General features: G+C 44.6%; 1 protein-coding gene across 1 annotated transcript; it reads left to right on the forward strand.

Annotated features, from left to right (window-relative positions):
* The first annotated feature begins 31,838 nt into the window (after positions 1–31,838).
* LOC122922793 (N-formyl peptide receptor 2-like) lies at positions 31,839–44,528 on the forward strand. The gene is made up of 3 exons (XM_044273523.1): positions 31,839–31,881; positions 36,643–36,708; positions 43,544–44,528. The coding sequence occupies exons 2-3, from the start codon at positions 36,656–36,658 to the stop codon at positions 44,526–44,528; spliced, it is 1,038 nt and encodes a 345-aa protein (XP_044129458.1). The 5' UTR covers positions 31,839–31,881; positions 36,643–36,655.
* The last annotated feature ends 25,235 nt before the right edge of the window (positions 44,529–69,763 follow it).

The raw sequence follows: 69,763 nt of genomic DNA on the forward strand, positions 1-69,763 counted from the left end.
GGCCCAGAAATAACCTCTGTGCCCTCATCTGTTCTGCAACTGCCTCTTTATTTTTCTGCTCGGGAATTAATGCATGCTGCCGGCAGGTGGTGTCATACTTGAACTGCAACCTGTTACCCCACATCCAAATTCCCTGGACTACTGTGCAGCCAAACTTTAATTGTGGCACCACTGGTCAAGTTTTTCCTGGGCAAGTTTTCATCCTTGGCCATTAGTGTGGCATCAGAGCGGTTGTTTAGTGTGGTGCTTGGCATAGGTACCACAAAAATAACTTGTTTTTCAACACAAAATGTTGAGAGACTAACCTTTATGAACATGAATCAGGCATGGATCAACCAGGATTTCCAAACACCGGTGACTGATGCATCAGACTAGATCATTCTGTCAGTAATGATCTGACTGTAGTGTGCTTCCACACTGGAACATTTTGACAAATGGCCTGTTACTTCTGAACAGGTGCTGCTGTCACTATTCTGATGCTGCCACCAGCCTGTTGCCTCCACTGCCATCTGCTCCTACTGTGATTTGCGTACTGATCATCTTGTGCTGTTGCTGCTATTTATGTTGACAAGCCTCCTCCCAACTCTTTTCTGAGGCCACTATTGGAATTCTTTGTGCTGTCGCCACCCTTGTCACTTTTTTTCTGGGGCCACTGTTATGACTCTTTATGCTGTTTCCACCCTTATCACTTTGTAATGGGACCACTATTGTGACTCCTCATGCTGTTGCCTCCCTCACCAGTTTGTTTCAGGGACACTAGTGTTCCTGTTTGGCCATGTTGACATCACTGTTTATTTTTCTGTTCTTCTAAACTGTCAGAAGAATATAAAAAAAAAATTAAAATTGGCCCTGTCTTTGGAGCATTCATAAGGCCTCTATCACACGGTCAGTATTTTATATCAGGATTTGATCATAATTTAGAGACCAAAAGCAGGAGTGGGTCCAAAGCACAGTGTCACATTTCAGTGTGGGAGGGAAACCCACACTGAATGTAGGAGGGAAAGGGGTGAGGGGAAAAGTCCTGGAAACTAGGGAAAGGAGCTGGTCACCTCTTAGAGAAACCCTAATCAAAGTCCCGACTGACTGCAAATATGAACTGACTCCAGAGGTATGTAGGTGAATTCATACACAGGAACCTATAGTCCTAAATCACCCTGTAGGACCATGGTACTAATGTCAGGACAAGAGATGACCTGTTCCTCCAAACCATAGGATGAACAGGAGTCTCCCTCAGGCCTAAACATAAATGACAGGGAAAAGAGCAACACAAGATAACCCAATAAACAAAAGGGAAAGAAGACACTTAACTTCAAATGGCTAAGGAACCACAGGAACTGCGCCGAGATACAAACACCAGCTATCCAAAACAAGACTGAAGCTATAAACCACGCAGCATGATGGGAGAATCCACAATAAATTGGGAAGGATAAATGAACACATAAGCAACACCTAAGGCAAGGGGTGTGGCCATCACCAGAAACAACACAGACACAAATTGATCCACAAGAAACCTGTCAGATCAAACCACGTGTTGCCAGTCTCACTGATATCCTTGCACCTGTCACAGGAATATCCGTGACACACAGAACAGATGCTAAGATTTTCATCACATGTTATCTCTGTTTTGTACCCACTCATATTTTTGCCTTACCAATACTGATCAAATACTGATGCAAAGAACTGACCAAATACTGACCATGTGATAGAGCCCTGTAAAGGGAACCTGTCACCTCTACTATGCTACCCTCACTGAGCGTTTCAAAATGTTCACTGTGTTACCCTAAACATATAAATGACACTTTTAATTTCATTTGCAGATTAATTAAGTATTATGCGTTTTTGTACTTGCTGCCTTTTATGCAAATTAACATAAAAGAGTCATATCTAGAGTTGAGCGGACACCTGGATGTTCGGGTTCGAGAAGATCGGCCGAACTTCCCGGAAATGTTCGGGTTCGGGATCCGAACCCGATCCAAACTTCGTCCCGAACCCGAACCCCATTGAAGTCAATGGGGACCCGAACTTTTCGGCACTAAAAAGGCTGTAAAACAGCCCAGGAAAGGGCTAGAGGGCTGCAAAAGGCAGCAACATGTAGGTAAATCCCCTGCAAACAAATGTGGATAGGGAAATGAATTAAAATAAAAATAAATAAAAATTAACCAATATCAATTGGAGAGAGGTCCCATAGCAGAGAATCTGGCTTCACGGTCCCGTAACAGAGGATCTTGCTCCTCCTCTGCCTTGGCCTTGGGCTTCCACTTGTTCCCCTGTGACATTTGGGAATGCTCTCAGTAGCGCGTCTACCAACGTGCGCTTGTACTCGCGCATCTTCCTATCACGCTCCAGTGCAGGAAGTAAGGTGGGCACATTGTCTTTGTACCGTGGATCCAGCAGGGAGGCAACCCAGTAGTCCGCACACGTTAAAATGTGGGCAACTCTGCTGTCGTTGCGCAGGCACTGCAGCATGTAGTCGCTCATGTGTGTCAGGCTGCCCAGGGGTAAGGACAAGCTGTCCTCTGTGGGAGGCGTATCGTCATCATCCTGCCTTTCCCCCCAGCCACGCACCAGTGATGGGCCCGAGCTGCGTTGGGTGCCACCCCGCTGTGACCATGCTTCATCCTCATCCTCCTCCACCTCATCCTCGTCCTCCTCGTCCTCCAGTAGTGGGCCCTGGCTGGCCACATTTGTACCTGGCCTCTGCTGTTGCAAAAAGCCTCCCTCTGAGTCACTTCGAAGAGACTGGCCTGAAAGTGCTAAAAATGACCCCTCTTCCTCCTCCTCCTCCTCCTCCTGGGCCACCTCCTCTTCCATCATCGCCCTAAGTGTTTTCTCAAGGAGACATAGAAGTGGTATTGTAACGCTGATAACGGCGTCATCGCCACTGGCCATGTTGGTGGAGTACTCGAAACAGCGCAACAGGGCACACAGGTCTCGCATGGAGGCCCAGTCATTGGTGGTGAAGTGGTGCTGTTCCGTAGTGCGACTGACCCGTGCGTGCTGCAGCTGAAACTCCACTATGGCCTGCTGCTGCTCGCACAGTCTGTCCAGCATGTGCAAGGTGGAGTTCCACCTGGTGGGCACGTCGCATATGAGGCGGTGAGCAGGAAGGCCGAAGTTACGCTGTAGCGCAGACAGGCGAGCAGCGGCAGGATGTGAACGCCGGAAGCGCGAACAAACGGCCCACACTTTATGCAGCAGCTCTGACATGTCGGGGTAGTTGTGAATGAACTTCTGCACCACCAAATTCAGCACATGCGCCAGGCAAGGGATGTGCCTCAAACCGGCTAGTCCCAGAGCTGCAACGAGATTTCGCCCATTACCGCACACCACCAGGCCGGGCTTGAGGCTCACCGGCAGCAACCACTCGTCGGTCTGTTGTTCTATACCACGCCACAACTCCTGTGCGGTGTGGGGCCTGTCCCCCAAACATATGAGTTTCAGAATGGCCTTCTGACGTTTACCCCGGGCTGTGCTGAAGTTGGTGGTGAAGGTGTGTGGCTGACTGGATGAGCAGGTGGAAGAAGAGGAGGAGGAAGCCGAGAAGGAGGAGGTGGCAACAGGAGGCAAAGAATGTTGCCCTGCGATCCTTGGCGGCGGAAGGACGTGCGCCAAACAGCTCTCCGCCTGGGGCCCAGCTGCCACTACATTTACCCAGTGTGCAGTTAGGGAGATATAGCGTCCCTGGCCGTGCTTACTGGTCCACGTATCTGTGGTTAGGTGGACCTTGCTACAGATGGCGTTGCGCAGTGCACACTTGATTTTATCGGATACTTGGTTGTGCAGGGAAGGCACGGCTCTCTTGGAGAAGTAGTGGCGGCTGGGAACAACATACTGTGGGACAGCAAGCGACATGAGCTGTTTGAAGCTGTCTGTGTCCACCAGCCTAAATGACAGCATTTCATAGGCCAGTAGTTTAGAAATGCTGGCATTCAGGGCCAGGGATCGAGGGTGGCTAGGTGGGAATTTACGCTTTCTCTCAAATGTTTGTGAGATGGAGAGCTGAACGCTGCCGTGTGACATGGTTGAGATGCTTGGTGACGGAGGTGGTGGTGGTGTTGATGGTACATCCCCTGTTTGCTGGGCGGCAGGTGCCAACGTTCCTTCAGAGGCGGAGGAAGAGGCCGAGGCGGCAGCAGCAGAAGAGGCCGAGGCGGCAGCAGCAGAGGAGGCCGAGGCGGCAGCAGCAGAAGAGGTAGCAGGGGGAGCCTGAGTGACTTCCTTGGTTTTAAGGTGTTTACTCCACTGCAGTTCATGCTTTGCATGCAGGTGCCTGGTCATGCAGGTTGTGCTAAGGTTCAGAACGTTAATGCCTCGCTTAAGGCTCTGATGGCACAGCGTGCAAACCACTCGGGTCTTGTCGTCAGCACATTGTTTGAAGAAGTGCCATGCCAGGGAACTCCTTGAAGCTGCCTTTGGGGTGCTCGGTCCCAGATGGCGGCGGTCAGTAGCAGGCGGAGTCTCTTGGCGGCGGGTGTTCTGCTTTTGCCCACTGCTCCCTCTTTTGCTACGCTGTTGGCTCGGTCTCACCACTGCCTCTTCCTCCGAACTGTGAAAGTCAGTGGCACGACCTTCATTCCATGCGGGGTCTAGGACCTTATCGTCCCCTGCATCGTCTTCCACCCAGTCTTGATCCCTGACCTCCTGTTCAGTCTGCACACTGCAGAAAGACGCAGCAGTTGGCACCTGTGTTTCGTCATCATCAGAGACTTGCTGAGGTGGTATTCCCATGTCCTCATCATCAGGAAACATAAGTGGTTGTGCGTCAGTGCATTCTATGTCTTCCACCGCTGGGGAAGGGCTAGGTGGATGCCCTTGGGAAACCCTGCCAGCAGAGTCTTCAAACAGCATAAGAGACTGCTGCATAACTTGAGGCTCAGACAGTTTCCCTGATATGCATGGGGGTGATGTGACAGACTGATGGGGTTGGTTTTCAGGCGCCATCTGTGCGTTTTCTGCAGAAGACTGGGTGGGAGATAATGTGAACGTGCTGGATCCACTGTCGGCCACCAAATTGACTAATGCCTGTACCTGCACAGGCCTTACCATCCTTAGAACGGCATTGGGCCCCACCATATATCGCTGTAAATTCTGGCGGCTACTGGGACCTGAGGTAGTTGGTACACTAGGACGTGTGGATGTGGCAGAACGGCCACGTCCTCTCCCAGCACCAGAGTGTCCACTAACACCACCACGACCATGTCCACGTCCGCGTCCCTTACTAGATGTTTTCCTCATTGTTATCGTTCACCACAACAACAAAAATTTTATTTGGCCCAATGTATTGAATTCAAATTCAGCTGAATATAAATTTGAGGCCTAGTATTTAGGCGCTGGGTGACAGGTATAGGTTTACTGACAGAATTAGACTTGGAAATGCACAGTAGCGGGTGTGTGAAGTTATTCTGAATGACCCTATGTGCACCTTGAATATGATATACCCTTTTAGGGATAGATTTCAAATAGCTCTGATATAGCAGAAACCACTAAATTATGAAATTGCTAAATTGGGAATTGTATTTCAACCCAGAACAAAAACTGTGCTTGGACGGACACTAAATAACTTCCCCAGCCACAACAGTACAGCAGTAACGACAGATTTAGCAGGATATAAATTTGAGGCCTAGTATTTAGGCGGTGGGTGACAGGTATAGATTTACTGACAGAATTAGACTGGGATATGCACAGTAGCGTGTGTGTGATGGCCAAAAAATAACCACACTATTGATGGTTAAATGCACTTGGTGTGACAGCTTGACCAACCACACTACTGAGGGTTAAATGCACTTGGTGACGGGCGCAGCTTGCCCCTGATGTAGTATATGGCCAAAAAATAAACAGACTATTGCTGGTTAAATGCACTTGGTGTGACAGCTTCACCCTGATGTAGGCTTTAGCCAAAAAACAACCACACCATTGAGGGTTAAATGCACTTGGTCGCAGCTTGTGCTGGCGCACCACAAGACACAAAATGGCCGCCGATCACCCCAGAAAAAAGTGACTGACAAACGGTCTGGGCAGCCTAAAAACAGTGAGCAATTGAGTATCAGCAGCAGCTCAATGATCCACAGCTGCAGATCGATCAATTAATCAAGTCCTTTGGAGGAGTTAATCTGCCTAATCTCGCCCTACTGTCGCAGCCGCAACCTCTCCCTACGCTAATCAGAGCAGAGTGACGGGCGGCGCTATGTGACTCCAGCTTAAATAGAGGCTGGGTCACATGGTGCTCTGGCCAATCACAGCCATGCCAATCGTAGGCATGGCTGTGATGGCCTCTTGGGGCAAGTAGTATGACGCTTGTTGATTGGCTGCTTTGCAGCCTTTCAAAAAGCGCCAAGAAAGCGACGAACACTGAACCCGAACCCGGACTTTTACGAAAATGTCCGGGTTCGGGTCCGTGTCACGGACACCCCAAAATTCGGTACGAACCCGAACTATACAGTTCGAGTTCGCTCATCCCTAGTCATATCTTATTTGTGTGACATTTTGAAGGTCATTTATCAACTTGAAATATTCCAGGCATATTTCAGACACAAATTGCGGCGCAGTGGTGAGTGGCGCCTCAGTCTGCTACTTTCCCTGCTCACACAAGGTCTAAAAAAGTGGGCATTGCATGGGCGGGGAAGGGGAAGAGCTGGCAGGTCCATCTCATTTATCATTTTCTACTCCTGTTTTAGCTATAGAAAATTATGTAAATTTAAGCCGACTAGGAAGCTGGCTTACATTAAGAAGTGGTGCTGGATGCGACGAAGTTATGGAGAGGCCTGCGACAGATCCACTGCCAGTGCAAGTGCTTTATTAAAGAGGTTATCTCACCAAGCGAGTTTGAGCCATCCTCAGTCTTTCCAGTGTGCCTTTCCATGCTGGATGTGGGCATTTGAATAACAAGTTTAATCATCCAATGAGGAGCAGGCCCTGAATCATGTAAACTCACCCCCGTATGTACGTACACGCTCCCGACAATGCATCCTTTCAGCCTGTACAGTATAGCTTGCTTGGCACATTTTACAGTGCCCCGGTTCCTCCCAAAGGTCCTCTCAGTGCTGGCAGCTGAGATGCACTAAATCCCCTGTGCCCCGGCTGCTCAGCTATTTCAGTCTGCCCCCATAATAATGAATGGGCAGTGCGCTCACCATACACTTGCATGGGGCTGACGGAAATAGCCGAGCACACCGGTTAGCCTTTTCCGTCTGCCTTATACAAGTGACTGGAGGGCGGCCGAACATGCGCGGTGCACCCTCCTTCACTGCTGGCTCCAGAGCTGTTGGGAGCTAGTGAGCATATGCGGGTAGTGATGCGCGCTCACTCCTGACAGATTATAAAGAAGAAGTGGCACAGCGCCTGCGTGGCCAACGCTGTTAGTGTTACAGTGGTGGGCGGTTCGCTTTGGAAACAAGCAAAAATAAGTGGGCAGGAATCTTCATATATCAAACAAGGGCTGCATTACAGAAAATTAAAGGTATTTGCAAAAATGATCATAGCAATGTTATTGTTACATTTAATACTAATCGTTTTGGTGAGACAACTCCTTTAGGACCAGCGTCTAAAATGCCAGTCTTAATAAATTACCCTCTTTATCTCTGTTTTGGACCCAACTCTGTTTTTGCCTTACCAATACTGATCAAATGCCGATTTGAAGGTGGATGCTCAAAATATAGGATAGACCATTTTTTGGGTGGTTCTAATGGATCAGAAGAAGGGAAAAATAAACAGTGCTGTGATCACATGCTGACACCATCTCCACTGTCATGGGGCCACTAATTGAATCTTGGGCAACTACAGAGTTAATTAGTCGCCAATAAATTAGACCGGAGACTTTGGTTATTTGGTCTGTGATTTCAATACCATATTGTGAGCCAAATTCATGAGCCAAGCATACTCTCGAATTAGAATAGATCTGCACCTGTTCTGTGATTTTGTCCCGCACCTGCTTTAAGCTGACAATATGTAATCAGAATAACTGATCAAACAAGTGAAGTGTGAACTAAACCTAATAGTGATGCACAGTCATTCTACAGCTAACAGAAGGGATTCAAACGCGTGTGTTTGCACTGCCAAAATGGGCTCTGCCTCCATGTCCTTATTTTGTTCCACTAAAGAGTCATTGGGACACATCTCCAGCTCCTTTTTATTTTTTCTTCAATGAAGGATGTTGTAGGCTTTTCTTCTGGTTTAGCTGGGTGTTAGCAAGGAATGTTGGTGGCCTGCACGATGATGCACACATCCATATATGTGACTTGCTTGTCATTCTGACGCACAGTCATTTTTTGGCTACTAGAAAGGACTAGATATGCCAGTTGCTGTAGTGCACAGGAATGTACACCAAGATATGTTCTCCCTAAAGTTTAACTGCAGGCCGGGAAAGACCTGATTTAACGCGCTTCAGGATAAATTCATTTGTAAAGACGCAAATTTCTTAAAGAAATTTGTTGAACCGGTCAAATCAAATTTTTGAAAACCTCTTTTATCTCTACTAATAATGACCTTACCTGTTTAAGGGCCTCTTGGAATGATTGTCTACTATCATAATTAGAGATAAGCGAATTAAAAAAAAAAAATATTCTGCGGGTTCGATCCGAATTTATTTGTGGTGAATCGCGTTTAAAAAAAAGGTTATTATAATTATTATACATAACCAAAGAAAAAGAAACCTTTAAAACCACTATTTATTAGAATCGTTTTAAAATTAGACCTGGTAGGTCTCACTACTCGCTATCACAGCCCTAATCATTAGGTAAGTACAAAGTAATATAATACAAAAGAATATACAAAAAATTACTACAAAAATTGAAAAGAAAAAAACAGGAACCGGGAATAAAAAGGGAGAGGCAAATAATCAGGCTTCTCCCAGACTTTCCCTGCAAAGCCCATATCCTCGCCCTCAGCCCGGAGACAGCCCCAAATGGCGGAGCCTCCCCGTCCCCGTACCTATCCTAGTTCACTCTGGTAGGCCCAAATCATCCAACTTGCTCCCTAATACCCTGACGCGTTTCCCCCTATTCGGGTTCCTCAGGGGGTCCATACAAGAGAGATAGAAGGGCCAAATCACAATACTTAATACTTATAAAATAGCACATGATAGGCAAGAAAAAGAGATTGGCTTATACTGATATATACTCCTGGGGCCGAGACATGTCATATTTGATTCCAGGTGTACTCCACCCATAACAAAATATTAGACTGTTTCAGAAACACATAACAATAAATTGTGGCAAACAAATTATAATGCCACAATCCACCACTTACATGTGAGGGTCCCTGTAGCGTAGCCAGATCTCCAGGGTGCGTGATGCTGCAAGGATCTATGGCATCAGGCACTGAGTTTAAATACTGGCATCCAGCGAGTCTTCCGCACGCCGGGGTATGAATTTCCGACGGTTGGAAAGCATCGCAGTATGGCGCCGCCCATTTCCAGGTAGGTGGAATGCCTGCGCTCCACAAAGCCAAGTGCAACACAAAGCTACGAATCTATGGAACTCAAGCGTTGTTTCTACACTCAGAGGAGGAAGCGCAGTATAGGGGGCAACAGGATAGAAAGCGCAGGCGCTAAACCGCTTGCTCACTGATTAGATTAAGGTGTGCAAATTCTGTTTCTACAGTGAAGGGGGGCCAAATACTTTAATGTTAACGCCCATATAATATATTTTGCAACACCTATTATTACTATTTAATGCACTTAAGGGCCCTGTTATGCATCCATACCGTAGGTACAGGTAGTTTTACCATAGATCAAAAATCAGGGCAATTATTGGAGCAGAGAGGAGGCTCTAACTATGCATTAAATAGTAATAATAGGTGTTGCCAAATATATTATATGGGCGTTAACTTTAAAGTATTTGGCCCCCCTTCACTGTATAATCAGAATATGCACACCTTAAAGGGGTATTCCCATCTCATTGATCCTATTTTAATTTGTTATAGAAGTGCCTGTGAGCAATTTTGTAATTATGTTCCTTTAGCAAATCCCTACCTATCTTGGAAAAAATCTTTCAATCCCACTCCACTGTTGTCTTCTGGTATCGACTAGATACGGCCACCGATTGTGTGCCGCATCAGTGGGCCGTGCCTGCCTAGAACACATTTTCTTCCCCCAACCGGGCCACACATCGCAGTCTTGAACGCGCATATCGATGTCTTGAACGTGCACGCATGCGCCATGTTGACTTCTTCCTAGCCAGCAGTGATGAGCGAGCATGCTCGGCCGAATATTTGTTGTGCTATGCTCGGCACATGGCGGTACTCGGCCGGGTACCACTTGTGATCGAACGCCATGCTTGAATCTCCTCCCCGCACGTTTTAAGTCTGCTAAGCAGCCAATAAACATGCAGGTAAGTACTGTCATCACTGTAATGCCAGTTGCCATGTTGGCGACTGGCATTACAGTGATTGGCTGGCCGAAATGCGTCATCGGGTGCTATATAGCACCCGATCACGTGGGTTCGGCTCATTGCGAGTCAGGGAGAGCTGCCCTTAGGAAGGTACAGATAGTGTAGGGAGATTGTGATCGCAATATATTCCAGTGAATAACGTTTCAAAGACCCAAAAGTCCTTTTAAAGACTATTGTGTGTGGTGGCAGCAATTTTATTGTGCAAAGTAGTACTCAATATATTTTTTTTATACTTTGCGAAATAGCGATTCTTTTGCTATAAAGAAGGTGTCTGCAGTGACTTGTGACATCTGTGCAGCAATACCTTCTGTGTGTCAGGGGCAGAGATAGGAAGAATATTAATGAAAACAATAATTTTTTTTCCCATAATCTGTCCACATTTTTGCTGTCAACGGTGTAATCCGTGAATTGTGTGATCTGTGCTTCAACACCTTGTGTGGTTATAAGGCCCAGATATAGGGAAACATTTTAAACACAGAAAAAAAATTCTCCCATAATCTGTCCACATTTTTTATGTCAACTGCGTAATCCATGATTTGCGTGATCTGTGCTTCAACACCTTGTGTGGTTGTCAGGCCCATATATAGGGAAAAAATTATAATACAGAAAACACTATTTTTTTTCCCCATAATCTGTCCACATTTTTGCTGTCAACAGTGTAATTCATGAGTTGCGTGATCTGTGCTTCAACACCTTGTGTAGTTGTCAGGCCCATATATACGGAAAATTTTAAAATACAGAAAACTTTTTTTCTCCCATAATCTATACACTGTAAGGGGTTACACTCTCAGGTAGGGCGGCGTTGAAAGATTATCTTGCTGACCACAGGGTTAAAGTCCAAATGTTGCTTTATTTATCACATTCCGGCAATACAGGCAACCCCAGTTATAATTCACTGGGTAAGGTGAAGGTCCAGCACCACAAAACATAAACCAAACCAAAATAAATGCCTGCCCGTCTGGGCTCTGACTAATACAGTGAAGTTCCTAACTCACCTATTGAACACAGTTCACACAGAGAACTCGGCTTCTCTAGCCAGTAGGGCAGCCAGCTTCCCAGACTTTCTCCAGGCATCACTCTCCCCAGACTGACAGCTTGGACTGTGCTTTATTTCCCCTTGACGATCCCAGCTGGCTTCAGTTGGGTATCCCTCAGGCTAGGGGAAAACCTGCTCTGGAATGGGGTGGACTAGGGAGGTCCCTCTACCAAGCCTACCTTCTCCCAGTCCAATAAAATCCAGCCCATAAACTTAACAATACTGACTCAGCAACCTACACATTGCTTAGAAAATTTTAACCTTCTGGATTTTATTTACCTCACCCAGTTGAGGAAGCTGGGTGGGATATACACCTCTTTCAGGACTTTACCGTACACTTTTCTGTTCACCTTACCACATACCCCCCCTCTTCTCCTCTATTTTTAGCCAACAAGTAGTGTATCCTGGACAAAGCACCCCTGCAATTTCCCTGGCCTATGTTCAACCTTGAAATTAAAATTTTGCAGGGAGAAAAACCACCTGGTCACTCTTGCGTTTTTCTCCCTGTTTTGTTTCATCCAAGTTAAAGGAGCGTGATCTGTTACTAACAGAAATTTCCTACCCAGCAGATAATATTTAAGTGACTCCAGAGCCCATTTAATGGCCAGACACTCTCGTTCCACTATGGCATAATTTTTCTATGCCAGGGTCAACTTCCTACTTAGGTACATCACTGGGTGCTCCTCCCCATTTACCACCTGTGACAGGACTGCTCCCAAGCCTGTCTCAGACGCATCAGTCTGGACCAGAAACTCTTTTCTGAAATCTGGGGAAATGAGCACTGGCTGTTGACAGAGAGCGGACTTTAGGCTTTGAAAGGCCTTTTCTGCCTCTGGGGTCCACTTCACCATTACTGACTTAGGGCCTTTCATTAAGTCAGTCAATGGTGCTGCCATCTAGGCAAAATTCGGTACGGACCGGCGGTAGTACCCTGTTATGCCAAGGAAGGCCCTGACTTGTTTTATTGTTAAGGGCCTAGGCCAGTCTTGTATCACCTCTACTTTATTGATCTGGGGTTTAACGAGCCCTTTACTAATATTGTAGCACAGATATTTTTCTTCCTCTAGACCCACTGCACATTTCTCAGGGTTTATGGTTAGGCCAGCATCACTAATGGAGTCTATAACGGCCTGTACCTTCCAGAGGTGACTTCTCCAATCAGATGAAAAAATGACCACATCATCAAGGTAAGCGGCAGCATAGTCATGATGTGGCTTCAAGATTAGGTCCATCAACCTCTGAAATGTAGCAGGGGCTTCATGTAACCCGAACGGCATCACTGTGTACTGGAACAGCCCCTCTGGAGTGGAGAATGCCGCCTTTTCTTTTTCATAATCTGATAATGGTATCTGCCAATACCCTTTTGTAAGGTCAAGGGTTGTGATGTACCTTGCTTTCCCAAGCCTCTCAATTAGTTAATCTACTCTGGGCATGGGGTACGCATCAAATTTTTACACCTCATTTAGCTTCCGGAAATCATTACAAAATCTCCAAGCCCCATTAGGCTTTGGGATTAAGACAATAGGCTTGACCACTCACTGGTAGATTCCTCAATGACCCCTAACTCAAGCATGCACCTGACCTCAGAGGATACCGCTTTTCTGTGTGCTTCTGGTATCCTGTAGGGCTTTACATTCACTTTACTGTGGGGCTCAGTTCTCACGAAATGTTTTATCAGGTAGGTCAGAAAACCTTCCTCTATTTTTCTGTAGAAACTTCCTTACTTCCTGTTTTTGGGGTGCGAACAGGGCCTCACTCATTTTTACCGGAGTAATTGGTGGTGACACCTCCTTAATTATGGTCTGTGCGGCCACCAATGACTCCCGATCTTTCCATGGCTTTATCAGATTTACGTGGTTATGTGCGAGATCTAGTACCACGTGTCTATAAGGTTTTGGTACCAGAAGCTGCTCCACAAGTTAATTGTTGCATTTATTAACTCGATGCAGCAGGTTTCAATTCATGGCAAAATGCAGAAGTTTTTGGTCAGCTTCTGGTACCTGTGGTACACAATCTATCACATTAACATTTCCGTGAGCACTCATGAGAGTGGGGTCTCTCAATTGCTCTGTACCAAAGTTACCCTGAGACATGTCCAACATTTTTTCCCCAGTTGGGGAAGCTTTATCTTTGCCAGCTAATACCTGCAATGGAAAAGTGTCATTATCATGTACGTCACATAACCCCACATTTTCATCAGACATTCGTTCACAAGGTGGATGATGATGAGACACAGTTGTCAATTACCGAGGTTGGGGTTAGGTCAAGTCAGGATGATGAGCAGAATGAGGAAGTGAAAGAAGAGGTGGTTGACGATGAGATCACTGACCAAACATGGGAAGGTGAAAAGCTGAGCGAGGACAGCAGTACAGAGGGGGAGGGATCCACACCACTGCAACAGGCTGGAAGAGGCAGTAGGGTTGCAAAAGGGAGAAGTCACCCCACAACAAACAGACCCGCAACCATTACACCAAGCACCCCCATGCATAAATCTACCTTGCCATAGGGTAGGTGTTCTGCAGTATGGCGCTTTTTTGAGGAAAGTGCAGATGACAAAAGAGTGGTAGTTTACAACCTGTGCCGTACCAAAATGAGCTGGGGCGTGAATACTAGCAACCTCACCACTACCAGAATGATCCGCCACATGGCATCCAAGCACCCTAACAAGTGGGCCGAACGACTAGGTCCACAATCTGGGTCTGCGGGTCACACCACTGCCTCCTCTTCCCCTGTGTTACGCACTGCTGGCCAATCCCCTGTTGAAGGCGCAGGCCAGGATGCCACTCGCCCTGCACCTGGACCTTCGCATGAACCATCAGCAACAACATCCACTTCCCTGTCCCAGCGCAGCGTCCAAATGTCTATAACATAGTCATTTGAAAGCAAGCGCAAATACCCACCCCACAGGCCATAGCACTAAATGCTCAACTTTCGAAATTACTGGCCCTTGAAATGTTGCCATTTAGGCTTGTGGACACTGAGGCCTTCCGCAGCCTAATGTCGGTGGCCGTCCCTCAGCACACAGTCCCCAGCCGCCACTATTTTTCACGGTGTGCCGTGCCCGCATTATACCAGCATGTGTCACAGAACATCACCCGTGCCCTGACCAACGCAGTTACTGGGAAGGTCCACTTAACCACGGACACATGGACAAGTGCTAGTGGCCAGGGACGCTACATTTCCCTGATCACACATTGGGTGAATGTTGTGGAGGCCGGGAGAGAGTCGTACCCTGGGATGACACAAGTGCTACCGACGCACAGGATTGCGGGCCCTTCGTCCATCAGGGTCTCCACCAGCAGCTATGTTACTGGCTCCAACCCATACTTCTCCTCCTCCACTTTCACCTTCAGCAGCAGTCAGCCATCAGTCGCTAGCTGCAGCAGTGCAGCACTTCTGTGGGTAAGCGTCAACAGGCCGTGCTGTAGTTGATCTGCATAGGGGCAAACAGCACAGAGCAGAGCTGTGACAGTGTATTAGGGACCAGACTGTTGCCACTCAACCTACAACCAGGCATGGTTGTGTCTGACAATGGCTGTAACTTGGTGGCGGCTTTGGAGCTTAGTAACCTGACACACATCCCATGCCTAGCCCACGTCTTAAACTTAGTGGTTCAGCGGTTCATCAAAACCTACTCCAATTTTCCAGAGCTACTAGTGAATGTGCGCCTCGTGTGTGCCCATTTACGCAAGTCGGCCACAGCTTTAGCCGTTCTGTCAACGATGCAGCAGCACTTGCGGCTTCCAGCTTATCGACTGTTGTGCGACGTGAGCACGCGCTGGAACTCTACATTCCAGATGTTGGCCAGGCTTTGTGAGCAGCAGAGGGCAGTTGTGGAATACCAGCTGCAAAATGGTAATCGCCTTTTGAGTCAACTGCCACTATTCACAAGCGAGGGGTGGGCATTGATGTCAGACCTCTGTGAGGTTTTAAAAAACTTTGATTAATCCACACAGAAGGTTAGTGGCGATAACACTATTATCAGCGTAACCATCCCACTGCTGTGTCTACTCAAATGATCGCTGCTCACAATTAAGGACGACGCTCTGATTGTGGCAGACGAGGAAATGGGGGAGGACATTACACAGGGTGACAGCCAGACCACCAACAGTTCATCTTCTCAGCGTGAATTTGACCATGACGAGGAAGAGGAGCTGGAGACAGTTGCCTCTGCTACAGAGGGTAGTACCCATGGAACTTTAATTCCATCTGTTCAGCGTGGATGGGCAGACGAGGAGAAGGAGGAGAAGGATGAGGAGATGGAGAATCATCCTGATGTCGACATCAACGTTATGCCTGTTGGTACTCTGGCATGCATGACTGACTTCATGTTTTGCTGCCTTTCCAGCGATCCTCGCGTTATACGCATTTTAGATAACACGGATTACTGGGTGTTCACCCTTCTCGACCCCCGCTACAAAGAGAACTTCTTATCTCTAATTCCTGTGGTGGCGAGAACGAGTAAAACGGTGCAATACCAGAAGGTACTTGTTGAGAGATTGCTCCAAAATTTTCCATCTGACAACGCTGGTGGCAGAGTTCGTACTTCCTTAGGCAACCAAGGAAGGGAGACAAGGGGAACACACTGCAGTTCCAACAAAGGGAGGGCAACACTCTCCAAGGCATGGGAAGTTTCATGACACCCCGCCAGCAACCTCACCCTGAAGCGCGGCCTAGTGGTACAAGGAGGGAAAAGTTATGGAAGATGGTGAAGGAATACATAGCATACCGTGTCAGTGCCCTAAATGATCCCTCAGTGCCATGGTGTCCAAGCTGGAAAAATGGCACAAACTTGAGCTATATGCCTTGGAGGTGCTGGCCTGCCCTGCCACCAGCGTTTTGTCTGAACGTGTATTTAGTGCTGCTGGTGGCATTTTAACAGATAAGCATATCCGCTTGTCCACTGGCAATGCTGACCGGTTGACTCAGATAAAAATAAACAAGGCCTGGATTGCCCCTGACTTCTCAACTCCACCAGAGGAGAGAAGAGCTGATGAAGAACATAAAGGCACTTTCAATCTATCATTTATAATGTACTCAATCTACTGTAGTGTATTCCCATGCACCTATTCCACCACAAAAGGGTCAGCTCAACTGCAGGCCCACAACTCAATTTTTTTTATAGGGTAAGCTCAAATGCAGGCCCGCAACTCAATTTTTTTTTATAGGGTCAGCTGAACAGCATGCACTCGCAAATAATGTTTTAGAGCGTCAGCTATACAGCATGCACTCGCATATAATGTTTTAGAGCATCAGCTCACCTGAAGGCACTCGCAAATAAGGTTTTAGAGCATCAGCTGAACAACATGCACTTAAAAATAATGTTTTAGAGCGTCAGCTCACCTAAAGGCACTCACAAATAATGTTTTAGAGCCCTCAGCTGTACAGCATGCACTCGCAAATAAAGTTTTACAGCGTCATTTGAACAGCATGCATTCGCATATAATGTTTTAGAGCATTAGCTCACCTGCAGGCACTCACATATAATGTTTTACAGCATCAGCTCACCAGCAGGCACTCACATATAATGTTTTTGTGTGTCAGCTCAACAGCAGGCCCTCGACCCAAATGTTTTAGAGGGTCAGCTCAGCAGCAGGCCCTCGCATATAATGTTTTACAGGGTCAGCTCAACTGCAGGACCGCACATATAATGTTTTACAGGGTCAGCTCAACTGTAGACCCTTGCATATAATGTTTCACAGGGTCAGCTCAACCGCACACCCTCACATATAATGATTTACAGGGTCATCTCAACTGCAGGCCATCACCTAAAATCTTTTACAGTGTCAGCTCAACAGCAGGCCCTAGCATATAATGTTTTACAGGGTCAGCTCACCTGCTGGCCCTCACCTACAAACTTTTACAGGGTCAGCTCACCTTCTGATGACGACACCAAAGTCTTGCCTGTTAGTACTCTGGCACACATGGATGACTTCATGTTAGGCTGCCTTTCCCACGACCCACTTCTCATCTCTCATTCCTCTGGTGGAGAGGACAAGCAAAACTGTGCTATACCAGAAGGTCCTTGTTGAAAAATTGCTCCAAAGTTCATAGGGCAGACATCCAAATGAATTGTCGCCGTCACGGGGAAGTGCGATCACCAAGTAATTATCTAAAGTCAACAAAGCTGCAGCAGGCCGTCACCTACGAGTCCAGTCTCAGTAACCAAGAGTCTGGTCAACACAATCCTCACCATGATGGCACGCTGGGTGAACGTTGTGGAGGTCGGGAGCAAGTTGGCTGCTGGCTCCAATAGATCCTCGTTAACGGAAAGTGTACTCATTCCAATAACAGTGCTGCTTAGGAGTGCTATATTGTTATTTATCGTCACTACCTCCCCGAGTTGGGAGTGGGTAATTGCCACGTGCCTGCTGCCTTCCTTGCATGCTTCTGCTTTAATAACTTGACCCACCCTCTCTGGGTGGTTTACAATTAGAAAAAAAAAAGGGGGCAAGGCAACAACAGCCAATCAGGTTTCATCCATTGACCTCCCTTATATGTGGTATCCCTTTCTCAAGCTCCCTCTCCGGCATCGAACCCTAATTCCCCGTTACCCGTCATCACCATGGTAGGCGCAGAAAAGAACATCGAAAGTTGATAGGGCAGACATCCAAATGGATCGTCGCTGTCTCGAGGACGTGCAATCTATTGGTGACTCTAGGTTATCTAGAGTCACCAATGCGGCAGCAGGCCCTCGCCCCTAAGGTTTTAGATGGTCAGACCAGCAAGCCCTTGCTCCAAATGTTTTTGAGGGTCCCCAGCAGGCCATCAATCATAATTTTTCAAGGGTGTATATAATGCCCTCCTTTATGTGTAGCAAAGGTTGTTTTGGAGTGTCGGTTCCTTGTAATTTTTAGCAGCCCTTTCACTTAGTGCATAGGCTTCATGAGTGTAGGAGTCCCACTACCTGAACAATTGTACCACAATGTGAATGAGGCTCTCCTTTATGTGATATACAGGCTGTTTCGGAGTGCCTCTTGCTTGTAATTTTTTTCAGCACTTGCACTTTATATACAATTGAATACAATTATTTCTGTAAAATAGATTTTTTGAAGGGGTTTTGTGAGTATTTTTGTCAGTTTGTAAAAGTGGCATACAACTCGGACAAAATGGTTCCCAGCAGCAACCTGGGAGTCATAGATGCATCCAGACATCGTCCCCATGCTGTTCCCGATCCATTTAGGTGGTGTTTACTTTCTGACTTTTCCAATGGACCAAGCAGGGGGTGCCTGGTTGTCTCCCATTGACTTCTATTATACTCGGGTGATCGGTCGAGCACACGAATATAGCAATGTGTTCGGGCCAAACACCTGAATACTTTAGTGCTCGATCATCACTAACCCTAACATTATACCAATAAAAAAATCAACTCTTTTTGCAAAAAATATGTCCCCTTACAGATCAGTTAATGGAAAAAATAAAGTTGTGGTTCCCAAAATATGGTGACACAAAAACAACAGTATTTCTTGCACAACTAGTAAAAAAATATGTGAAATTTGCATAACCAATACTTGCCAATATCATAATTTAACTTGTACTCGAAGCTACAGAGAGATGGGTGCACATTATTCCCCAGGTAAACTTTGCATGTGGCAGCATTTTGTTGAAAATCAACTCAACCTATAGCTGCACAAAAGAGTCTGAAGATGCACCTAATTTATCATCCAGCATCAGCCACTGACATACTGTACATACATCTGCCATATTTTCTGAGCATCCAGTCTAAGGGGTAATGCATGACAAGGGTAATGTTTGAAGTCACTTCTTTGAAGCATCTGCATTTCTTTGAGCCATTTTTAATGACAACATGGAGTGGACTTTATTATGACTTTTTTTAAAAGTTGCAAGTTTGCAAGTTTTTAATATTTTGGTTGATGTAGCTAAACTATCTATTTTGCTGTAGAAAAAGCTGCACTTTCATTGCGTGTAATTCTGTGATACTTTTACAAGAGAATTTAATTGTGAAGCTTTTTGTGCTTTTTTTTGCATTGTATTTGTTGTTACGGTTACGAGGATGGAAAATTATTTCTTATGCATTTGGTATTGTTAATAAAAATTCCTTAATAAAAATGAAAAAATAAAATTAATCTATATTTTCCATACTCTGAAATCAATTGTACAGGTGTAAGCTCAAAAATTCTAGTGAAGTCAATACTTGTAGGCAATGCTCACCTGCTGTCTGTCTTTATCAGATCTCGCTCATTGCCTGTTTTGTAGTTTAGTTCCACTAGCGAAAAACTGTAAAAGGTGACTAAAACTTTACTGATGTGACTACAAGTAATCTAAGGAAAAGTGTTGAGCGGCAGGGGTCATATTCGAATTTGTGATATTGCGTAAATATTTTGTAGAATATTTGTCATATATTTGCAAATTTGTATATTCGTTATATTTTACATTATTTTTTTTATGCGCAAATCGGCAAGGTAATGATTGCGCAATATGCTAATATTGCACTCTCAGTACAGGCGTGAGTCAAAAACAAATATATAGCACTATAGAATATAGTGCTATATATTCTTTTTTAGAATATTCAGCATTTTTTCCATCTGAACACATGATTCCTCCCTGCTTCTTGCTTGTGGGCCAATGAGTCAACAGGCTGGAAGAGGCAGTGGGGTGGCAAAAGGAAGAAGGCGGGCCACACCAAACAGGCCCGCAACTGTTTCCCACAACACACCCTTGCAGAAATCTCCCTTGCCAAGGGTTAGGTGTTCAGCAGTCTGGCGCTTTTTTGGGGAAAGTGCAGACGACAAAATAATTGTGATTTGCAACCTATGCCATACAAAAATTATCAGGGGCGTGAACACTAACAACTGCCACTGATTTTCCTAGTTTCTCGACTTACACCAGCATGTGTCCTGTAACATTACCCGTGCCCTGACCAATGCAGTTACTGGGAAGGTCCACTTAACCACTGAACAAGTGCTTTCGGCCAGGGACGCTATATTTTCCTGATGGCACACTGGATAAGCCTTGTGGAGGCCGGTAGTGAGTGGTACCCTGGGATGGCACAGGTGCTACCGACGCCAAGGATTGCGGGCCCTAATTCCATCAGGGTTTCCGTCACCACCTACGTTAGTGGCTCCAACCCCCACTCTGCCTCCTCTTCCACTTCCACCTCTGAATTATCCACGTCAGTCGGTAGCTGGAAGCAGTGTAGTACTGCAGTGGGGAAGCGGCAACAGGCAGTGCTGAAGCTAATATGCTTAGGTGACAAACAGCACACCGCCGCAGAGCTGTGGCAGGGAATAAGAGAACAGACTGAGCTGTGGCTCTTGCCACTCAAAATAGAACCAGGCATGGTTGTGTCTGATAATGGCCGTAACTTGGTCGCGGCTTTGGATCTCAGCAAGTTCACACAAATCCCATGCCTAGCCCACATCTTAAACTTAGGCCCCTTTTACATGGGCGAGATTTCTGCGCGGGTGCAATCCGTGAGGTGAACACATTGCACCCTTACTGAATCCGGACCCATTCATTTCTATGGGGCTGTGCACATGAGCAGTGATTTTCACGCATCACTTGTGCGTTGCGTTAAAATCGCAGCATGCTCCTCTTTGTGCGTTTTTCACGTAACGCAGGCCCCATAGAAATGAATGGGGTTGCGTGAAAATCGCAAGCATCCGCAAGCAAGTGCGGATGCGGTGCTATTTTCACGCACGGTTGCTAGGTGACGATCGGGATGGGGACCCGATCATTATTATTTTCCCTTATAACATGGTTATAAGAGAAAATAATAGCATTCTAAATGCAGAATGCATAGTAAAGTAGGGCTGGAGGGGTTAAGAATAAAATAAAATACAAATAACTTTATGTTAGGCTGCCGTTCCCGTGGCCCACGCATTTTACGCATTTTGAACAACACTGATTACTGGTTGTTCACTCTTCTCGATCCCCGCTATAAAGAGAACTTCTCTTCTCTCATTCCTGTGGTGGAGAGGACAAGCAAAATGGTGCAATACCAGAAGGTCCTTGTGGAAAAATTGCTCCAAAATTATCCATCTGACAACGCTGGCGGCAGAGTACGTAGTTCCTTGGGCAACCGAGGAGTGGAGACGAGGGAAATACACAGCAGTTCCAACAGAGGCAGGGCAACACTCTCCAAGGCCTGGGACAGTTTCATGACACCCCGCCAGCACCCTCACTCTGATGCGCGGTCTAGTGTCACAAGGAGAGAAAAGTTTTGGAAGATAGTGAAGGAGTACACATACATAGCAGACCGTGTAAGTGTCCTCAATGATCCCTCTGTGCCTTACAACTATTGGGTGTCCAAGCTGGACATGTGGCATGAACTGGCGCTCTGCACCTTGATAAGCGCATCCGACTGTCAACTGAAAATGCCGACAGGTTGACTCTTATCAAAATGAATAAGGCCTGGATTGCCCCAGACTTCTCGACTCCACCAGAGGAAAGTGGCTTTACATAAAGGCACTTTAAATGTGGCTTTTATGGTGTATTGAATACACTCTATTCCAATGCACCCCTTCCACCACTAAAAGGGTATATCGTTTGGTTCAATCTTCCTTTTCTCATCCTCCTCCTCTTCCATCATATCAACATGCTTATTAGGCTGCCCTCGCTCCTAATGTTTTTGAGGATCAGCTCAGTGGCAGACCCTCACCCCTGTTTTAGAGGGTTACCAGCAGGCCCTCTCCCATAATGTTTTAGATGGTCAGCTCAGCAGCAGGCCCTCGCCCATAATGTTTTAGAGGGTCAGCTCAGCAGCAGACCCTCACCCCTAATTTTTTAGATGGTCAACTCAGCAGCAGACCCTCACCCCTAATTTTTTAGATGGTCAGATCAGCAGCAGGCCCTTGCCCCTAATGTTTTAGAGGGTCACCAGCAGGCCCTTGCCCCTAATGTTTTTGAGGGTCACCAGCAGGCCCTTGCTCCTAATGTTTTTGAGGGTCACCAGCATGCCATCAATCATAATTTTTCAAGGGTGTGTACAATGTCCTCCTTTATGTGTATTAAAAGGTGTATTCGAGTGCTGGTTCCTTGTAATTTTTGGCAGCCCTTTTACTTAGTGCATAGGCTTTATGAGTGTAGGAGTCCCACTACCTGAACAATTGTACCACAACGTGAATTATGCCCTCCTTTATGTGATATACAGGTTGTATTGGAGTGCCTCTTCCTTGTAATTTTTGGCAGCACTTGCACTGTATATACAAGTAAATATACAGGAAAGAATGTTTCCTAGCAATTTCTCCTCTAAAATTGATTTTATCTTAAGTTTGGTGCGTATTATTGTCAGTCTGTAAAAGTGGCATACTGCTCGGACATCATGGTTCTCAGAAGCAACCTGGGAGTCGAATATTCATCTAGACGTCCTCCCCATGCTGTTCCAGAACTATTTTGGTGGTGTTTCCATCAATTTCTGAACTTTTCCTATGAACCAGACACCCTCCCTTCTTCAGAGCAGGGGGTGCCTGGTTTAATGCTCGGGTTCTCCTATTGACTTCCATTGTGCTCGGGTGTTCTGCCGAGCACTTGAGCACCCGAGTACTTTGGTGCTCAAGTAACACTAGTAACTATTTATAGAGCATTGACAGTTCCTTTAAGAAGTCCTACTCTATATACAGTACATAGCTTTTTTGACAGATCTTTGGATGCCCAAAACTTTCCAGCTTGAGAGGGATTTCAGTGGAATTTAGTGCACAACAAAAATTTCTCCTGTATGTGTCCACCCTAATCTTTTCTCAGAATTTGCTAAAAACTTCAATTTCTAACAATAAAAATTGAATACAATATCACAAGGTACTATTAAAACCTGTGGCAGGCTACAATTCACATCACAATGATCGGTGGCCACACATAGACACATATAGGATATACATCTCCAAAGTGTTGTAAAATAATTCCTTTTTTTTTCAAGTTGGCCATCTTGTACCACCCATTTTATGATATGTTGAACCACAAGGAAAACTAATGAAGGACACATCTGTTCTTACACAATATTTTATCTGTGTTCCCTCAACTACCGATCCCAGTCTTACTTTTTTTCAGTGGCTCATCAGATATCTCCACAGTAACTGACCTCAATCTCATCCAATGAATTCCCATGAAATGATATGCCATCAATGGCAATATCAGCATGGTGTGCAGGGATTAAACATCAAGATCAAGTAAGCGATGGTGGTTGACAGAGGAAATCAAAACACTATAGATAGATCTATGTCATTCTATGATGACATGGGCATGCCGATTCATTTTGTGTTCATCTCTATTCCTATTTAATTATGTTATTTTCACAAACCTGTGGGTTTCAACCGTTTTAGTATCTTAGCATCTAATCACTCAATATTTCATTTAAGATAATGTTGTACAGCCATAAGTCTACACTCCCATGAGAGGCTTATAAATTAAGATTAGAAGATTTGATGATTTTTTAAGCAATTTTAAATTCATCTATGTAGGAGAAAGAGTGAGAATCTACAGTCGTGGCCAAAAGTTTTGAGAATGACACAAATATTAGTTTTCACAAAGTTTTCTGCTAAACTGCTTTTAGATCTTTGTTTCAGTTGTTTCTGTGATGTAGTGAAATATAATTTCACGCACTTCATACTTTTCAAAGGCTTTTATCAACAATTACTTGACATTTATGCAAAGGACCTCTGCAATTCGACTAGGCATGCTCTTAATCAACTTTTGGGCCAATTCCTGACTGATAGCAACCCATTCTTTCATAATCACTTCTTGGAGTTTGTCAGAATTAGTGGGTTTTTGTTTGTCCACCCGCCTCTTGAGGATTGACCACAAGTTCTCAATGGCATTAAGATCTGGGGAGTTTCCAGGCCATGGACCCAAAATGTCAACGTTTTGGTCCCCGAGCCACTTAGTTATCACTTTTGCCTTATGGCACGGTGCTCCATCGTGCTGGAAAATGCACTGTTCTTCACCAAACTGTTGTTGGATTGTTGGAAGAAGTTGCTGTTGGAGGGTATTTTGGTACCATTCTTTATTCATGGCTGTGTTTTTGGGCAAAATTGTGAGTGAGCCCACTCCCTTGGATGAGATGCAACCCCACACATGAATGATCTCAGGATGCTTTACTGTTGGCATGAAACAGGACTGATGGTAGCACTCACCTTTTCTTCTCCGGACAAGCCTTTTTCCTGATGCCCCAAACAATCGGAAAGAGGCTTCATCTGAGAATATGACTTTGTCCCAGTCCTCAGCAGTCCATTCACCATATTTTCTGCAGAAGATAAATCTGTCCCTGACGGGTTTTTTTTAAGAGAAGTGTCTTGCTGCCCTTCTTAACACCAGGCCATCTTCCAAAAGTCTTCGCTTCACTGTGCGTGCAGATGCGCTCACACCTGCCTTCTGCCATTCCTGAGCAAGCTCTGCACTGGTGGCACTCCGATCCCGCAGCTGAATCCTCTTTAGAAGACGATCCTGGCGCTTGCTGGAATTTCTTGGACACCCTGAAGCCTTCTTAACAAGAATTGAACCTCTTTCCTTGAAGTTCTTGATGATCCTATAAATTTTTGATAGAGGTGCAATCTTAGTAGCCACAATATCCTTGCCTGTGAAGCCCTTTTTAGGCAACGCAATGATGGCTGCACGCGTTTCTTTGCAGGTTACCATGGTCAACAATGGAAGAACAATGATTTCAAGCATCACCCTCCTTTTAACAGGTCAAGTCTGCCATTTTAACCCAATCAGCCTGACATAATGATCTCCAGCCTTGTGCTCGTCAACATTCTCACCTGAGTTAACAAGACGATAACTGAAATGATCTCAGCAGGTCCTTTAATGACAGCAATGAAATGCAGTGAAAAGGGTTTTTTGGGATTAAGTTAATTTTCATGGCAAAGAAGGACTATGCAATTCATCTGATTACTCTTCATAACATTCTGGAGTATATGCAAATTGCTATTATAAAAACTTAAGCAGCAACTTTTCCAATTTCCAATATTTATGTAATTCTCAAAACTTTTGGCCACGACTGTACTAGACCATATCTTCAAAAGTAGTAGGTGAGATACGTCTTCTAAATATAAAATAAAGGCTTTTTTGATGAAAGATACATTCATCTTGACAAACTGATAGTAGAACACAATTACTGATGAAAGGGGGGCAGAGCCTGACTGAGCAGCAATACGGATGCCTGCGCTTTAGCTCCCGTCACACAAGCCAGCATCCAGCCTAATCCTGCAGCCTAAATAACCCCACCATGGTCATAATTGGCAGAGACTGGACCATGGACCACCCGGAACCAGGTTGTTCCAAGAAGAAACTATCTTAAATAGAACAGTACCTGAAAAAGAAGCCAGCAGCTTCTCCGGCGCATGCGCCCTAGATGGCGCCGGGCCCTAAACATGACTCAGACGCACATACAGACTCAGACACGGCAAGCTCAATGGAGCTAGGAGATGAGGTAAAATCACCCGACACCTTATCCTTCACCAAGAAATATTTGAAAAAAGCCCTGGCTGTGGCCCTGGTGCCTGTCATGAAAGAATTAGCAGACATTAAGGCCGTTGTGCGGCAAATTGTTCATAGAGTGGAAGCCATCTATTGCACAAAGCTTTTATAAGGGGAGAGTGTATAGCACTGGGCACTAGGCTCAAAAAAGAGTGCCAGAAACTGCTCAATTCCTTACTGGCTCAGATATCAACCATTTAGACTCTGCAAAAGAGATCCGGATTATATAACGTCCAGGCTGAACTGACGTCTTTACATCAACAGCTGAAAGACCATCTGAATGTCCAGTATGCTAAACACTATCAATATGCTAAATTTAAATGTTATGCCACACCTCATTAGGAAGTGCAAGGACTCATATATTCACTCTATTCAGATGGGGCCTGGGGGTAAAGTTACTGAGACCAAAGATATAGCCCATGTCTTTGTCTTCTTCTACCAACAACTGTAAAACTTGCCCAGTAACCCATCCTTGCCAGGTTCTTTGCCTAGGGCTGCTGAGATAGACAAATTTTTGTCTAACCTTTATCTACCCCGCCTTTCAGAAGAAGAGAGTCTTCAACTTGTTCAGCCCATTACAACTGATGAGATCTCTGCGACATTGGCCTCTATGCCCCTGGGGAAGGCTCTGGGACAAAATGGGATTCCAGTCAGGTATTATAAATCCTTCTCCTCAATCCTGATCCCCAGGTTGGTTGCTTGGTGCAGCGCGCTCATGTCTGGAGATCCGTAAAAAAGCTCTCAATGCCACTATTGCCATCTTGCCAAAGGACCCTGAATTATGCAGCTCATACTGCCCCATTTCAGTTATTAATATGGATGTTAAGATCTGGGCAAATATTTTTTCCCTCCTCCTTGGTAAACTTGTCCCGGGGCTTGTCTACCCAGAACAGACTGGTTTTGTTAAAAGTAGGGAGGGAAACCACAACTCAGTGAAGCTTATACATTCTATAAGATATGCATCCACCAAACATATTCCGCTAGTGCTACTTAGCACAGACACTGAGAAAGCCTTCAACAGAGTCGATTGGGACTTTTTACAAAAGGTGCTATTGTGATTTGGTGCCCAGTTTCCTTTGTCCGACTAGTTATGTCTCTATACAACCATCCGAGTGCTAGGATCAGATTTAATGGGACTTTGTCTGCTCCCTTTGAAATCTTCAATGGTACCAAATAAGGTTGCCCACTTTCCCCCACACTATTTATATTAGTCATGAGAGAAAATCTGAGAACATAAGCTGATTCAGGGCTTACGGGTGGGGGATGTAATACACGAGAATGCAGCTTTCGCAGATGACCTGCTAATACTGATTACTAACCCAGATATAGCCTTCCCACATATTACTGAATTATTCGAAGAGTTTGGGAAATTCTCCAACTTCAAAGCTAACTACACTAAATCGGAATCCCTTAATATCTCTGCGCCTCGAGTTGTAGTGGACACATTGAGAGAGTCAATGCCATTTAAATGGCAGTCGTCCAAATTGAAATACCTAGGAATCTACCTAACTATAGACCCATTGCTCCTTTATGGGGCAAAATATCCACCGCTAATTTGAGAGATTAAAACAATGTTATCCTCTCTTTCTATTCCTTATGTCTCCTGGATGGGGCGCAAGAATTTCGCCTTAGGTCCTATGGGTTTTTTAGATGTGTTTGCATACAAGAACACTCCTTTAAAGAAATTGACTAGATGGTATAACTATCCAAAATAATTATTCCAGTTGGTCCTCTCTCAATCTAACTTGTTCTGGAGGTGCCAACAAGATTCTGTCTCCCTCCCTTACATATTCTACTTTTGTCCACCTATCCAGACATTTTCGTAACAAATAGAGTCAAAGATCAATGTGATCTGTGGCACCCAGATCCGATTGTCCCCAGAATCGGTTCTTCTATGGTTACCAAATGACTTGTTATCCCCCTCAGCACATAACCTACCCACTCTACTAGTACCAGTTGCCAGCCTATTAATTCCCCTAAAATGGCCGACCCACAATTGACCAATGGTATAGCAAACTTGACCAACTATATAGAATGGAGGAGCTAGCCAGCTGGGCCTCCAGACAACATGCTACATTTTTAAAACTATGGCACCTGTGGATGTATTACAGAGCATCCCATGGGATCTAGGGCTTAAATGATGATCCATATGCTTTAGTTTTGGAAGTAAATTAGACCTGCATTACTGTTGGATAGGAATGACTACACATTTGTCTATGTATAGGAACACTGCCATACTCTGTCGAGAGCTTTTTTCTGTTTGTTGTACACAGAGCTGCATTTCTGTATGCTGTATTATTTTTTGTCCATTGTACTTAATAAAAAAAAAATGTATAAAAAAAAAAATGTATAAAAAAAATAAATTATTTTTCTCATCTGAGTACAACACTGCCCTTGGTTTGTAGAACTGAGGTTCCCCTGCAAAAAAGCTCAGATTTTTAACAATATGCAATTGAGGCTTTACTACAATGATGGAGTCAGCATTGGTTTTGTTGCACTCAAGATCCAGTACTCACTCTTGCCAAAGCCCCCATCCCTAGACCACTGATTGGCAGAGCCAGGTGTGATTATGTCCTTACTGCCTGGCCTTGTCAATCAGCAGGCTGATGGAAAGGTAGGCAAGGGAGAAGAGCCCAGCTTGAGTGCAACAAAAGCAACATTCACCACCTAATTGCACTAAAACCTTCTTTGTGTATTGCTAAAAAAAATGCATTTAATTTCAGAGAAACCACAGATTTACAAACCAAGAGCAGCGTTGTACTCAGATGAAATGCATGAACTTTAGGTATTTTGGCTTGCTAGTTCTAGTGAAGGTTTGCTTCTCTGTTTGCTTGTGTACTGAACTTTGCCTGTTTACAGACTCTGAACCTCCGCTACATGCTCTGACTTCTGTCTGTTAACCCTCATCTACCTGCCCTCATCTTGAACTATATTGCTATAAATCAGGTATACTCAGTCCACTCTGCTTAAAAATAACAGTGGCCTGTAATACTGAAGCACACTAACTGTACAACTAACAGAATGGATTAACTATAAGTCTTGGTGCACTGCACACTTATGTTCATAGTGATAAATTAGACCTGCCTGTAATACTGACGCACAGTAACTCTACAGCTAACAGAATTGATTGACTATGAATCTTGGTGCACTGTGCACTTATGTACATGGTGATAAATTGTAGCATAGTTTTAGTTCAGAAGTCTCATATACACATATTTTAGGAAAACTGATTAGTTAGCACGAAGTGTGAGAAAATTTGTATTAGAATCAAAGTTTTCCTAAACTTTAGACTAAATACCTCTTTGAATGTTTTGCTTCACTCAAGACTAATAATGTAGACTATATACTATATCTACTGTCTTTCTATTTTGTATATTGTTTCTTAAGTTGCAATAATATATGAGATTCATTGAACCCTGCCTCACTGCTCCTTAGTTTTCCTAACAAATGTTACACCATTATGTCATAGTGGTCAGTGACTACCCGCAAATTTACATACTAGTATGTCATGATGATCGGGAGGGCACAGGAGCTGTGAGTGCCTTATCAGTGCAGGGGCTCTGCTGTGACTGACAGCCGAGCCCCTGCTACTATATCAACTGGCATCTCTGTAAACAGTGATGTTGGCAGATTAACCCCTTGTATGCCGTGATCAAATTTGACCAAGGCATACAGGGGGTTTGCGGCAGTTTTTTCTCCACTGACATACCCATCAGGTCCCCACAGTGAAGTGATGGGGACACGGTGGCATCAGGACTTGTCTTCTATGGAAGCCTAGGAGATCCAGCCCCTTAGGCTAGGGCTCCTAGGTAACTGTCAGTGTAATGCTGACTTACAATGCATTGCAATATAGGATATATTGTAATGCATTGTAAAGAGGATCAGACAAAAATAATAAGTTAAAAAAAAAATGTAAGTGTTTTTTATAATAAATTAATTTTATTAATTCACAAATTCATAAATTAAGATTCAAGTAAAAAAAAAATTAGCACATGATCTCGGAACTGCCTGCTCCCGGAGACCGCATTTCATTTCAGACCGGCTCGCACACAGGCACAGTTAAGGACTTACTTATGCATCACCAAACTTGTCAGTTAAGATGGCAGATCGCATGTGTTCGCTGGCGAACACTGCATACTGGCCATCACTGCTCAGGTGATCATTGTAAAAACAAAAAATAAAATCTGTGCCAGAACAGCTATTTTTTGTTACCTTGTACACAAAAAGCGTAATATAGAGCAATTAAAAGTCATATGTATCCCAAAGTAGTACAAAAAAAAACCTGGCATCTTTTCCTGTAGTTTCCAAAATGGGGTCACAGTTTCTGCTGTAGGAGTGCATCAGGGGGTCTTCAAATGTGACATGGTGTCTAAAAAACAGTCCAGCAAAATCTTCCTTCCATGTGGCCACATGTGGGTTGTTTGTATAAACTGTAGAACTAGGGTAACAGATTTTGAGTTTTGTTTAGCTGTTAACCCTTTCTGTGTTACAGAAAATGGATTGAAGGGGATGCAAATGAGCTCTTAAAAAGTTCAGCCTCAAATGCCGCTAGATGTAAGGCAGCTATCCTTTAAGTCAATGTTCGACCATTTAAATTGGTTACACATTGACATAACTATTTTCTGAGGTATGAAAATAGGTGAAAGGTCCAGCTTCTAAAAAATAATACTTTATTCCAGCGGTAAAATTTCCATACACAGGACAGTGGTACACGATCTAAGCATTTCAGACCCAAAAATTATGGTCCCTTACTCATGACAAGTGCACCTTAAAATCCCACTCTGAATTAACCCCCGTCAGACCAATCCAAGCAGACGATTAGATCCCGTGGTTCACCCGGGGTGGGAAAAAGGATCAGACCAAATTTACAAGACAATATTAACCCCATCTATGCAGAAAAGTAAAGAAACTTAGAATTAACCTATACACGAATGGCAATAAATAAAAAGAAGGGCGGTGTATTTAAACCCGTAGGAAAACAAGTTCCCAGTTCATACATCCAAAAAGCTTCTCGGCTGAGAAGCTTTTTCTATGATCACCTCCTCTCTCAGGTGCAGTGACGCTTTCTATTCCCTGGACAATCAAGATGGACTCGGCAAAGTGTGTACTTGCTGCAGACACATTTCACGCTTTTTGATGCTGTATATCAGATACAGTATATGTCTAATTACTCTTGTTTTAATTGAACTGGACGTACATCCCACATATTGGAGATTACACGCTGTACATTTGATAAGATAAACGGCATATTCTGTATCACAATTTAGATATGACTTGATGTTATAAGTCTTCTCACTAGGGAGAAATGTAAGTTTTACCCATTAGCATGTGATTTCAGCAAATACATTTATTCTGACCGCATTTATAGCTGCCTTTATGTTTTAACCAGGTAGGTTTTGTAATGGGATGTTCACAGAACAAACTCTGGCTGAGCATTGGACCTAGATTGGGTGCTTTGTGGGCTACACATCTTATTCCATCTCCCACTATTGTGCTCCAATCTCTGTCAAAGTTCAGAACAGGCAAGTGCCGTTTTATAATTTTACATATATCCCGGTATTAATCACTATATTGTGTATTTTCTGAGGTATCACTATCTGTTCTAAAAGTAGAGAAATTAAAATTTTGAAAATTACAAAGTTTTCCTAATTTGTGGTAAATTTTTGATTTGTTTTGCAAATAAAGGTGAAATATATTGACTCAAATTCACCACTGTCATGACATACAATGTGTCACAAAGTTATTAACGTAAAAAACGTTCCAAAGTTATTATACCACATAAAATGACACTCATTTTGTGCTGAAAGTTCATAGTTCGGTCTGTAGCTTTAAATCAGTTTAATTTACCATATCTGATATTCCAGTGAGTCACACGCTACTTGATGTCACTGCTTGATAGGCTACAGTAAGAATACAGCCCCAAGGGAAAAATTTTACAGATCACAAAGATTATGATTATTTTGTTATTCTGTGATAGACTATTGTAGAAGAAGCGTAACAGGAAAAGTAGCAGAAAGAAGACTTTGTTAGGTAAGAAATCAATAAAATTCTAAATGAAATGCACGTTATTGATAATACCCAGAAAATGTGTCATTAATGAAAAACTGAAATCTCAACTTTTGCTATAAAAATGTGAAAGTTAACATAATTTATTCAATGTTTTTTAACATTCAATAAGTTTTTAACCAATCATACTTTTTTATTATTTAAATCTATTATCTTTTTAGATTCCTTAAAAGATAAACAAAACTTTTTAAACTAAATGTATGGTTTTGCCCATAGGCTTTTATAACTTTGTACTCTTGAATTTTACTAAATAACAAAATGTTTTTGACATTAAAAATGATAGTTTTTATTTTATTTGTACAGTACATACATGGGGAACAAGTTTCAGTAAGTCGATCTTGCAGCAAATATAGCTTTACTGTGTATTTTCTGTATAGTGAATATATATTGCGGTAAATTCACCCCAGGATTCTAAAAAGAGTTTATAATTTGGATAGTCCACAATATACTTGCTACGATATGAAAATAGAAATTATTATTATATTGGAAATAATTAAAAAACAACAATGGGAAGAATAAATTAAAAATAAATCATGAAATTATCCTTCCTTCTCTCTGGCTGTTCCCTCTTCCAGTTTCGTCAGTAGCAATTAAAGGGCGCCATTGAGGATGCTTTGTACCTTGGTGGAAAATAAAGGGATGAAATAATTACTGAGCCTCATTATAATTTCTAGTAAAAAGCCAGCAACACAACCCCCCTTCAAAAAAAAAGGTAGAACTAAGCATCCTTTTTTTTACTTTTAATTAAATAAGTAGTGATGAGCGGGAGGTGCCATATTCGATTTCGCGATATTTCGCGAATATTCGAATGAATATTCGTGTTATATTCGTCGAAATCGAATATTCGTAATTATTCCAATTATCGCGAATAATATACGAATAAAAATTTTCGCGTATTGCGATTATTTATCTTGATAGTATAAGGCAACGTTCCTATGCTAATTGACAATGGCTAGGCTAATATGTGCATTTTACGAAATTTCGTAATATTGCTCTAACTTCGTCTTTTCGAAATTTCGTAATATTGCTCTAACTTCGTCTTTTAGAATATTCGTAATATTCTAATAGACGAAGTTAGAGCAATATTAAGAACATTTGCAAAAGCCGAAATTGCGATGCGAGTAATATAATACGAAATAATCGCATGAAGATTTCAATTTAGCACTGCTATATTCCATATTCTAGCCTAATATGGAATATAGCTGTGCTAAGTTAGCACTGCTACATTCCATACTAGGCTAGAATATGGAATATAGCAGTGCTAAAGTTGAAATCTTCATGCGATTATTTCGTATTATATTATTCGCATCGCAATTTCGACTTATTCAAATGTTCTTATTATTGCTCTAACTTCGTCTTTTCGAAATTTCGTAATATTCTGAAAGACGAAGTTAAAGCAATATTACGAATATTCTAAAAGACGAAGTTAGAGCAATATTACGAAATTTCGTAAAATACACATATAGATTGTAATTTAGCTTATATAGTGCTATAATCCCTTTTTTTTCCTCTAAGTTTTTTTTTGCCTCTTCTGAACTTAAGTTTTGTAAAATATGTACACTATTAAAAAATATTACTATAGCAGTATATTAGCTTAAATACAATCTATGTGTATTTTACGAAATTTCGTAATATTGCTCTAACTTCGTCTTTTCGAAATTTCGTAATATTGCTTTAACTTCGTCTTTCAGAATATTACGAAATTTCGAAAAGACGAAGTTAGAGCAATAATAAGAACATTTGAAAAAGTCGAAATTGCGATGCGAATAATATAATACGAAATAATCGCATGAAGATTTCAACTTTAGCACTGCTATATTCCATATTCTAGCCTAGTATGGAATGTAGCAGTGCTAACTTAGCACAGCTATATTCCATATTAGGCTAGAATATGGAATATAGCAGTGCTAAATTGAAATCTTCATGCGATTATTTCGTATTATATTACTCGCATCGCAATTTCGGCTTTTGCGAAATTTCGTAAAATACACATATAGATTAGATTGTAATTTAGCTAATATTGAATATAGCAGTAAGTTGAAAACGCCACTGACTGGAGCAGCCAGGAAGCCAGGAATCCAAAGGACAGGTAAGAACAACTTTAGGGAAGTGGGAAAGGAAAAAATTATAATAATAAAAAAAAAAAAAAAAAAGACGAATATTCGAATTCGCGAATATATAGAACGATATTCTAAATATTCGCGAAATCTCGAAATTGCGATATTCGAGAAAAAAATTCGCGATTCGAATATTCGCGCTCAACACTACTAGTGATGAGCGGGAGGTGCCATATTCGATTTCGCGATATTTCGCGAATATTCGAATGAATATTCGTGTTATATTCGTCGAAATCGAATATTCGTAATTATTCCAATTATCGCGAATAATATACGAATAAAAATTTTCGCGTATTGCGATTATTTATCTTGATAGTATAAGGCAACGTTCCTATGCTAATTGACAATGGCTAGGCTAATATGTGCATTTTACGAAATTTCGTAATATTGCTCTAACTTCGTCTTTTCGAAATTTCGTAATATTGCTCTAACTTCGTCTTTTAGAATATTCGTAATATTCTAATAGACGAAGTTAGAGCAATATTAAGAACATTTGCAAAAGCCGAAATTGCGATGCGAGTAATATAATACGAAATAATCGCATGAAGATTTCAATTTAGCACTGCTATATTCCATATTCTAGCCTAATATGGAATATAGCTGTGCTAAGTTAGCACTGCTACATTCCATACTAGGCTAGAATATGGAATATAGCAGTGCTAAAGTTGAAATCTTCATGCGATTATTTCGTATTATATTATTCGCATCGCAATTTCGACTTATTCAAATGTTCTTATTATTGCTCTAACTTCGTCTTTTCGAAATTTCGTAATATTCTGAAAGACGAAGTTAAAGCAATATTACGAATATTCTAAAAGACGAAGTTAGAGCAATATTACGAAATTTCGTAAAATACACATATAGATTGTAATTTAGCTTATATAGTGCTATAATCCCTTTTTTTTCCTCTAAGTTTTTTTTTGCCTCTTCTGAACTTAAGTTTTGTAAAATATGTACACTATTAAAAAATATTACTATAGCAGTATATTAGCTTAAATACAATCTATGTGTATTTTACGAAATTTCGTAATATTGCTCTAACTTCGTCTTTTCGAAATTTCGTAATATTGCTTTAACTTCGTCTTTCAGAATATTACGAAATTTCGAAAAGACGAAGTTAGAGCAATAATAAGAACATTTGAAAAAGTCGAAATTGCGATGCGAATAATATAATACGAAATAATCGCATGAAGATTTCAACTTTAGCACTGCTATATTCCATATTCTAGCCTAGTATGGAATGTAGCAGTGCTAAATTGAAATCTTCATGCGATTATTTCGTATTATATTACTCGCATCGCAATTTCGGCTTTTGCGAAATTTCGTAAAATACACATATAGATTAGATTGTAATTTAGCTAATATTGAATATAGCAGTAAGTTGAAAACGCCACTGACTGGAGCAGCCAGGAAGCCAGGAATCCAAAGGACAGGTAAGAACAACTTTAGGGAAGTGGGAAAGGAAAAAATTATAATAATAAAAAAAAAAAAAAAAAAAAGACGAATATTCGAATTCGCGAATATATAGAACGATATTCTAAATATTCGCGAAATCTCGAAATTGCGATATTCGAGAAAAAAATTCGCGATTCGAATATTCGCGCTCAACACTATAAATAAGTAATAAGTAATTTACAAAGTCTAATTTTAATAAGTTGGGAAGGATGGACAGTGAATAAAAATCAATAAATTGTGCCATGTTTTGAATGTTGCTAAAGGAAGATATCTGCCAAATTCAGTAAAAGAAATAGAGAGGAAAGGAATGTGTCAGGAAAACATAATTACCCTTTGTTGATTCAGAAAATGAAAACTTAAACTAAAAATGTATAACGATTTTAATAGATATGAGATAAGATAGATAGATAGATAGATAGATGGTACTTAAAGGAAATATGTCACCAGGATAATCGCTATTGAAGTAAAGCCATGGCCTAATAGCACTTAGTACCTTATTTCCAGATGTGCCTTTGTTTCAGCAATAGATTTTTCTATCTTCTGAAAATTCAGTTTATTTGGTATGCAAATGAGCCAGTAAGGTGCCCAGAGGGGCGTCACTCTTGCAGGAAGGAGCCCAGGCATGTCCCCTGCCACAATGTGTCCACCCACCCCTCCTACATCACATACATTCAAGCGATAACTCTGCCCCCCTTTTTTCCTGCTCCCAGCATGAGGGCGCGCCTGGGCTCCTTTCTGCAAGAGTGACGCCCCTCTGGGCACCTTACTGGCTCATTTGCATACCAAATAAACTGGATTTTCAGAAGATAGAAAAATCTATTGCTGAAACAAAGGCACATCTGGAAATAAGGTACTAAGTGCTATTAGGCCATGGCTTTACTTCAGTAGCGATTATCCTGGTGACAGATTTCCTTTAAGATACGGTAGACAGGTTTTTAACATTTGTGACTATACTCAGGATGGTTCATCAGTATCAGGATGTTGGGAATCACCACCCAAACCAATCAGCTTTTTTAAGCAGCCACCATCAAGGCAAATATCTAATTTCTGAGGATAGGTCATCAACATTGACATTCTTGACAACTGCTTAAATAAGTCAATAATAAAAAGTTTAATTTGTTTTAAGTGTTTTTGTTTACTTTTATTCTTCAAGGTAAAAATTCAGGATGAATACCAATGATTTAAACCTGACCTTTTTTTATACAACTCCAGGTCACAGGTAAGTTTATATTCCTCATATTTTCCACTCAAACAGTAAATGCAGTTTATTTTTGTAAAAAATGGTCCTTTATTGCTGCCAGATGTTGTGTGGATGAGTAGATGTGCAGCTGTATAGGGGTCATTAGAGTAACAGTAGGGGGAGCAGCAGCTATACAGTTCGGCACATGACGGCAGGCAGACAGCAGCAATGGCATGGTCAAGCTGGAGATAAGTATCCACTGCCAGCAATGGCAGATCTATTCAGCATCCTCAGGGCATGTGTATAAAAACCCTCACAAATCTATTCCTTTTGACAAATATGATAGAAACATAGAAACATAGAATGTGTCGGCAGATAAGAACCATTTGGCCCATCTAGTCTGCCCAATATATCTGAATCCTATGAATAGCCCCGGCCCTATCTTATATGAAGGATGGCCTTATGCCTATCCCATGCATGCTTAAACTCCTTCACTGTATTTGCAGCTACCACTTCTGCAGGAAGGCTATTCCCTGCATCCACTACTCTCTCAGTAAAGTAATACTTCCTTATATTACTTTTAAACCTTTGCCCCTCTAATTTAAAACTGTGTCCTCTTGTGGTAGTTTTTCTTCTTTTAAATATGCTCTCCTCCTTTACCGAGTTGATTCCCTTTATGTATTTAAAAGTTTCTATCATATCCCCTCGGTCTCTTCTTTCTTCCAAGCTATACATTTCTTCCAAGCTATACATGATGTTTGAAGTGTATCCATTTTTGTGTAAAGATGCCACCGGCTGTGCTAAAAAAAACTCTGACATGACACTGGAGGTTGGACAGTACAGTGGGAGCCAGCCTGCCTGTAATATGCCTGCCTAGTAGTCCATGAGGTCAGAGAAGAGGGTACGCATTGTAGAATGGCCCCAGTCCAGCTAGGACAGAACATGAAAAAACTGCTCTATTATTTTCAACAAACTAAACTGGCTTCTACTTCTGGGAGAAAAGATGGGTGAGAGCCATAACGAACCTCTCTAGTCGGACCCTCGGACAGGTGTCTGCTCACTGAGAGCTGTGGCAAGCTGAGTACCGAGTGTATCTTTATACTACAACAATATTGCCTCTGTTGTGTGATCAGAAAACCATTCATCTATTTTGCTTTGATATTGATGGTCTAAAAGCATGGTTATCCAGTAATCATCAGTTTGCTTGATGATTCAATGCCTATGTGAACATAAGCAACCAAGCACAGATTGCCATGCTCATCAGTGTGCAGATTAACCAGTTCTTTCACACTCCTCCCACCAATGTGAAATGATAATTGGTCATCATGGCCAGTGTCATCATCATCAATGACCTCTCTCAAATTGTTGATGACCACCTTACCCAGTTGTTAGCGGTGAGGAGACATCCATGATGCAATTTAGCCATAGCACCTGAGTTTGTATTTAAAAGCCCACAGCTTAGTTTCATCCTGCAGATCTTGCCCACAGCATTGAATTTGTGTGTCAGTCTTTTAGAGAAAAACTACCATACAAAAGATACTCACAAAGAGCTAGAGGCAGGTAAGTGTGGCTCAGGTCCAGTGTGTTTTGAGACTGTGCCAATGGTAACAGCAAAATCACCAGTTCCAGAGGTGACCACAATAGAAGCAGATCTTTTTACTGCCATGGTCACTACCCTCCTTCTGTGATACCACCTCCTTCTTAGCACCTAATCCAGCTCCCAGGTCCTGACCAACACACAATTACTATCCACAATTACTATACCACTTTTATCAGACTTTGATATGGCATTGTGGGCTACTTGGCCCCTTTCATAATTCTTTTCTCTGCATTTGCCACAAATGTCACTATTACCACAGCTACTACTTCTCTTACCACCAGCACCTTGGCTATAAGCATCACTACTACTACCACCATAACTAACACAGCATGGGATCCCCAGCCTCTGCCTGAACTTCCTCCTCATGGCAGTCCAAACGATGATACTTCAAACACAATTCCTCAACTGGAAGACTATCTATACATTGCATAGCACATGGGGTGTTGTTGCCTCTTCTTAGGAGTCCCATTAGGAGTAAACAGTGAAGACAGATATGATGCAAGTGAAAGGCTTTACTGGGGCCACAAGGAAGGAGAGCAGGAGCAATGTGGTAAACCCTAGCTCCAAGGTACGATGTTAGACTCCTGCTGTGACTGAGAAGCTGTCTAAAATAATAATAATAATAATAATAATAATAATAATAATAACTTTAATTATATTCTGCAGCCTTTACAATTCAGGGGTTCATGTACAAACAGTCATAAATAACATAGCAACAGAGAAGTCAATAATTACAACAAGAGGAGTGAGGACCCTGCTCGCAAGAGCTTACAATCTATGAGCAGACAGGGGTGACACAAAAGGTAAAAGTGCTTGTTTTGTACAATGGTTCAGCCATCTATTTTGCGAATATTTGGGCTAATATTCGTCATGAATTTGCGAATTTGAGAATTCCAAATTATATTCTTGAATGTAAAAATCGGCAATGTAATATGCGTGTATTGACCGCTCAATACAGACGTGGGTCAATTTTGCTACATTTTTCAAGCTTCTAGAAGTTTCCTGAGACTGGATAAAATGGTTGACACGGCAGAACATTGCAATAGCTTTATATGCAGATAGAGTGCTCCAATATATTTGTGATTGCAAAAATTGGCAATTAATGATGCACATATTTTGGTGCAATACGTGCAACTTCACATTTTAGCAGGTCTGACTACATATTACTGATTGGTGCACCAAAGTATTGTTGTGAACTTGTGACATCACAGCATTATGTATGTATGTCTGTAGCATGTATGTATGGACAGCAGAACCTATCACAATCTAACCTACACTGACTATCTCCCACTAACTATCTGTATTATATATATATATATATATATATACAGTACAGACCAAAAATTTGGACACACCTCCTCATTCAAAGAGTTTTCTTTATTTTCATGACTATGAAAATTGTGGATTCACACTGAAGGCATCAAAACTATGAATTAACACATGTGGAATTATATACATAACAAAAAAGTGTGAAACAACTGAAAATATGTCATATTCTAGGTTCTTCAAAGTAGCCACCTTTTGCTTTGATTACTGCTTTGCACACTCTTGGCATTCTCTTGATGAGCTTCAAGAGGTAGTCACCTGAAATGGTCTTCCAACAGTCTTGAAGGAGTTCCCAGAGATGCTTAGCACTTGTTGGCCCTTTTGCCTTCACTCTGCGGTCCAGCTCACCCCAAACCCTCTCGATTGGGTTCAGGTCCGGTGACTGTGGAGGCCAGGTCCTCTGGCGCAGCACCCCATCACTCTCCTTCATGGTCAAATAGCCCTTACACAGCCTGGAGGTGTGTTTGGGGTCATTGTCCAGTTGAAAAATAAATGATGGTCCAACTAAACGCAAATCGGATGGAATAGCATGCCGCTGCAAGATCCTGTGGTAGCCATGCTGGTTCAGTATGCCTTCAATTTTGAATAAATCCCCAACAGTGTCACCAGCAAAGTACCCCCACACCATCACACCTCCTCCTCCATGCTTTACGGTGGGAACCAGGCATGTAGAGTCCATCCGTTCACCTTTTCTGCGTCGCACAAAGACACGGTGGTTGGAACCAAAGATCTCAAATTTGGACTCATCAGACCAAAGCACATATTTCCACTGGTCTAATGTCCATTCCTTGTGTTCTTTAGCCCAAACAAGTCTCTTCTGCTTGTTGCCTGTCCTTAGCAGTGGTTTCCTAGCAGATATTCTACCATGAAGGCCTGATTCACACAGTCTCCTCTTAACAGTTGTTCTAGAGATGTGTCTGCTGCTAGAACTCTGGGTGGCATTGACCTGGTCTCTAATCTGAGCTGCTGTTAACCTGCGATTTCTGAGGCTGGTGACTCGGATGAACTTATCCTCTGCAGCAGAGGTGACTCTTGGTCTTCCTTTCCTGGGGCGGTCCGCATGTGAGCCAGTTTCTTTGTAGCGCTTGATGGTTTTTGTGACTGCACTTGGGGACACTTTCAAAGTTTTCCCAATTTTTCAGACTCACTGACCTTCATTTCTTAAATGGCCACTCGTTTTTCTTTACTTAGCTGCTTTTTTATTGCCATAATACAAATTTTAACAGTCTATTCAGTAGGACTATCAGCTGTGTATCCACCTGACTTCTCCACAATGCAACTGATGGTCCCAACCCCATTTATAAGGCAAGAAATCTCACTTATTAAACCTGACAAGGCACACCTGTGAAGTGAAAACCATTTCAGGTGACTACCTCTTGAAGCTCATCAAGAGAATGCCAAGAGTGTGCAAAGCAGTAATCAAAGCAAAAGGTGGCTACTTTGAGGAACCTAGAATATTACATTTTTTCAGTTGTTTCACACTTTTCTGTTATGTATATAATTCCACATGTGTTAATTCATAGTTTTGATGCCTTCAGTGTGAATCTACAATTTTCATAGTCATGAAAATAAAGAAAACTCTTTGAATGAGAAGGTGTGTCCAAACTTTTGGTCTGTACTGTATATAAGCTAACTAACTAACTAACTATATAATGTAAAGCACAGCAATGTCACTGCTCTGTCTTTCAGAACTGCAAAAAACTGCAGAAAATGGCTGCTGGGGAGGTTCTTATATAGTAAGGGGTAGGCAACTTTCCTATTGGTTGCTAGGGATGTTGCTAAGCTCAGACAAAGACATTGGAGACTTCTCATTGGCCCACAAGCAAGAAGCAGGGAGGGATCATGGGTTCAGATAAAAAAAAAATCTAGAATATTCGCGAATACGAATATACCGTATAGCAGTATATTTTAAATCTTCGTGAATTCTCGAAGTGGCGATATTCGCGATTAAAATTAGTGATTTGAATATTCGCCCCCAACACTACTAGTAATGCCATGGCTGTGATTGACATCATGTGACCCATCCTCTATACAAGCTGGATCACATGTAGCACCGCCCCGTCAGCTTTGAGTAGTGCAGGGACAGGAAGCAGCTGAAGCGAGGGAGATTGTTAGGAATCTGGCTATTTGTTTTGTGGGCGACCTATAATGATTTTTTATGGGTGCAATACACCAGCTTTGCACCCCTGACAAAGAAATATAATATTAAATATGGCTGTTAATTCTGTGGGTGGCCTATAGCGATTTTTTTTTTGTGGGTGCAATGCACCATCTTTGCACCCCTGACACAGAAATATAATAATTAATCTGGCTGTTAATTCTGTGGGTGACCTTTAGCGATTGTTTTGTGGGTGAAATGCACATTATTGTACCCGTGACTCAAAAATACAATAGTTAATCCGTCTGTTAGTTCAGTGGGTGACATATACCCATTTTTGGTGTGAGGTACACCTGCACTTTATACGTGACAGGAAAATTAATATAGTTAATCTGACTGGTAGTTCAGCCAGTGACATATTACCATTTTTGGTGCGTAATACACGTTCACTGCATATATGACAGGGAAATTAATATAGTTAATCCGTCTGTTAGTTCGGCCGATGACATATACCCATTTTTGGTGTAAGGTACACGTGCACTTTATACGTGACAGGAAAATTATTATAGTTAATCTGACTGTTAGTTCAGTGTGTGACATATACCCATTTTTGCCGTAACAAAGCGGCGGCCCAGCCTAAGGCCCCGTAAAAACACGCGTGAGTGGTCACTAAGGGGTTAATGTTGACATTAGAAAGTACAATTTGTCCCGCAAAAAAATAATCCCTCATACCCTTAGCTATGTGAAAACGGAAATATATTTTAAAAAAATGGCTCATGGGAGATAGAGAAGAAAAATGTATAAAAGAATGTGAACAACCTAAAATCAGTAGTATTAGAACACTTCTTAACCCTAATTAGTGCAGCAAAGTGTAATAGAATAGCTCCTATTAGCCAAGGTTTACACTGTTCAATTGTCCCATGCTCTCTCCCTATAGTGTGGATAATGCCTCCCTATTATATCTCTATACTATGAATGATCTTTCCCTGAACTGCTCAATAGTAATATTTTGGAATAAAGTCTTTCTGATCACTGTCCCTAGCACCTGTAACGTCTCTCCCTGCATTAAGCTCACTGGGAAATAGCAGAGACAAAGATGGCTGAGGCTATTTATACATCACAGGGGAAGGCTATCTGCTGATTGGCTGTCTGCTCCCTCGTTCCCGGGCTTCTTACTTTCTCTTTGTAACATATGCAGCAGCTATTTTGCAAAAAAATTATGAATTGTTACTACGAACCATGAAGAAAGTCGGCTTTGTAACAAAGGAAAATTTTCCTGAAATTCGAATTGAATTCCATTTCGTCAACTTCGATTCTCTCATCTCTACATGCAACTTTATTGCAATTTGATGCAAAGTTGACTTTAAAATTGTTTGGTACAATGAATAGGTCTGGATAACGGCTACAACTCTGGACTCATGACTGTTAGTTGACATGAATTACAGTACCTAGACTTCATCCAGTGTGCTGCTATCTATGAGGAACATTAGATCTGTAAGGTTTGAAAACATGAGTTTTCACTGTCAATGACATCAGAGATCTTGAAAATGCTAAATAATATTAACATAAAATAAGAACTTTTCAAAAAAGAGAATTGATGCCGAGACTATGGTCCAGCTCACTCAGGACCAGTAACCCTTTCTCTTGAACAATTTCCACTTTAACTGGGTTGATCCATTTCAAAAGAGTTGCAGAGATAAGGGAAGGTTTTACTGGTCAAAAAAAAATCAAAAGAACCTTAAGACCATGTGTTCCCAGAGAGGGTGGAGAGACCTAGCACCATAATGTGATCTCATTAGTAAGTATAAATTCAACCAGATCCTAACCTCTACCCTATCATGTCTTCTAAGGTCATATTACGAAGACTATGGATACGTGTCGTATTCTTATACCAAAGCCAAGTTACTAAAGATTACAGTTACTTTATACAGCATCTTTTTTGTTCTTGGGATTATCGGTAATGGATTAGTCATCTGGATTGCTGGATTCAAGATGAAGAAATCAGTCAGCTCTGTTTGGTTCCTCAACTTGGCCATTGCGGACTTCTTCTGCTGTGCTTCTCTTCCTCTGCGCATTGCAGAGTGGATTTACCTCATCATGTATGACCAAGATAGTGCAATGAATTGCATATTAAGCATCATTCTGTTCAATCTAAACATGAGCGCCAGTGTTCTTCTCTTAGTGGCCATGAGTATTGACCGCTTTGTATCCGTCATGTGGCCATTTTGGGCTAAAGTTCATAGGACACAAAAACTAGTTAGAATCACTGCGGCAATCATTTGGGTGATCAGTTTGCTCTTGACTGGTTTAGTGTTTTACTTATACGGGTTGTATTTTCATGACTTAAGTGAATGGTGTGCCCTGGCATTTTATTATATATTTCACAATATCTATATAATAAAATGGACCATTCGATTATTCAGGTTAGTTATGATGTTTGCAATCCCCTTTCTCATCATCTTTATCAGTTATGTTATCATTTATATCAAAGTTAGAAAAAGTAAGAGATCCCAGAGATCTCGGAGACCCTACAGGATCATCACCGCTGTTATATTGTGTTTCTTTCTGTGTTGGTTTCCATATTACATCTGGCCACTGATACCAATGTATAATAGACGTAACCTTCAATTCTATACAGTAAATATAATCATCATCAACCTGGCTTGTCTTAACAGTTGCATCAACCCAATTATTTATGTTTTAATTGGTCAAGTTTTTAAACCTGGTTTTCTGAGATCTATCCCCACCAGGCTAGAAAAAGCCTTAAGTGAACATCCTAATGAACTATGCAGAGAACGAGAGGATTGCGAACCTACTCAAAATTTGGATGTTTGAAATATACTTTGTCATCTTAAAGTAGCTTTACAAGATCTTACCCAATTAATACTCCATGATGTAACTGTATGTAATGGATGGTTGCCATATTAAGGCAAGAACTATGATAATAACCCATGAGACCAACAGCAAGAGTCTGATGACCTTTGCCAACAAGGATTCTGCTGTAATGGTAGAGATCAGAATAACCTTAGATCTAAATTTTTACCCTTTAGATTCCAGGAACTACAGTGACAATGATATCTAATGGGTTTGACAGAGTAACTAACATCCCCATTATTCCCTCACAATGCAATCATCAATTGCTTATGTGCTGCTTGTTATGTTAGCACCTTTATTAGACCTTTCTTGTTTAAGGTCCTGATTCAATGTCTGTCTACTGTCATAATTCACTGTAATACATATGTACTGCAGTGTGTTATATAACTGGTTGATTCGCCTGGGGGGGACTTTTGACTACTTACAGGATGCTACACCACTGCATTCACTGGCTGTGGCACTGGCCATGCTGCAATGCAATTTTTGGCCATGTGATGTGTGTCCCGGCAGCTTCAATCTGCACAATATTTAGATATTATTACATATTCTTAATAATAACAAAAGAAAAGCAAAAAAATTTAATAGATATAACTGAGCCCTGACAGACTAAGGATCTAACTCAAAAATAATGGAACCCTTAAAAAATACATACTTTATTTGATATCTATAAAAAGACCCTGATTGGTCAACCCTTATTTAGATACACATTGGGTCCAGACGCAGGTATATGTGAGGATATAACCATGCAAGGCAAGGTTCTTTTCCTACACAGGTCCTAACTAATCCTCAGCCCGGAGGTAACCCCTGATGGTGGGGGTCCTCTGTCCCTGTACCTACCCTGGATAACCCTAAAATGCCCTAAACGCCAATAAATACCCTGTTACCCTATGCAAGAACCTTGCCTTGCATGGTTATATCCTCACATATACCTGCTCCTGGACCCAATGTTTATCTGAATAAGGGTTGACCAATCAGGGTCTTTTTTTATAGATATCAAATAAAGTATATATTTTTTAAGGGTTCCATTATTTTTTTTGTTAGTTTCATATTCTTAAAAACATGACTTTGACAGATGTAGCAGAGCAGTCTGTATATCTGGCACACCTCACAATGAGATACAGAAATGATCAAAAATAATAATTATCAACTAGTCTTGCAAAAAATAAGTCTTAGTCTTCACACAGATCAGTTGGTCCAAAAAATATGGCTCGTATAATATGGTGACACAAGAACAAATGATTTGTTGCTTAAATAAGTGTATTTTGTTCAAAAGTAGTAAAAATAACTAGACAAGTAATTTCTGCTTCATAGTGATTGGTGAGTTTATACCCCAAAACAAAATGCCTCGCAAAACTTACAGTAGCAAGTGCCAAGAATGCAGCGAAATATTGGCATCAAATGAAGTCAACCAATAAGTGGCATAGACCAAATCCAGCACCAGCCACTGAGATAAATTTGGCACATTTTCAGAGTGTCTAGTTTAATAGAGATAGGTCATAAGTATCTGACCGTTGGGGTCCAACACTCGCTACCTGTATGAGAAGGCACTGGCGCTTGCAGTTGGGCTGCAGCCTTGTCCAGCTTTGCCTAGGCTATGTGACGCCACGTTCTGTCTACAGGCATAATACACTACAATACATATGTTTTGCAGTGTGTTATACTACTGATTGATTTGCCTATGGGGCTTGCGACCGTTTGCAGGATGCTGCATAATCCCATTCTCTTCCACCAGTTGTGATGGTGGCCATGCTCCAGTGCGATCTTTGAACCTGTAATTACCAAGCGGTTTTGCAGTCTGAAGTCTTATGTAAAATGCCATTACTTTTTTGTCCATCAGAGGACTGGAGTGGACTAGTGACTATTTTATGACACAATTGATCAATCTATATAGGTGAGGGCCCTGGCAAGTAAAGGACCAGGATGGCATGTTTTTATTTGATCCTATTCTTAATGCATTTTAACTTGTACTTTACTTTCTACTATACTAATTGTGATAAGCGAGCTTATAAAAGTTTTGTACTTTTATATTTTTTGTGCTTTTTTATTCTTTGCATACATTATTACACTTGTGGGAATGCAAAATATGTCTTATGCATTTGGTATTGTTAATTAAAAATTCCTTAATAAAAGTGGGATAAAAATATTGTCTCGATTAGTTTATTGATATGTTCCATATAGAGTTGAGCGAACACCTGGATGTTCGGGTTCGAGAAGTTCAGCCGAACTTCCCGGAAATGTTCGGGTTCGGGATCCGAACCCGATCCGAACTTCGTCCCGAACCCCATTGAAGTCAAAGGGGACCCGAACATTTCGGTACTGAAAAGGCTGTAAAACAGCCCAGGAAAGGGCTAGAGGGCTGCAAAAGGCAGCAACATGTAGGTAAATCCCCTGCAAACAAATGTGGATAGGGAAATGAATAAAAATAAAAATTAAATAAATAAAAATTAACCAAAATCAATTGGAGAGAGGTCCCATAGCAGAGAATCTGGCTTCACGTCACCCACCACTGGAACGGTCCATTCTCAGATATTTAGGCCCCGGCACCCAGGCAGAGAAGAGAGGTCCCGTAACAGAGAATCTGTCTTCATGTCAGCAGATAATCAGTCTGCATGTCATAGCAGAGAATCAGGCTTCACGTCAGCCACCACTGCAACAGTCCATTGTCATAAATTTAGGCCCAGCACCCAGGCAGAGGAGAGAGGTCCCGTAACAGACAATCTGGCTTCATGTCAGCAGAGAATCAGTCTGCATGTCATAGCAGAGAATCAGGCTTCACGTCAGCCACCACTGCAACAGTCCATTGTCAGATATTTAGGCCCAGCACCCAGGCAGAGGAGAGAGGTCCCGTAACAGACAATCAGGCTTCACGTCAGCCACCAGTGCAACAGTCCATTGGCATATATTTAGGCCCAGCACCCAGGCAGAGGAGAGAGGTCCCGTAACAGAGAATCTGGCTTCATGTCAGCAGAGAATCAGTCTGCATGTCATAGCAGAGAATCAGGCTTCACGTCAGCCACCAATGCAACAGTCCATTGTCATAAATTTAGGCCCAGCACCCAGGCAGAGGAGAGAGGTCCCGTAACAGACAATCTGGCTTCATGTCAGCAGAGAATCAGTCTTAATATCATAGCAGAGAATGAGGCTTCACGTCACCCACCACTGTAAGAGTCCATTTTCATAAATTTAGGCCCAGCACCCAGGCAGAGGAGAGAGGTCCCGTAACAGAGAATCTGGCTTCATGTCAGCAGAGAATCAGTCTGCATGTCATAGCAGAGAATCAGGCTTCACGTCAGCCACCAATGCAACAGTCCATTGTCAGATATTTAGGCCCAGCACCCAGGCAGAGGAGAGAGGTCCCGTAACAGACAATCAGGCTTCACGTCAGCCACCAGTGCAACAGTCCATTGGCATATATTTAGGCCCAGCACCCAGGCAGAGGAGAGAGGTCCCGTAACAGAGAATCTGGCTTCATGTCAGCAGAGGATCAGTCTGCATGTCATAGCAGAGAATCAGGCTTCACGTCAGCCACCACTGCAACAGTCCATTGTCATAAATTTAGGCCCAGCACCCAGGCAGAGGAGAGAGGTCCCGTAACAGACAATCTGGCTTCATTTCAGCAGAGAATCAGTCTTAATATCATAGCAGAGAATGAGGCTTCACGTCACCCACCACTGTAAGAGTCCATTTTCATAAATTTAGGCCGGGCACCCAGGCAGAGGAGAGAGGTCCCGTTACAGAGAATCTGGCTTCATGTCAGCAGAGAATCAGTCTGCATGTCATAGCAGAGAATCAGGCTTCACGTCAGCCACCAATGCAACAGTCCATTGTCAGATATTTAGGCCCAGCACCCAGGCAGAGGAGAGAGGTCCCGTAACAGACAATCTGGCTTCATGTCAGCAGAGAATCAGTCTTCATATCATAGCAGAGAATCAGGTTTCACGTCAGCCACCAATGCAACAGTCCATTGTCAGATATTTAGGCCCAGCACCCAGGCAGAGGAGAGAGGTCCCGTAACAGAGAATCTGGCTTCATGTCAGCAGAGAATCAGTCTACATGTCATAGCAGAGAATCAGGCTTCACGTCAGCCACCAATGCAACAGTCCATTGTCAGATATTTAGGCCCAGCACCCAGGCAGAGGAGAGAGGTCCCGTAACAGACAATCTGGCTTCATGTCAGCAGAGAATCAGTCTTCATATCATAGCAGAGAATCAGGCTTCATGTCAGCCACCAATGCAACAGTCCATTGTCAGATATTTAGGCCCAGCACCCAGGCAGAGGAGAGAGGTCCCGTAACAGACAATCAGGCTTCACGTCAGCCACCAGTGCAACAGTCCATTGGCATATATTTAGGCCCAGCACCCAGGCAGAGGAGAGAGGTCCCGTAACAGAGAATCTGGCTTCATGTCAGCAGAGAATCAGTCTGCATGTCATAGCAGAGAATCAGGCTTCACGTCAGCCACCACTGCAACAGTCCATTGTCATAAATTTAGGCCCAGCACCCAGGCAGAGGAGAGAGGTCCCGTAACAGACAATCTGGCTTCATGTCAGCAGAGAATCAGTCTTAATATCATTGCAGAGAATCAAACTTCACGTCACCCACCACTGTAAGAGTCCATTTTCATATATTTAGGCCCAGCACCCAGGCAGAGGAGAGAGGTCCCGTAACAGAGAATCTGGCTTCATGTCAGCAGAGAATTAGTCTGCAAGTCATAGCAGAGAATCAGGCTTCACGTCAGCCACCAATGCAACAGTGCATTGTCAGATATTTAGGCCCAGCACCCAGGCAGAGGAGAGAGGTCCCGTAACAGACAATCAGGCTTCACGTCAGCCACCAGTGCAACAATTCATTAGTATATATTTAGGCCCAGCACCCAGGCAGAGGAGAGAGGTCCCGTAACAGAGAATCTGGCTTCATGTCAGCAGAGAATCAGTCTGCATGTCATAGCAGAGAATCAGGCTTCACGTCAGCCACCAATGCAACAGTCCATTGTCAGATATTTAGGCCCAGCACCCAGGCAGAGGAGAGAGGTCCCGTAACAGAGAATCTGGCTTCATGTCAGCAGAGAATCAGTCTGCATGTCATAGCAGAGAATCAGGCTTCACGTCAGCCACCAATGCAACAGTCCATTGTCAGATATTTAGGCCCAGCACCCAGGCAGAGGAGAGAGGTCCCGTAACAGACAATCTGGCTTCATGTCAGGAGAGAATCAGTCTGCATGTCATAGCAGAGAATCAGGCTTCACGTCAGCCACCACTGCAACAGTCCATTGTCATATATTTAGGCCCAGCACCCAGGCAGAGGAGAGAGGTCCCGTAACAGACAATCTGGCTTCATGTCAGCAGAGAATCAGTCTGCATGTCATAGCAGAGAATCAGGCTTCACGTCAGCCACCAATGCAACAGTCCATTGTCAGATATTTAGGCCCAGCACCCAGGCAGAGGAGAGAGGTCCCGTAACAGACAATCAGGCTTCACGTCAGCCACCAGTGCAACAGTCCATTGGCATATATTTAGGCCCAGCACCCAGGCAGAGGAGAGAGGTCCCGTAACAGAGAATCTGGCTTCATGTCAGCAGAGAATCAGTCTGCATGTCATAGCAGAGAATCAGGCTTCACGTCAGCCACCAATGCAACAGTCCATTGGCATATATTTAGGCCCCGGCACCCAGACAGAAGAGAGGTTCATTCAAATTTGGGTAGCCTCGCAATATAATGGTAAAATGAAAATAAAAATAGGATTGAATGAGGAAGTGCCCTGGAGTACAATAATATATGGTTAAGGGGAGGTAGTTAATGTCTAATCTGGACAAGGGACGGACAGGTCCTGTGGGATCCATGCCTGGTTCATTTTTATGAACGTCAGCTTGTCCACATTGGCTGTAGACAGGCGGCTGCGTTTGTCTGTAATGACACCCCCTGCCGTGCTGAATACACGTTCAGACAAAACGCTGGCCGCCGGGCAGGCCAGCACCTCCAAGGCATAAAAGGCTAGCTCTGGCCACGTGGACAATTTAGAGACCCAGTAGTTGAATGGGGCCGAACCATCAGTCAGTACGTGGAGGGGTGTGCACACGTACTGTTCCACCATGTTAGTGAAATGTTGCCTCCTGCTAACACGTTGCGTATCAGGTGGTGGTGCAGTTAGCTGTGGCGTGTTGACAAAACTTTTCCACATCTCTGCCATGCTAACCCTGCCCTCAGAGGAGCTGGCCGTGACACAGCTGCCTTGGCGACCTCTTGCTCCTCCTCTGCCTTGGCCTTGGGCTTCCACTTGTTCCCCTGTGACATTTGGGAATTCTCTCAGTAGCGCGTCTACCAACGTGCGCTTGTACTCGCGCATCTTCCTATCACGCTCCAGTGCAGGAAGTAAGGTGGGCACATTGTCTTTGTAGCGTGGATCCAGCAGGGTGGCAACCCAGTAGTCCGCACACGTTAAAATGTGGGCAACTCTGCTGTCGTTGCGCAGGCACTGCAGCATGTAGTCGCTCATGTGTGCCAGGCTGCCCAGGGGTAAGGACAAGCTGTCCTCTGTGAGAGGCGTATTGTCATCGTCCTGCCTTTCCCCCCAGCCACGCACCAGTGATGGACCCGAGCTGTGTTGGGTGCCACCCCGCTGTGACCATGCTTCATCCTCATCCTCCTCCACCTCCTCCTCGTCCTCCTCGTCCTCCAGTAGTGGGCCCTGGCTGGCCACATTTGTACCTGGCCTCTGCTGTTGCCAAAAACCTCCCTCTGAGTCACTTCGAAGAGACTGGCCTGAAAGTGCTAAAAATGACCCCTCTTCCTCCTCCTCCTCCTCCTGGGCCACCTCCTCTTCCATCATCGCCCTAAGTGTTTTCTCAAGGAGACATAGAAGTGGTATTGTAACGCTGATAACGGCGTCATCGCCACTGGCCATGTTGGTGGAGTACTCGAAACAGCGCAACAGGGCACACAGGTCTCGCATGGAGGCCCAGTCATTGGTGGTGAAGTGGTGCTGTTCTGTAGTGCGACTGACCCGTGCGTGCTGCAGCTGAAACTCCACTATGGCCTGCTGCTGCTCGCACAGTCTGTCCAGCATGTGCAAGGTGGAGTTCCACCTGGTGGGCACGTCGCATATGAGGCGGTGAGCGGGAAGGCCGAAGTTACGCTGTAGCGCAGACAGGCGAGCAGCAGCAGGATGTGAACGCCGAAAGCGCGAACAGACAGCCCGCACTTTATGCAGCAGCTCTGACATGTCGGGTTAGTTGTGAATGAACTTCTGCACCACCAAATTCAGCACATGCGCCAAGCAAGGGATGTGCGTCAAACTGGCTAGTCCCAGAGCTGCAACGAGATTTCGCCCATTATCACACACCACCAGGCCGGGCTTGAGGCTCACCGGCAGCAACAACTCGTCGGTCTGTTGTTCTATACCCCACCACAACTCCTGTGCGGTGTGGGACCTGTCCCCCAAACATATGAGTTTCAGAATGGCCTGCTGACGTTTACCCCGGGCTGTGCTGAAGTTGGTGGTGAAGGTGTGTGGCTGACTAGATGAGCAGGTGGAAGAAGAGGAGGAGGAAGTCGAGTAGGAGGAGGTGGCAACAGGAGGCAAAGAATGTTGCCCTGTGATCCTTGGCGGTGGAAGGACGTGCGCCAAACAGCTCTCCGCCTGGGGCCCAGCTGCCACTACATTTACCCAGTGTGCAGTTAGGGAGATATAGCGTCCCTGGCCGTGCTTACTGGTCCACGTATCTGTGGTTAGGTGGACCTTGCTACAGATGGCGTTGCGCAGTGCACACTTGATTTTATCGGATACTTGGTTGTGCAGGGAAGGCACGGCTCTCTTGGAGAAGTAGTGCCGGCTGGGAACAACATACTGTGGGACAGCAAGCGACATGAGCTGTTTGAAGCTGTCTGTGTCCACCAGCCTAAATGACAGCATTTCATAGGCCAGTAGTTTAGAAATGCTGGCATTCAGGGCCAGGGATCGAGGGTGGCTAGGTGGGAATTTACGCTTTCTCTCAAATGTTTGTGAGATGGAGAGCTGAACGCTGCCGTGTGACATGGTTGAGATGCTTGGTGACGGAGGTGGTGGTGGTGTTGGGGGTACATCCCCTGTTTGCTGGGCGGCAGGTGCCAACGTTCCTCCAGAGGCGGAGGAAGAGGCCGAGGCGGCAGCAGTAGAAGAGGCCGAGGCGGCAGCAGCAGAAGAGGCCGAGGCGGCAGCAGCAGAAGAGGTAGCAGGGGGAGCCTGAGTGACTTCCTTGGTTTTAAGGTGTTTACTCCACTGCAGTTCATGCTTTGCATGCAGGTGCCTGGTCATGCAGGTTGTGCTAAGGTTCAGAACGTTAATGCCTCGCTTCAGGCTCTGATGGCGCAGCGTTCAAACCACTCGGGTCTTGTCGTCAGCACATTGTTTGAAGAAGTGCCATGCCAGGGAACTCCTTGAAGCTGCCTTTGGGGTGCTCGGTCCCAGATGGCGGCGGTCAGTAGCAGGCGGAGTCTCTTGGCGGTGGGTGTTCTGCTTTTGCCCACTGCTCCCTCTTTTGCTACGCTGTTGGCTCGGTCTCACCACTGCCTCTTCCTCCGAACTGTGAAAGTCAGTGGCACGACCTTTATTCCATGTGGGGTCTAGGACCTCATCGTCCCCTGCATTGTCTTCCACCCAGTCTTGATCCCTGATCTCCTGTTCAGTCTGCACACTGCAGAAAGACGCAGCAGTTGGCACCTGTGTTTCGTCATCATCAGAGACATGCTGAGGTGGTATTCCCATGTCCTCATCATCAGGAAACATAAGTGGTTGTGCGTCAGTGCATTCTATGTCTTTCACCGCTGGGGAAGGGCTAGGTGGATGCCCTTGGGAAACCCTGCCAGCGGAGTCTTCAAACAGCATAAGAGACTGCTGCATAACTTGAGGCTGAGACAGTTTCCCTGGTATGCATGGGGGTGATGTGACAGACTGATGGGCTTGGTTTTCAGGCGCCATCTGTGCGCTTTCTGCCGAAGACTGGGTGGGAGATAATGTGAACGTGCTGGATCCACTGTCGGCCACCCAATTGACTAATGCCTGTACCTGCTCAGGCCTTACCATCCTTAGAACGGCATTGGGCTCCACCATATATCGCTGTAAATTCTGGCGGCTACTGGGACCTGAGGTAGTTGGTACACTAGGACGTGTGGATGTGGCAGAATGGCCACGTCCTCTCCCAGCACCAGAGGGTCCACTAACACCACCACGACCATGTCCACGTCCGCGTCCCTTACTAGATGTTTTCCTCATTGTTATCGTTCACTACAACAACAAAAATATTATTTGGCCCAATGTATTGTATTCAAATTCAGCTGAATATAAATTTGAGGCCTAGTATTTAGGCGCTGGGTGACCGGTATGGATTTACTGACAGAATTAGACTTGGAAATGCACAGTAGCGTGTGTGTGAAGTTATTCTGAATGACCCTATGTGCACCTTCAATATTATATACCCTTTTAGGGATAGATTTCAAATAGCTCTGATATAGCAGAAACCACTAAATTATGAAATTGCTAAATTGGGAATTGTATTTCAACCCAGAACAAAAAATGTGCTTTGACGGACACTAAATAACTTGCCCAGCCACAACAGGACAGCGGTAACGAGAGATTTAGCGGGATATAAATTTGAGGCCTAGTATTTAGGCGCTGGGTGACCGGTATGGATTTACTGACAGAATTAGACTTGGAAATGCACAGTAGCGTGTGTGTGTGTGAAGTTATTCTGAATGACCCTATGTGCACCTTGAATATTATATACCCTTTTAGGGATAGATTTCAAATAGCTCTGATACAGCAGAAACCACTAAATTATGAAATTGCTAAATTGGGAATTGTATTTCAACCTAGAACAAAAAATGTGCTTTGACGGACACTAAATAACTTGCCTAGCCACAACAGGACAGCGGTAACGACAGATTTAGTGGGATATAAATTTGAGGCCTAGTATTTAGGCGCTGGGTGACCGGTATGAATTTACTGACAGAATTAGACTGGGATATGGCCAAAAAATAACCACACTATTGCTGGTTAAATGCACTTGGTGTGACAGCTTGACCAACCACACTACTGAGGGTTAAATGCACTTGGTGACGGGCGCAGCTTGCCCCTGATGTAGTATATGGCCAAAAAATGAACAGACTATTGCTGGTTAAATGCACTTGGTGTGACAGCTTCACCCTGATGTAGGCTTTAGCCAAAAAACAACCACACCATTGAGGGTTAAATGCACTTGGTCACAGCTTGTGCTGGCGCACCACAAGACACAAAATGGCCGCCGATCACCCCAGAAAAAAGTAACTGACAAACGGTCTGGGCAGCCTAAAAACAGTGAGCAATTGAATTTCAGCAGCTCAATGATGCACAGCTGCAGATCGATCGATTAATCAAGTCCTTTGGAGGAGTTAATCTGCCTAATCTCGCCCTACTGTCGCAACCGCAAGCTCTCCCTACGCTAATCAGAGCAGAGTGACGGGCTATGTGACTCCAGCTTAAATAGAGGCTGGGTCACATGGTGCTCTGGCCAATCACAGCCATGCCAATAGTAGGCATGGCTGTGACGGCCTCTTGGGGCAAGTAGTATGACGCTTGTTGATTGGCTGCTTTGCAGCCTTTCAAAAAGCGCCAAGAAAGCGTCACAAAAGCGCCAAGAAAGCGACGAACACCGAACCCGAACCCGGACTTTTACGAAAATGTCCGGGTTCGGGTCCGTGTCACGGACACCCCAAAATTCGGTACGAACCCAAACTATACAGTTCGAGTTCGCTCATCCCTAGTTCCATATTCTGCAGCTGACTGTACACTTGTGAGCTCAAACAATATATACAAGTCACTACTTACAGGTAATGCCCACCTGCTATTTATTATCATCAGATCGTGCTCATTGGCTGCTTTGTAGCTCAATTCCATTAGGGTAGAGCTGTGAATGGTGACTATAGCTTTACTACAGTGTTAGGGACCACTCATGGAGGCGACCTTGACGTGGTGAGTGGCTTATTACGCTTTGGCCAAAATGTACACCAATGCCTCATTCAACATCCAGCATAGAGGCCGGGCAGAGTGCTGGTTTCAGAGTGCGATTGCATTTGTGTTTTTGCGTTTGTATCTGTATTTCGCCTTAGCAATGAGCACTTGCATAGGGTTGTGCTGACTGAACTCCCCCCACATTTTACTCTTTGTAGTATATATTGGAGGCGTGGCGATCTCCAAGCAGTCATGCACACCTGACCAGTTAGTCTGCCCTGGAGGCTGGTTTTAAAGTCAGTATAAAACTGAGTCTGCTTATATAGCACCTACCAGTAGCCATTTGGCTCCAGGAGAAGTATATAGTGGGCTCAGCATGCATGTTGGTACTTGCATCCCTGGATCCGATGAAAGCTGTAATGGCACCGGAAGGGGTTAAAAGCATATTGTGCTTGGCGTGCATGCTGTACCTACACTCCCTGGACTTTGTGTGGCTGTCATGGCCCATAACAGGTAGAAACTAGTGTTTGGGACCACTCATGGAGGCGACCTGTCATGGTCTTACCTCCTTGCTGTTCCCTTCGTTTGACATGTGCTGGCGGCCATCTTGGTTTCTGGGTTTTCTTGTAGCCTCCCACCCTGCGGCTCCTCCTTCCCACTGGGAGGAGCTGGATGCCCAGCTCATATATATAGGAGGTCTGTGGCTTCAGTTCCTTGCTTGGTCCTCCTGTGTTCACATGCTTCCAAGACTGCTGCTGCTTCTGGTTCCTGATCCTGGCCTCGTCTGACTACCCCGTTGGTTCCTGATTCCGGCTTCGTCTGACTACCCCGTTGGTTCCCGATTCCGGCTTCGTCTGACTACCCCGTTGGTTCCTGTTCCTGGCTTCGTCTGACTACCCTTCTGGTTCCTGACCTCTGTCTCCGCAAGACCCTGCTTCGGTTTAGCCATCCGTTCGGACTTTGCTTACGGCTTGCTCTTCAATAAAACCTTCTTATTTTCCACTTATCTCTTGTTGTACGTCTGGTTCATGGTTCCATGACATTAGGACCAAGCCATGAATTCTGACGGTACAGGGCCACCCTCGCTACCTACGCTGGTTGCCAGACTTGATCAGCAGGATCACCTGTTGGGTCGGTTCGCTGTGGCGTTGCAAACCCTGCTTGAACGCACGGCTCATTTAGCTTCCGTTGCCGATGGGTCGGTTGTCGCTCCTGGGCCCGCTCCTACTGCCGCTCCGGTTGTTGCGCCAGAGTCTACCCTGACACCTGTTGCTGCGCCTGTGGTGTTTCAGGGTATGACCGGTTCTGCCCCCCTTCCACAGCGCTTTGGGGGAGAGCCAACTCAGTGCCGAGGTTTCCTTAACCAGGTGGGCATTTACTTCGAGTTGCTGCCACATGCCTTTCCTACTGAGAGATCAAGGGTGGGCTTCTTGATCTCGCTGCTCTCGGACAAGGCCTTGGCCTGGGCCAGCCCTTTATGGGAGAACAACAATCCGGTGGTTGCCGAGTTTTCCGGTTTTGTTGCTTCTCTTCGGAAGGTATTCGATGTGCCGGCTCGTGCTGCCTCTGCTGCGAAGCTCCTTATGTCCATCAGACAGGGTTCACGATCCGTAGCTGAATACGCCATTGAGTTTCGTACCCTGGCAGCAGAGGTGGGCTGGAATAATGAGGCTCTGGTCGCTGCTTTCTCTCATGGTCTCTCGGATGCCTTGAAGGATGAGGTTGCAGCTAAGGACCTACCAGTGGAGCTCGAGTCTCTTATTTCTTTCCTGATTTTGATTGACACCAGACTCAGGGAGAGACCTTCCTTTAAGGAGAGCCTGCGGAGGTCTCCTAACAGATTGGCGCCTACGTTTGCTGTCCCACCCGTGCCTCCCTCTCCTCCCATGCCTCCTGGGGATGACTTGTCTGGGGGTGAACCCATGCAGCGGGGGTTTGCTCGCCTGTCTGAGGGGGAGAGGGTACTCCGGAGACGCGAGGGCCGATGCATGTACTGTGGTCTCGGTGGGCATTTTCGGTTGGCATGTCCGAACCGTCCGGGAGAACGCTCGCACCTGAGGTCCTGTCGGGGGCAGATCTTGGGTGGAGTCTCCTCGTCCCCGGTTTCCCGTGTTGACAAACCACTGATCACGGTTGTCCTCTCCTGGGTCGGGGGCTCGGTGACGACCCAGGCGTTGGTGGACTCTGGTGCTGGTGGTTTGTTCATTGATAGAGTGTTCGTTGCCGCCAATTCCATTCCTCTGCAGTCTCGAGGTTCCCCACTGGCTCTTGAGGCGATAGACGGCAGACCCCTTCTGCCGCCACACGTGACTCATGAGACCCTTCCAGTGGGGATAGCCATTGGTGCCGTTCACAGAGAGTCGGTCTGTCTCCAGGTTATTTCGTCTCCACACTACTCGGTGGTCTTGGGGTACCCCTGGCTCCAGAAGCATAATCCGACTTTCGATTGGAGATCGGTCGAGATCCTCTCGTGGTCACCGCAGTGTGGGGCTAGTTGCATCCATGGGCCTGTCAAGTTGCTGTGTACTTCCTCGGACTCTCTGTTGCCTCCTGAATACGAAGAGTACCGGGATGTATTCGATAAGGTGCGCGCGGTTGCCCTACCTCCGCACCGCCCATACGATTGTGCCATAGAGTTACAATCCGGTGCCGTTCCTCCTCGTGGCAAAGTCTATCCACTGTCGGTAGCGGAGAATGAGGCCATGGAGGAGTACGTGAGGGAGGCGCTTTCACGCGGACACATTCGCAAATCCTCGTCCCCGGCAGGGGCTGGATTTTTCTTTGTGAAAAAGAAGGGCGGCGAGTTGAGGCCTTGCATCGATTACAGGGGTCTCAATCGCATCACGATCAAGAACGCTTACCCGATACCCTTGATTTCCGAGCTGTTCGATCGCCTCAAAGGGGCCACGGTCTTTACCAAACTCGACCTGAGGGCGGCATATAACCTGGTAAGGATCAAGGCGGGCGATGAGTGGAAGACCGCGTTTAACACCAGGACCGGTCATTATGAATCCTTGGTTATGCCCTTTGGGTTGTGCAATGCGCCCGCAGTCTTCCAGGAATTCATCAACGATGTTTTCCGTGACCTGTTGCAGCAGTGTGTGGTGGTCTATTTGGATGACATCTTGGTATATTCTGCATCCATGGAGGCCCACATTCTGGATGTCAGACGAGTGTTGCAACGCTTACGAGAGAACAAGCTGTTCGGTAAGCTTGAGAAATGCGAATTTCACCGATCCCAGGTAACCTTCTTAGGTTACATCATTTCCGCTGAGGGGTTCTCCATGGATCCTGAGAAGGTTTCGGCTGTCTTACAGTGGCCCCAGCCCAGTGGGCTTCGTGCCCTGCAGCGCTTTTTGGGCTTCGCCAATTATTATCGGAAGTTCATCAGGGACTTTTCCATGCTAGCCAAGCCTCTCACGGATCTGACCAGGAAGGGCAGTAATCCTCAGGTCTGGCCGCTCGAGGCCATCCGAGCTTTTGAGGCTCTAAAGTCCGCCTTTGTGTCGGCTCCGATTCTGTCGCATCCCAACCCTGGGTTGCCTTTTGTCCTCGAGGTGGACGCGTCTGAGACGGGAGTAGGCGCCCTCCTGTCTCAGCGTAGAACACCAGAGGGTCCTCTGCTTCCTTGTGGGTTTTACTCCCGGAAACTGTCTTCCGCGGAGTGCAACTATCAGATTGGTGACAGGGAGTTATTGGCCATCGTGCAGGCCCTTAAAGAATGGAGGCACTTGCTCGAGGGCTCGGTGGTTCCGGTTCTCATCCTGACGGACCACAAGAATCTGACCTACCTCTCTGAGGCCAAGAGATTGACACCACGTCAGGCCAGATGGGCTCTGTTCTTGTCACGTTTTAATTACGTGGTCTCCTACCTACCCGGCTCCAAGAACATCAGAGCGGATGCCTTATCACGGCAGTACTCCGAGCTGTCCGGGGAGGAGTCGATTCCGACTACGGTCATACCCCCGAATCAGATCCTGGCCGCTATTCGCACCAGCCTGACTTCTCCTCTGGGTGAGCAGATTTTGGCGGCTCAATCTGGTGCTCCCTCTGGGAGACCCAACGGCAGATGTTGTGTGCCTGAGGAGTTGCGCACTCGGTTGTTGCGAACCTACCATAACTCCAAGGCCGCGGGGCACCCTGGAAAGAATCATCTGTCCTGGGCGGTTTCACGTCTGTTCTGGTGGCCTTCTCTACGTTCCGACATCGCCGCATATGTAGCGGCATGCTCCGTTTGTGCCCAGAGTAAGTCCCCTCGGCACCTTCCGTTGGGCCTTTTGCAACCCATAGCCACCGGGGAGCGTCCATGGTCACACCTGGGGATGGATTTCATTGTGGACCTCCCTGCATCCCGAGGCCATACGGTCATTCTCATGATTGTGGATCGGTTTTCCAAAATGTGCCACTGTGTTCCTCTCAAGAAGTTACCCTCTGCACAAGAGTTGGCCTCGATTTTTGCCAGGGAGGTCTTCCGGTTGCACGGTTTGCCCAAGGAGATTGTGTCGGATCGGGGGAGTCAGTTTGTGTCCAGGTTCTGGCGCGCCTTTTGCTCCCAGTTGGGGATTCATCTCTCTTTCTCCTCGGCCTACCACCCTCAGTCCAATGGGGCCGCAGAACGATCCAATCAGGCCTTGGAGCAATTCCTTCGTTGCTATGTCTCCGATCACCAAGACAATTGGGTTGACCTCCTGCCTTGGGCTGAGTTTGCCAGGAACACGGCGGTGAACTCTTCCTCTGGGACGTCTCCCTTCATGGCCAATTATGGGTTCCAACCTGCCGTGTTACCGGAGGTATTCTCTCCCCAGGATATTCCGGCTGTGGAGGATCACCTTTCCGTCCTACGTGCTTCTTGGGTACAGATCCAGAGGTCCCTTGAGGTCTCTGCGCAGCGCCAGAAACTCCAGGCTGATCGCAGACGAGCGCCCGCTCCTTCCTACCAGGTCGGAGACCGCGTATGGTTGTCCACCCGCAACCTCAACCTTCGAGTGCCCACTCCCAAGCTGGCGCCTCGCTTTGTTGGTCCCTTCCGAGTGCTTCGCAGGGTAAACCCGGTAGCCTATGCCCTTGCGCTTCCTCCTGGCATGCGGATCTCCAACGTGTTTCATGTCTCCCTGTTGAAGCCACTGGTGTGTAATCGTTTCTCTTCCTCGATTCCTCGGCCTCGTCCGGTCCAAGTGGGCAATCGTGAGGAGTATGAGGTGAGCAATATCCTGGACTCACGCCTGGTCCGCGGCCGGGTGCAGTTTTTGGTCCATTGGCGTGGTTATGGTCCAGAGGAGCGTTCCTGGGTTCCCTCCGCAGATGTCCATGCTCCTGCTTTGCTCCGAGCCTTCCACGCACGCTTCCCTCAGAAACCGTTCCTTACTCCGCGGAGGAGGGGCCCTTGAGGGGGAGGTACTGTCATGGTCTTACCTCCTTGCTGTTCCCTTCGTTTGACATGTGCTGGCGGCCATCTTGGTTTCTGGGTTTTCTTGTAGCCTCCCACCCTGCGGCTCCTCCTTCCCACTGGGAGGAGCTGGATGCCCAGCTCATATATATAGGAGGTCTGTGGCTTCAGTTCCTTGCTTGGTCCTCCTGTGTTCACATGCTTCGTCTGACTACCCCGTTGGTTCCTGTTCCTGGCTTCGTCTGACTACTCCGTTGGTTCCCGATTCCGGCTTCGTCTGACTACCCCGTTGGTTCCTGTTCCTGGCTTCGTCTGACTACCCTTCTGGTTCCTGACCTCTGTCTCCGCAAGACCCTGCTTCGGTTTAGCCATCCGTTCGGACTTTGCTTACGGCTCGCTCTTCAATAAAACCTTCTTATTTTCCACCTATCTCTTGTTGTACGTCTGGTTCATGGTTCCATGACACGACCATGACGTGGTGAGTGGCTTATTACACTTTGGCCAAAATGTACACTAATGCCTCATTCAACATCCAGCATAGAGGCAGGGCAGAGTGCTGGTTGCAGAGTGCGATTGCATTTGTGTTTTTAGCTTTACTACAGTGCCTACAGGGGTCTGAAGTTGTCTGGCACACCACAGAACATTCCTTATGTCCTAAACGTTTCTTTCACATGGCAATTATGAGAGCTTTGGTTTTTGGATACATTACATAAAATATACAAGTAGCCCTTTAACTTTTTTGCTCAAAACATTGAAGCAAAGCAGACGGTTTAACTTGTCTATTACTCACCTCCTGTCTATCTATAATTCAGGCTGCTTCAAGCTCTCCTTCTGAAGCTCTTCCTCCTCATATTGGCTTCCTTGTATAAACACAAGCCCATCATAGGCTGGCCGGGAAGTCAGTACATGTGAAGCTAATATCTTGCAAGGGAAAAATGATTACACAGTACAGATGACTAACAAACCAGTGAGAAAAGGGAGATTATTAGGTACATTTTTTGTAGAGCTTTCACATTTCTTGCAAGATTGTCCCCTACAATATACACAATTTGCTTTGATAGATCTAAAGATACTTACAGCTTATAGAATCATGAACTTACTCCTTTTGGATAACCAAAACAATCCAGCTTTTGGCTGAATGTAAGTGGATTTCAATGGGGAACAAAAAGTCTACTCCATGTGTCCACCCTTAACTTTCCCAAAATTAAATACAATATTGCAACACGCTATTAAAAACCCTTGGCAGGCTGTAGTTCACATTAACAATCATCAGTGACCACATATAGTGACATCTCCAGACATACTGTTTTTCAAAGCACGTCATCGTGTTTCACCCATCTCGGGAAATGTTGAGCTAAGAGGAAGGACACATCTGTACTTACACTACTACCTTTACCTCTCCGTTCCCTCACTATCAGTGTCCTATTTGTCCTACTGTTCCTTTTTTTAGTTTGCCATCTAATATCTCCACAATAATCCACCAAATCATAAACCATCCATAGTAATATCACTGTGGTGTGCAGTAATGGACCATCAAGGTCAGGTGAGTGATGGTGTTGGTTGACAGAGGGAGTCGACAGACTATAGATAGAACTTTGACAGTCTATGGATTGGAGATTATGCTTCATTTTGTGTTTATAAAATTTTAACAAACTTGAGGGATTCAACTTGTTCAGTATCTTATCATCTATCACTCAATAGGTCACTCCAACACAGATTATTATTTACTGTTGTAAGTGTTCACTCCTATGAGAGATTGGTAACTTAAGATCAGATCTATAGAGTAGACAGAGTGAGGATCTACAAAACCACCTCTTCAAAATGAGCAGTTTAGATACCATCTTCTAAATCTGAAGAAAAGGGTTCTGCCATGTTAAAGCTTATGGTTAAAGGTAGCACACACTCACTGATGGAAATCACTAACCAAACATTGACCGAAGTATTGACATGAGCTAGACCGTACTCATAAGCGTTTCTTAACTGAAAATATGTCCCTACATAACCAAAGGGTGTGCAAGGTTATTTTTCTAACCTGTTTATAACACTGCCCTTTTTATATCTGAGGTTCCCCCTGCAAAACTGTCATTTCAACCAATGATTTATAACTAACTGATGGAACAACTACTAAACAGCAATCAGAATACATCTCCATGAGTGTATTATAACGGATCATGGAGGTTATAACTAATCTACTTCTTTGGTGAGAAAACTTATTGTAGTAGAAGCAAAACAGAAAAAACATAAGTAGTAGAAAGAAGTCATTGAAAGGTAAGGTATCAATGAGATTGATACCTTACCTTGAAATAGTTAACTAATAATTTATAAATAATAACAATTATAATAATAATAATAATAAAAATGTGAAATTTTAAATATGATAAATGTATTCAATAATTATATAATCAACAATACTTTTTCATTGTTGAATTCTCTTATATGTTTAATTTCGAAATTGATTGCCAATACTATATATCTGTCAGTGTCACTCTGATATTATTTACTGTTGCTATCATTACAATAAAGGGGGTAATTTACTATTCTGAAATACGCCTGACTCCTCCCCGCTCTCGCCAGATTTAAATAAGCGGGGGTGGCGTGGGCAGGGAAGGGGACGGGCCGGCAGGCCGTCTCATTTACCATTTTCTACACCTGTTTCAAGCTTAGAAAAAGGTCTAACTGTAGGACAACTAGTAAGCTGGCTTACATTTAGAACTGGTGGAGAATACGCCGAAGTTATAGAGAGGCCTGTGCCTCTCCATAACTTTGGCGCATCCAGTGCCAGTTCTAAATGTAAGACAGCTTCCGAGGCCACAATTTTAGACCTGGCGTGAGCGGGGCAAAGTCACAGATATGATTCGTTTTGCCGCCATTTGTGCCTGAAATATGCCTTTTTTAGGCATATTTCAATATAGAAAATGACCCACATGATGCTGGAGGTGGTGAGAATATGTCTATACAACACTTATGAACTGTAGAAGCTTAAGGTTATTTAAAAAAAAAAAAAAAAACTGTCTGGTTACTTATGCACAGGACACAAAAAAATCTTTATTTATCTAAGTGTATTATGTGAACAGCTCTCCAGCAACTGCCCTCACTGTAAAATATATACTCCTCTACTTCTATGATGAGAAAACTTGACAGAGGTTAGAAGATCTGAGACACTGGTTAGGTTATCCGACAGTCTCTCTGTTTTCACTTGCTGAAGTGTGGTTGGTAATGACCACATCTCTTGTCTCAGGTGCAGCTTGTGGTCATTACTGCTCCTCTATTTAGTCTGGACTCACACTTCATACCATGCGGTGGATATTCTCTGCCTGGAGTTGGAAGAGCTGGTGTGTGGTCCTCATCTGAGTTCCTGCTCATCCATTTTCTATTTAAGTTTAAGTGTACTTCTCTTTGTATTGTGTTGTTCCCATTTGCTCGGTGATTACTAGGCCTGAGGGAGACGCTGGTTCGTTCATCTGGGAAGGAACCAGGAGTCAGGGCTAGGTTTATGGTTTTCATAGGTGGCTACCGTTTCCCTTTCCCTGGCCGTGAGGCCCAGTACCTGGTCATTTTCCTTCTGATGTCATTCTAGTGTTCCTCCCCTTCCCTTACACTGTGACATTATCAACCGCCGAAAAAAAAGCCATTTTGTTTGTATCAGTGCAGCAATAGATACTATTTTTGCACTGGTCGGACAACTGCAGGGGCTGTCTTTGGAGGTAGCTGACCTCCGCACGACCATCTCACAGATCCAGAGACCACAGGCGGCTGGTTCCGACAGTGGGATCCTGGCCTGTCCTGAACCTAAGGTCGCTCTCCTGGATATACTTTCCAGGGGAAGTGAGAACTTTATTCGGTTCAGGGAGTCGTCCAAATTATATTTTAAACTACGCCCTAACTCTTCTAGGCACGAGAGTCAAAGAGTGGGTATAATCATTTTGTTACTTAAGGGTGACGTGCTCAGCCTTGGGCTTTTTCGTTGCCGACTGGATCACAATCTTTCCGGTCGGTATATTAATTTTTCAGAGCTCTAGGTCTTATCTACGATAACCCAGATCGGATCTCCCTGGCCGAGACCAAGTTGTGTGGCTTACAGCATTGAGAGCAATCTGCGGAGACCTATTGCTCTTAATTTAGGCGATGGGCTACGGATACGGAGCTAAGTGATCCAGCTCTCCATAGTCAATTCTGTCAAGGGTTATCCGAGAGCCTGAAGGACACGTTGGTGTTTCACGAATATCTTGAGTCATTGGAGGCGGCCATGTCCCTTCCTGTACGTATTGATAGACACCTGAGGGAGAGATCTAAGGTTCCTCACTCTCAGGACGTACTATTATATAAGGTGGCGTTATCCTCCGACACTTTGGGTGGAGAGACACTTGAGTTCATGTCTGGTGACGAACCAATGCAGTGGGGGGGGAGCTACCCCTGGACCTGGTGATAATAAGGCTTACGATGGGACTCTGCTTTTTCTGTGGAAAAAGGGGACATTTTGTTAATGTATGTCCTTATGTTCAGCGTCAAGGTAAAAACAAAAGAACATTTTTTAATTCTCATGTTACTCTTAGTGGTGTGGGTGGGGAATCTGAGTATTTACTTTTGTCATTTACCTGTAGATCCTGATTTCTCCTGTCTGCCGAGGTGGCGCTAGATTCCAAAACTGTGGAAATTGAAGTGTTTATTGACAGTGGGGCAGGAGTTAACCTAGTTGATGGTCAGTTTGTCTGTATGCATGGGTTGACAACAAGTGCATTAGACAAAAATATTTTGGTGCTTGCAATTGATTCCGCTCCACTCACAAAGAAATGTTTGACATAAATGGTGCAGGACATCCGTTTAAAAGTGGGTGATTTTCATCAAGAATCCACTTTGTGTTTTGTGCTGGAGGGTCTGCCTGTTCCTTTGGTGCTAGGTTTACCATGGTTAAGCAAACATAATCCTACCATCTAAATATTATATTAACTGTTTGAGGGAGCTCACCAGCTGGTGTGGAGCCCAGTCTACCGTTCACTCCACGGTACCAAATGCTACAAATAATCCACTAATATGACTGGCTCTTAACACATCTCTTGTAATTTATTAATTCATCTTATATATAAACATACATTAAAATATTAAAAATACATTAATTGGTGATTCAGACTTATAATAATATATAATATATAAGAAATGACCACACCTCTTGTCTCTATTGAAGTTAAGTGTACTTCTCTTTATATTGTGTTGTTCCCATTTGCTCGGTGTTTACTAGGCCTCAGGGAGAAGCTGGTTCATTCATCTGGGAAGGAACCAGTAGTCTAAGACCTTGTCACTAATCCTAGGGCTTTTCAGGGTTATTAGGGCCTAGGTTTACAGTGTATGAATATTCCCACCTTCAGGGTCTATTCATACTGACAGGAGTCAGGGCTAGGTTTGGGGTTTTCACAGGTGGTTACCATTTCCCTTTCCCTAGCCGTGAGGCCTAGTTCCTGGTCATTTTCCATCTGTTGTCATTCTGGTGTTCCACCCCTCTTCTTAGAACGTGACACTACCCTTTAATTCAATCTATCTAACTCATATACAGTATATTCACTCACTCCATTGTCCCTCAAAGACTCTAAAATGGCAGGCTTGCATCTGTAATTGGTGTCTACCAGAGAAATGGCAGACACATCCTCTCACATCAGTGGCTGGAGTCACAAAGGTGTTTATGCTTCTGAGCTAGTCCAGGATCTGATGGACCACCCATACTAGTATAAAAGTTATCCATGTACAAGTGGTAACGCTTATCTAGCAGTGGGTACATAAGGTCCCACAAAAGGTCCCACACGAGTTTCCCACACTAATGTCCCCCCCACCCAGAGTGGGGGGACATTCTGGGGGTTGAATACGGGAATCTCGCCCCTCGTACACACATTAATTTGTAAGTGTACCCTGAGGCACTCTTACAAATTTTGTACAGCTTCCCGCCATACCTCGCCCGCTTAGTGGGAATGTATTGGCGGAAACTGAGTCTCCCCTTGAAGGCAACGAGAGACTCATCAACCACGACCTCCCTTCCAGGTACGTAGGCCTGTGCAAATTTGGCCCCGAAGTGATCGATGACCGGCCGTAATGCAGACATTTCCGGATGGCCTCAAACCGGGAGCGTGTCATGGCCATACTGTAGAGTGGGGTCTGGTAGAGGACCTCCCCACTCCAGTAATGCCTGACACTGGGTTTTTGCACTAGACCGATGTGCAGCACGAGGCCCCAAAATGTCCTCAACTCGGCTGCACTGACCGGCGTCCAGCCACCGGGTCCAGCCAAAAACGAGCCCGGGTGTTGAGCAACGAACTGTTGGGCGTACAGGTTCGTCTGCTCCACCATCAGATTCACAAATGGGTCACTGAAAAAAAAACTAAAAAAGTCAATTTCAGTAAACCCCACTGGGGGCTGCTGGTGGCTGGGGGATGGTGGGGGGGGGGGGGGGGGGGCAAGTGGCAGGGGGGGTCTAGGGTCTCAAAGCTGAAAAAAAAAAAAGTTTAGATAAAAGTGATTTATTTAATTTTTTTCCTAACTAACTTTTCCCTTCTATCCCTGCCTAACGGTGCCTCTCCCTCACTGACCCTAACCTACCTGTAGGGTGATGGGTGCAGGAGGGTGATGGGTGCCGATGGGGATATCGCAGGAGCCTGGTGAGGACGGTGCTGCAGGGTGCAGGTGCTGAACAGGAAGAGGAGGGGAGAGAGGAGCGCTGGAAGTTTGAATCTCGTGCCTCTTTCCCTGCACCAATCAGCACCCTGGACAGCTGCATTTCCGGTTCATCGGGTCACCGGAGACCCGAATTGACCGGAAACACAGCAAACAGCAGGTCTGAATTGAACTGCGGTTTTCTGCGATCGCCGATATGGGGGGGTCACATGACCCCCCCCAGCGTTGTGACAGGATGCCGGCTGAATGATTTCAGCCGGCATCCTGTTCCGATTAACCCCTGCCGCGCAGCAATCGTGATTTAAACCCATGCCGTATCGGTACGTCATGTGTCCTTAAGGACTCGGGAAACATGCCGTACCAGTACGTCATGCGTCCGTAAGGGGTTAAGGACTGGTATAGGTGTGCTATCAGAAGGTGTGATACACAGAGGGGTGCGATATACTTATAATATACTTTCTAACATAGAAATTATATTATAGTGTATTTGTATTATGCAGCAATTGTGTGCGGTTCTGCTGTGATACTGCAGCCACAGAGGGACAAATGCTATTGGAACAAATAATTTCTACTGGTGTGATATACCAGTTGCCACCCAAAAAAATGGATTGAAGCAAGGGTGTTATATACCAATAATATATTTTCTATATAGTGCATTTAGGTAGTGCAGAATTTGTTTGCGGTTTTGCTGCGTTACCGCATCTACACAGAGTGACAAACGCTATTGGAACAAATAATTTCTACTGGTGTGATTTACCAGTTGCCCCCCAAAAATTTTTATTGAAGCGGGGTGTTATATACCAATAATATATTTTCTATATAGTGCATTTGGGTAGTGCAGAATTTGTTTGCGGTTTTGCTGCGTTACCGAATCTACACAGAGTGACAAACACTATTGGAACAAATTTCTACTGGTGTGATAAACCAGTTGCCGCCCCAAAAAACGGATTGAAGCAAGGGTGTTATATACCGTACCTTCTTCCACAAATACTGCTCTTCTATAGGGACTTTTGTCACAGGGTTATTTTGTAAAGAGGAAGAGGCAGGCCATTCCACAGGGATGGTAGGGGTCGGGCAGGTGCACAAGGCCGGACACTAAGTGGGACGCACCAGACTTGGTTGAGTGGCTCACTCAGGCTTCCGCTTCTGCACCCTTCTCATCCTCTCTATCTGCACCCTCTTCACTCTCTGCTGTGTGCACCCCCAAAGACACCACCACCACAGCCACCACCATAGCCCCTCCACTCAAGTCAGAGGTGAGACGTTGCAGACCGATCAGTGACTAACCCCGCTCAATTTGACAGTTAGTAAAGTGGTGTGCGAAAATGGTGCAAATCTGCTGAGCGCGCTGAAACAGGGCAAAATGACACACGCATGGCACACGTCCTGAACTTAGTCATGCAGCGATTCGTTGCCAAATACCCCGGGGTCCAGGACATCTTGCGGAAGGCCAGGAAATCTCTGGCAATTTTAGAAGATCTTACATGGCCATGGCTCGCCTTGCTGACGTTCAGCAGCGACACTACCTGCCCGTCAGATGTCTGATTTGTAACTGTCCGACGCGCTGGAACTCCACCTTGTATATGCTTGATAGGCTGCTCCAGCAGCAACGTGCAGCAGGACAGGTTCTGGGGAACTTGTTTTTATTTTCACAGTGCAAGTGGCTGCTCATGCGCAACTCATGCAGACTTCTGCGGCCATTTGATGAGATCACCAAACTGGTCAGTCTCAGCCAGGGCGCCATCAGTGGGTATGTACCTTATGCGCTGTGTCATTGATCAAGCCGTCGAGGAGCAGGAAGATGAGGAAGTCGCAATGCTGGATTTATTCCCAGGGGGGGCTACTCCATCTGAGACAAATCAACAGGAGTCTGAAGAGGAGTCAGAGGAGGATGGTGCCGGGGCAGAGGAGGAGCAAGAAGAGCATCCTTTAAACGTTTCTGGGATCCCTGGTGTTGTCCATGGCAGGGGGGAGGAGAACGAGGACGACATTATCCTGGATGATGAGCAGGATCCAGGCCACTACACCGCTTCCAGTTTAGTGGAAATGGGGGCCTTCATGCTCCAGTGTTTGAAGAGGGACCCCTGTATAAAAAGCATAAAGGGCAAGGACCAGTACTGGGTGGCACCGTACTTAGACTAGTGTTAGACATAATAGGTATTGCCACGCCCATAACGACCTGCTCTATTTAAATAT

This window comes from Bufo gargarizans, unplaced genomic scaffold, assembly GCF_014858855.1.
Source record: "Bufo gargarizans isolate SCDJY-AF-19 unplaced genomic scaffold, ASM1485885v1 fragScaff_scaffold_716_pilon, whole genome shotgun sequence".
Classification (NCBI taxonomy): Eukaryota; Metazoa; Chordata; class Amphibia; order Anura; family Bufonidae; genus Bufo; species Bufo gargarizans.

What these genes read in the sequence shown, in the direction of transcription:
- LOC122922793 (XM_044273523.1), top strand. Translation starts at nt 36,656, where the DNA reads ATGAATACCAATGATTTAAACCTGACCTTTTTTTATACAACTCCAGGT. An exon ending in TATACAACTCCAGGTCACAG is followed by an intron (nt 36,709 to 43,543) that starts GTAAGTTTATAT and finishes ATGTCTTCTAAG; the next exon opens with GTCATATTACGAAGACTATG.